Source organism: Antechinus flavipes, chromosome 2 (genome assembly GCF_016432865.1).
Source record: "Antechinus flavipes isolate AdamAnt ecotype Samford, QLD, Australia chromosome 2, AdamAnt_v2, whole genome shotgun sequence".
NCBI lineage: Eukaryota > Metazoa > Chordata > Mammalia > Dasyuromorphia > Dasyuridae > Antechinus > Antechinus flavipes.
In genome coordinates this window covers 399,820,786-399,892,874 of record NC_067399.1, presented here as the reverse complement: position 1 = coordinate 399,892,874, position 72,089 = coordinate 399,820,786, and the positions used below count along the sequence as shown (strand labels likewise).

The following is a 72,089-nucleotide window of genomic DNA, read 5'->3' as shown; positions in this document are numbered from 1 at the left end:
ATCAGGCATTTTTCATCCATTTTGTTATGCTTTATGGGTTATTAGGCCAATATTTTGAGTAATCATGGATTTCATTGCGGAAGAGGTATCATGCTGTGAAGCTTGAAACAATCAGTTTAATATCCTCTACAACCAGGAACATCTGGTAGACTTTACCATCTTTAGAAATGGTATAAAAATCTTTCCCATTGAACTCTTCATCGGACACATTTCATGACAGATACATATCTTTGGAGGAGTATCCATTTCCCTGTCTTTTACATTTTTTGATGGTAGGCAATAATCAGAAAGAGTTGCTGAACAAGGCAATCTGTGATTTTCCTTATCAAAGGATCTTCTTGGACACTTTATAAAGGATATCCTTCAAAGGTTATTATTCTTTACTGAGTCAAAAAAAACCATTTTTGATCAACAAATAATAAAAGCAAGGGTTCATATTCTATATATCTTTTAGTCAATTGTCTAACTACAAAAGTGTGGTCTGCTGAAAAAAATTTTCATGAAAACTGGAACATGAAACTTTGAGTAATCATGAATTTCATTGTGGAGGAGGTCTGATATGGGACTTGAAAAAATTAATACAATACCCTCTACAATGAAGAACATTTGATAGACTTCACCATCTCTAGGAATGATAAAAAAGAATTCTTCTATTGAACTCTATACGGGACATTGCCATATACATAAAATATAACATATATACATTGATCATTTTCATGATGATTTACAAAGAAGAGAAAGAAAGTATGCATTCACATGAGTTTTTTAATATCCTCTTGATCACCTTTTCAGAGTAGTAACATTGTCTGATCCCTCCCCATTCTTTTGGGATCTTTCTCTATGAGATACCTAGTTAGATCCTTTATAATGCTTTCCATATTGTCACCATTAACCTGGGATTCTTCAGTGTGTCCTTGGTCTGATTCTGACTTTATCTTCTTCAATGTCCACATTTAGGACTATGAAGTAGAGCATGGGATTCTTCTACTGTCACCAATGATGAACACAGATCATTCAAGAAGTATTGACAAATATGTTCTTCCATTTTCTGTTCACTTTTATCTTCTTTTCAGTTTGGTATATAAATGCTTTTGAAAAGATCTGGGTTGCATGTTGAGGCAGTCTGGATTGATTGTTTTTATACCAAATTTGCAGCTGCCTCACTTTCCCTCCTACTGCTTTGGGGTGTTTTGTGAAGTAATATTCTCCATAATCTTCCAGCATTCTCCTCCATAACATTTTGCAAATAAGCTCATACCATAAACCAGTGTTGTCCTTGGCTGCTATGTCTTTCTCCTTGGCAAGGAGATAAGTGTTTGCTGCTGGAGGTGGTTTCTGTGCTTGTTTGGCTTCCTCATTGTGGCAACTGCTTTAGATCAGTTAAATGTCTGCAGGAAATTGTGATCAACAATGTCAATATCTTTGCTTTTTTCCATTTCCCATTTTTTGGCATCAACATCTTGCTTGAAAAGGTCAGGCTGAAGTTGTACTTTTATGCAACATCTTCTTATAATTGTACTGTCTTCTCAAACGCTATTGATTTGAGGTATTATTCTAAATAGTTGATGGACTGGTTACTCACTAATAGTTAAGTCTGATATGATTCTAGCATCAATACTGAACTATATTGATATGTGGCAGTCACATAGATCCAAAAGCTATATCCTTTCCATTAAGGTGTAGTCAGCTTCACTTTCATAGTCCCTTTTGCTTTTCTCTTCATAGCCAATGACTTCTACCTTTCTTCTCAAAAACAATGTTCATGATATTATTATAGGTCTGGTCTTTCAGGTGGTCTACACCTAGGACACCAGCTGGTCTACCCTGTACCTTCAACCCCTTCCTTTTATAAACTTAAATGATATTTTCCTATAGCCTTTTCATATTCTTCATATTTTTCTTTGAAGTCTCCAAAATACATTAACTCGCTTTGGAGAATTTTTGTCAAGCTCTTCCTAGGTTTCTCTGATTTTTTCCTTTGCCACAGATCCGAGTGCATAACTACAATTGTTTTCATGCTGGTCTCTTTGCTTGGGCTCATTATGAGCACTATAAGACACGATTATCAGAGAACAAATAAAAGTGAACCTTCTTTTGGCACATGAACTAATGCTGATGCTCACCCTCTTCTGTTCTTCCTAAGAGAATATGACAGTCATTGCCTTAACCTTAACCTGATGCTTCCTTGATAAATGACTCCACTCGTGATTTTAGCATCACCAGTTTCCTTTTCCATTCTGCTATCATCCTGAAGAACCAGAGGGGCACAACACAGGACTGGAGGCTATTTGTGTGGGTTTTTTTTTCATTTTGGAGATTGCCACAACCAAATAACATCATCTTGAGCCCAACCTACTGGTGATGAGCCTCTCTATACTTCACTGGCTTGGTTCATTTAATCCAATAAGCACTTATTAAGCACTTACTGTGTGCCCTGGGCACTGCACTACAAGATTGGGATGCAAAGATTTTTTTTAAATGAAACAACCCCTGACCTCAATAAACTTAAGTTCTATAGTTAAAGAGTAGCCATAGTCTGTTACTAGGGGCATATTCAATGCATTCCCATCAGGGTATGCATTTTTTGATCAACAAATAATAAAAGCAAGGGCTCATATTCTATACATCTTTTAGGCAATTGTGTGACTACAAAAGCATGGTCTGTTAAAAAAAAAAAAAACTTTCTCTATGCCAGCATGGACTTTCCGTGTTCCGTGCCATGATGCAAAATCAAAGTAAGACTTTGTAGAATAGATCTCCAATATACAAGTACACAAGGACCTCCTAACTTCATTTGAAAGGAATGTCCTTTGTAATTATTAAAGCATTATGTAAATATGAGCTACTACAATTATTATTAAGCAAATATTTATCAAGTGCCTACTGTATACAAAGCACTGTCAATTGGTAGTGTTTTTCATTTGCCATCCCCTCTGCCTCCCAGGAATGAAACCAGATGGAAACTACAAAAAGGTTCAGGAAGGGTTTAGATGAAACCATAGCCCGCAGTGGGATTTCTCCCCGACAGATGCTTTGTGTCTCATTTGCCCCAACCCATCTTCCAGGACTAGCTCATTTACAAAGAAGCTGGCTGTATTTCATCCACCAACCCCAGGCAGTAAAATCATTAACAAACTCAAACAGTTCAGAGCTCACAAGGTGGTAATTAAACTTTCCGCATATGGGCTGTTAGAGAAAAATCATTGCATCCTCATTTTAACTTAAAAATAGTGTAATTTGGAGGAACTCATCCTTAAACAGCATCTGATTCTATTGCCTAACTATACCCAGGAATCACCGAGGGCTATAGCATACAAAATTATCTGGGTGTTATGCTCCAAGCCAGGGGAGGGGAGAGGGCGTGCAGAAATGATGCTATAGTCTTTGCTTTCTCTCTTCTCCCTCCCCCACCAGATCTTTGATGGAGGTCCCAGGGATTCAGAAGTGCCTTTAAGATTTCTAGCAATATTTGTTTTTAGATAAAAAGATATTAAAAACAGGACACAAAGAAGTCTAATGTAAATTTTTCTAATCTAGCAAAAGCTTTTTTAATCATTGCACAATGGGCTAATTTTTTGAAAGAAAAGCTTGTTATCATGTAGTATCACTCAGTTAACAACATGGCATAATCCATTTGGAAGTTCTTATTCCATAGTTTATAGAAATTTCAGATTTAGAGCTTTATTATTGTTCTGTCATATCAGACTCTTTGTGACCCTCATTTGGGGTTTTCTTGACCCAAAAAATAGAGTGCTTTGCCATTTTCTTCTCCAGCTCATTTTATAGATAAGGAAACTGAGGTAAGTAGGGTTAAGTGACTTCCCCAGGAACACAGTAAATAGCTGAGACTGGATTTGAATTCAGGTCTTCCTGACTCCAGGTCCAGCACCCTATCCACTGGACCACCTAGCTGATATAGAACAAGGAGAAGCTTTACAGATCACTGAGTCCAACCACTCTCTTTTTACAGATAAGTAAACTGGGACCTAGAGAAATAAAGTGACTTGCTCAAAGTGACAGGCAGCCAACCAGAGAGGGGAGATGTGGACCAGCACACCTTTCCTATAGAACAGTGGAAGTTTTTATCTGCTTACTTGGGCTCTCCTTGACAATAATGGGCATTCTCCCCAGCCCCACCCCCTGCTCCTCAGCATGGTTTCCATAGTAATTCATGTTCACTGAACAACCTTGTTCAGAGTCAGAAAGAACTGAAGTATCTGTCCCAGGTAGTCTCCAGCCTTAGCTCTATGTCCAATTCATCTCGACACCCTGTAGCAGAGGTGTTAAATACATGGCCCTCTACAGCGTATACTAGCAATCCCTTAGTTGAGCAGAAACCAGATTAAAATGGATTAGGAAATAGTAAAATAAATAAAAATACAATCCATCATAGATAATATTAATATGCTGTTTTCTAAGTTTTTGTGGTCTACAGATATTGTTATATGGTTTAATGGCCCATTTCTATTTGAGTCTGATACCATGGCCCAATAGTATTCTTAAAAGGGGAGGAGACCTGTGCACCAGAGCCTCCAAATTAGATGTGTACATGCTTCTGATGAGCTTATATTGCTTCTGACTCTACTCTCCTCCATTCAGGACCAGCCCTTCCTGGTCAAATGATTTTATTTTCTTTAACTCCTGGGGGAAAGGGAAGAAAAAACTAAAGCCAAAACTTTGGCCAAAACTAAGGCCAAAGAGGAGACTATCCATATCCTGATTCCAGTAATTCTCCTTCAATAAATATTTTAGATCTACATTTCATAAGAAGATTAAGGTTCAGCCAAAGGTATAGAAGAAATATGTTAGGTATGAAAATTAAGCCCTTTCCAATTTCCATTAGGACACGAAGCCCCGCCAAGCATACTTTCATTAGGAACACTAAGCCCAGCCAAACATATTTTCAAAGACCTCAGTTTGACACCTAAAATGATATCCTCCCAAGCTTCCAAGGTCAGCATCCTAACCCCTTCTTTGGCCCCAATCTGGTTTGCTGTAGTCAGTCACCTTTTCTAAGGGAATTTATTATTTTAATAAGAGTTGACTGAAGAGACATAAGAATCATATGTTCTTGCCATTTAACACTATCTGACCCAATTTTCATCACTTTACTCCCATTGTATCATTTGGAAAACTGGTCCATTCTACAAGATTCTCATGGTCAACATTTCAACTCAATTCAACATATACATATTAAGTGCCTACTATTTGTAGACATAGCAAGATGATGTTGGAGAGATGAGTTCAGGCAGGAGCATATCTGCATCATCTCAAGAAGTTAGGAAGATGCTTTAGACCAAAAGACACAAGTTTACATTCCCATAAGAATTCAAAACACTAGAAAAGAATTGTCTTTTCTTGGCCTGAGTTTAGAACTCATTTAGAGATTTTCTGTCTCAAATTAGCCATTCCGTAACTAATCATGTTCACAACATCATTGAAACAAGGAAAGTATCATAAAATCTAAGAGTATTCAAGTTGAAAAGGCTCTAGAATGTAGGCTATCATCAAAAAGAGAATAGAGACACTAGAATCATAACAGTCCTTAGGACATAGAATATCAGAATTGTAGGGGATTTAGAAGACCAACTAAGGAAGATAAAGTGGAGGCAGTAAATAGAGTTTTTTCCAAGAAATTTAGGGTGAAAGTGGAGTAAAGAAATGGGTCATGGGACCTGAGTAAATCAAAGAACTGATACACAGGGGTCCTCAAACTACAGCCCGAGGGCCGGATGCAGCAGCTGAGGATGTTTATTCCCCTCACCCAGGGTTATGAAGTTTCTTTATTTAAAGGCCCACAAAACTAAGTTTTTGTTTTTACCATAGTCTGGCCCTCCAACAGTCTGAGGGACAGTGAACTGGCTCCCTATTTAAAAAGTTTGAGGATCCCTGAATTTGAGGGAACATGAAAATATACATTGAATCCCGATGAATCAATGGTGATGTTGGGGTAGAGGATAAGACTAGGAACCAGACATATCTCCTTTAGAAGGGAAGGAAATTGCCCTAAACATCAGTATATAACAGCCATCAGAACCTGGCCTAGATGACAAATTTGGACGGTGTGATGCTCATAGGAGAAAAGCCAGTTAAATAATAGTGGTAGAGAGATTGTCAATGACAGTGGGGAGCAAGGAGAACTCTGACTCTAACAACAGTACCACTGAATTGGGGGTATTATAGAATGGGCAACCAAAACTGGACAAGCTAGACAGATAGATGTTCACTGTCATCAGAGGAAATCAAATGTGTGTCTGAAGATAAAGGAGCATGAGAGGAAGAGGTCTAAAATAAAAATCAGTCAGAATATCAGCATGCATTTATTAAATAGTTACTATATTCCAGACACTGTTACTGCCTTCAAGGAGCTCATGTTGTAAGGGGAAAAACAATATGCCAAAAAATGCATGTCAATGTAAGGTCATTTCCAAGGGAAGAAGCTAAGTAGGGGAAAGGATGGGGGAGTAGAACGTGAGGAATTAGGAAAGATCTGCCCGCAGAAGGGGGATTTAATCTTTTCTTTTTTTTCCTGAGGCATTTGGGGTTAAGTGACTTGCCCAGGGCCACAAAGCTAGGAAGTGTTAAGTGTCTGAGATCACATTTGAACTCAGGTCCTCCTGACTTCAGGACTGATACTCTGTCCACTGCACCACTCAGCTGCCCCCGGGATTTAAACTATCTTAAAGGAGGTTAGAAGATTGAGAAAAGAAAGCATTTTAGTCATGGAGGAAAGGCAACAAAAAGGCAGAAGGTTAAGAGATGGAATTCCATCTCTTATGCCTTAACGTCCAGATCAGTGCCAATAGACTAGAAAGAACATGGGGAGAGAAATGAAGAATAAAATTGAAAAGGTATGAAGGGGCCAGGTTATAAGGAAATTTAAAAACTAAATAGAAAAATTTTTATTTGATACTGAAGATAATAAAGAGCTACCAGAATATATTAATTAGCGAGGTGACCTGATCAGGGCTGCAATTTAGAAAAGAACATATATTAATTACAGAAGGGAAAATTCAGAGATTATAGTGAAAGGGGTGGGCAGACCTAAAATGCAACTTTGTTGGAGTAGGGTTGAATTAGATTAGAATGAGAGAATAAACAGAAAATGTTGAGGAGAGTGAGGTGGTAGGGGTGGGGGCAGTCAGGATCACTGGGATGGGGAGAGTTAAAAGTAACTGGCAATTTGCAAGCAACTGAAAAATGAGTCCAGAGCAAGTATGAATGATTGGGAGGTATTCCACTGTTGAAGGCAAGTGAGTATACCTTCAAGGTTATTATTATTATATAATATTAACATATAATAGTACATATTATAATATATTATTAATAATAATATATAGTATTAATGATTTTGCCAGAGACTTCACAATGGCCATAATCTGCAGATCATCAGGCTAGTATTGTTAGGACTAGAATGCCCAGAAGCCCCCCCGATCCCAGAAATCCAGCTATGAAACATTGTAGACTGGAAGCACATCAGTACTTGGAGATGTACATAAACCTACCCTCATGCCAACCACAAGTAGCCTTGGTGGGGTTGAGACTCAGAGAAATCAGTGACTTGTCCATGTCATATGACAAACATATCAGATCCAAGAGTCAAACCTGGGTCTCCCGAACTTCAAGTTCTGTACTTTCCCTTAAAGAGATGATTACTTTTTTATCTTTAGAACTGACTCTGTGAAGGGAAAACAGTAGCTTGATGAAGCCAGTACTTTAAATTGAAATGTTCTAGCCAAAGCCTGAACACTATATCCCCGGTGAAATTAAAGCGGTACAGAAATGCCACTGAAAAATCACTGATACTGGTTTTGATTTTGAAAACTGTCAGTTAAATTAAAGTCAGGCCTGTGAAGAGTCATTGTTTGACTTTCTTTCATGAAGAGAAATGATGTGATCAAGCTCTTCCCTTTATATAAATGTTCTCTTCTTACAGAATGGTCTTGCCGAGGTTTTATAAACTTTACATTGAAGATCCCTTGTTTCAGCTTCAAAACCTGTTAGATAGAAACCTCTCTGTCTTGTGTCTGAATGCAATTGTCCCCCACTCATTTTCTAAATAGGAAATTGGACCCTTTGGAACCTGTTAGTGACAAGACCAGATTTTTTTCTGAAAAGAATGATGGGTAGGTCAGGAGTTCAAGGGAATCCAATTTAAAACTGAAACCTGTATCCTTTTGCTTTTAAATTCCCAACAATGCAGGCTCAGAGACTGTCTACACAAGGCAAAGAAATTTTTAGATATTTATTTTTTTTCCAAAATGACATGGTTTGGTTATTTATACTACATAATCTAACTGCACAGCCATCAATCTTCCCTTCAGTTTGTGCTATATAGACACAGACTAAACTCATAGCATCCACTCAGGAAAACTTGCCTAATTTATACTTTACTCCCATTGTATCATTTGGAAAACTGGTCCAGTCTACAAGATTCTCATGGTCAACATTTCAATTCAATCGAACATGTACCTATTAAATGCCTATTATATGTAGACATAGCAAGATGATGGGTGAGACTCAAGGGTTGGATCCCAGAAAGATGATTGCTCTCTCAGGTTATAGGACACCCTATTGATAACTACCCCTACTACAATAGCTCACAGCTAATATAGCCCCCACTACTGTATTTTCCATTAACAATTCAGCCAGTGCACACAATTAAATCATCACAAAGGAATTTACTAAGATGGCATAGTAGTTGCTATAAAACATTCCTTCCCCAAATCTAGGATAAAATATACAGAATACATGGGAAGAATAGGCTCCAAATTAGAGCAGAATGGTAATGAGGCACATAGGATATACACATGGCAAAGGCAATTCACATTTCCTTATACTGCAGGGCCTGGAAATTTTTTCTCTTCGATGCATTGTCTTTGCTACATAGACTGCTCAACAGGGTTCTCAGAATCTGCCTCCCTCCACAGATCAACACTCCACTTCCAAGGATAGCTCTCTTCTCTGCTGCCAGGAATAACATAATTTGAAACTGATTCCTCCTTCATGTGATTGTCTCATAAAATATACTTATATATCTATTTATGTATATAATATACATTTATAAATAAGACAAATATACTATATACACATACTACTATAATAATTAGAATTTTATGTTGGCAAAGAATTGGAAACTGGGGAGGTGCCCAAGAATTGGAAAATAGCTAAACAAATTATGGTTTATGAATGTAATAGAAAACTATTGTTCTATAAGAAATAATAAAAGGGACAGTTTTAGTGGGAATATCTCTTCGGGTGTGCCTTTGTTCTCCAATAATATGAGGCTACTTACTGATCCAGTTACTCTCTTTTAAAACTGCATGGTCTAAGGGAAAGCACACTCACCTGCCTGTCTATCTTCATCTGCCTCCCCTAAAGTAGGGGCCTCTATCATAGACCATTCTTTCCATTCTCAAACTGCCTAAATTCAACTAGGGCTTAGCTATTCAAAGCCCCCAGAGGTACAGCTAGTATGTTTGTCCATCCGTGCCTTCCTTGATCAGATAGATGTCCCCCTTTTGTGAAGGGACCTTAGGACATTAAACCTTGTTAATAAATTGAAATCTTGTTTTATATACCATTACTATCATGGTTACATGAACTGATCTACGTAGTGATAGAAGGTGTGGACTACTTGTAGCTAGCTCAAAACAGAGAAGAAAGCCAGTGGAGGAACATATACAATTTGATTTGGAAAACACATCCAGAAGAGATAATTTAAGGATCACTAGAATACCTCAGAGCAATGACCACCACCACCCCCAAAAAAATAATGTCTAAACTTCATATTTAAAGAACACATAAAAGAAAATTGAACAACTCTCTCAGAAGCAAAAGACAAAGTAAAAATAGAAAGAATTCATTGATTATTGGAAAGAAACCCCAAAATGAAAACTCCCAAATATACTATAGATAAAATCCAAAGCTTCCAGATCAAAGAAAAATCCTACAAGCAGTCAGAAAGAAAAAATTTAAGTACAGAAAATGCACAGTGAAAATATCACATGATTTATCTTCCATCGCTAAAAAAGAGGGAAGGGTTGAATTAGCATATTGCAAAAGACAAAGGATATAGGTTTGTAAACAGGAGTGACATAGCAACAAAACTGAACATAATTTTATCAGAGGAAGTAAACCTTTAATATAATTGAGGACTTTCAAACATTCCTCATGAAGAGACAAGAGTTATATGGAAATCTTGATGTGCAAACACAGGAATCAAGAAACATAAAACGGTCTACATGAGCAAAAATCACAAAGGACTAAACAAGGATAAACTGTTTATATTTCAATATTAGCAAATGAAACCAGTACTCCCTCAGAATCCTATGACATCAGGGTTTTCTGAGAAAGTATAATTAGACAGAGGACCTGGGTGATTCTGTTATGTTTTAATGACCTTAAAAAGAATGGAAAGGGAGGGGAAGAGGAAAGCACTAGGTGAAGAAAAAGGAAAGGATGAGAGAAATTATCTCACATAATAAGGAAGCCAAGTAGAATTATACAAAGGAGAAGGAAGAGGTCTGAATTGTCATAAAGAATTCCCACATATACACAGAGTTGGAAACAGAATTACATTTCACTCAATAGAGAAATAAAAGAAAATGAGAGAAGGGAAAGTAGGAAATAAAAGAGAGAATGGATCAAGAGAAGAATTTATTTTAAAAACAAACTGGACACAAAGCCTATAAAAATCTAGTATTTGATAAACCCCTAAACTCCAGCTTCTTGAATAAGAACTCATTATTTGACAAAAATTGCTGGGAAAACAGGAAAATAATATAGAAATTCAGCATAGACATACACCTCACACCCCATACTAAAATAAGTCAAAATGGATACATAATGGTTTGGCATAAAGAATGATGCCATAAACAAATTAGGAGAACAGGAGATAATTTACCTATCAAATTTTTGGAGAAGAGAGGAATTTATGACCAAAGAAGAACTAGAAAATATTATGAAAGGTAAAATGGACAGCTTTGATTACATTAAATTCAAAAGTTTTTGCACAAACAAAATCAACAGAAACAAGATTCAAAGAGAAGTACAAAACTCGGGAAAAAATCATTACAGCCAATATTTCTGATAAAGGTCTCATTTCTAAAATATATAAAGAAAAGTATCAAATTTATCATTCTTTTTCCTGAGGCATTTGGGGTTAAGTGACTTGCCCAGATTCACACAGCTAGGAAGTGTTAAGTGTCTGAGAACAAATTTGAACTCAGATCCTCCTGACTTCAGGGCTGGTGCTCTATCCACTGTGCCACCTAGCTGCCCCTTGTGTCAAATTTATAAGAATACAAGTCATTCCCCAACTGATAAATGGTCAAAGGAGTTATATGAAAAAAAATGCTCTAAATCACTATTGATTAGAAAAATGCAAATTAAAACAACTCTGAGGTACCACCTCATGCCTCTCAGATTGGCTAAAATGACAGGAAAAGGTAATGATAAATATTGGAGGGGATGTGGGAAAACTGGGACACTAATACATTGTTGGTAGAATTGTTTAATGATTGAAGGCAATAAAATGTTATTATTCTATAAAAAATGATGAACAAGTTGACTTTAGAAAGACCTGGAAAAGTTTACATGAACTGATGCTGAACGAAACAAGCATAACCAGAATACACTGTACACAATAACAATAAGAAGGTGCGAGGATCAGTTATGATAGACTTTGTTCTTCCCAGTGGCCCAGTGATCTAAAACAGTACCAATAGACTTTGGACAGAAAATGCCATCTACATTTAGAAAAAGAACTAAGAAGACTGAATGTAAATCAATACATACTATGTTCACTTCTTTTTTCTGTTTTTTTAATCTCTTTTATAGTTTTTCCCTTTTGCTCTGATTTTTCTTTTCCAACATAATTCATAAAGCAATGTGTATTAAAAGTAAATAAATAAATTTTTTAAAACTGGATGTATAAAAATGCTTGTAGAAGCTCTTTTTGTGGTAGCAAAAAATTGGAAACTGAAGGAGTATCTGACAGTTGGGGAATAGCCAGAAAAGTATGGTTTGTGAATGTTATTAAATATTATTGTGCTATAATAAATAATAAAAGGAATAGTTTCAGAAAAACCTTGGAAGACTTGTTTGATCTGTTGCAAAATAAAGTGGGTACATCTAGGAGAACTATTTATACGATGACAACAATACTGTAAAGACAAACATCTTTGAAGACTTTGAAACTCTGTCCAACAGAATGACCAACCATGATTCCATGAGATTTATGATGAAACAGGCAATACACCTCTTTATAGAGAGATGATAGACTCAGAGTACAGACTGAAGTGTAATTTTTTTTTGGAATAGCTAATGCAGGAATTTATTTTGCTTGCTAATTGAAGTTTATAATAGAGTTTGAGAAAAAGAGTTATTTTGCTGATGTAAAAAAAAAAGAAAAAGAAAAAAACTGGTCTGCAATTTATAGCCTTGGAGCTGTCAGGGGTACTAAAAGATTAAATTGCTGTTCCATAGTCACAAGGCCAGTATGTGTCAAAGACAAGCCCTTAATCATAAAAAATTGTGATTAGATTTTAATTTGGCTGAATTTTTGACTCAAAAATTATCAATTCAAAATCAACATCAACCTGGAAAAAGTTCTATAGTGACATATATCCCCTAGATACAACCTAGGGCCCCATTCCATCTGTATTTCACTTGATATCTTGCTCCTAGAGCTCCCACTGGAAACCTGGATCCCAATATCCCTAGGGATTGCCAAAGCCCTTTATTACTTTTGTTGTTTTTTATTTCTTTATCTTTGGAAATGAAAGATAGTATGATACAGTGGACAAAGAGCTCACTTTGGGGCCAACAAAACCTGGGTTCAAATTCTGGCTCAGATGTATTTTTTAAATTCTGAACAAGTCAACTGACTTCTAGGTATTCTAATTTAGGCAGCTCTCTAAAGACTAAGTTACAGAGAAAACATTGCATTGTTGATAGAAGAAATTTCCTCATAAGGAATTCCTCATACTAATTAATCATAGGTTAAGTTGTTATCCTTGGCCATTGACCATATACAATTATTTGAAAAAATAATCATCTTTTTTAATCATCTTTTCTTAAATCTGCAATCAATATTTATCCAAATATAATGGATAAATTTAAAAATCATCTAATCCAAGGGTTCTTGACTTTTTTTGTATACATGGATTCCTTCTCAGAATCATGTTTTTAAATAACTGAAATGATAAATTTCAGGTACATACAGGTACATACAGATCCCTTGAAATTTTATCCAATGACCCCTATATTAAAAACTTCTGATCTAATTCAACCACTTCATTTTACAGACAAGCAAATAAAGACCCAGAGAAGTGAAATCATTTTTTCAAGGTCACAAGAATATTAAGTGGCAGAGCTGGATTGGAACCCAACTCCCCTCCCATGTTCTTTCAGTTCCATCATGTCTTTTTACCAAAAAGGTGGGGGGAGGCTGCACAACTGGTCATTTTTATCTTCTTTGCAAATCAGTCTTCTCTGACCTTTGTTTTTTATCTGAACTTCTTTCAATTGATGGACTAAACTCAACCCCACTTAGCTCTGACTTTGCAGCCAGAATAAACTATTCCTCATTTTCCCTAGACAGAAAAGACCTCTTATTGTATTTCTGATCCAGGCTCCTCACTCTGCAGAAGTGCCTTCATTATTCTTCCATTGTTAACGGAACTCCCAAATCAGCTCATTTGTGCACTTAATGAACGTGTTATTGCCTGCAAACTTCCAGATCATTAATGCAAATGTTAATTAATACAGAGTGAGAAGCAATGTGAACCCCCAACAGGCAGCTCCCCTGAACTCCAGACACTAAAGAAAGTCCATCAACAGTACCTGAATTACAAAAGGGTTCAGTCCTTCTTTCCTAATAGATCTTCAAACCTTCTATCTCTTTCATTGGTTTTCTCACCCTTAATTGCTGGGCTTTGCCTTTATCCCAGCCCCAGCCTGCTGTGCTGCTGGCATCTCTATTTCTTACAACCAGGATGGGACCACCCCCTAAAGCAGGCACCAACAGCTTCCCATCATGTTAGGCCACAAATGATAATGATGAATAATTATAATGAGAATTACTTTTAGTCTTGGTTCACATTTAAATAATATGAGTATAAATGTGAGCTAAGATATCTTAGAGATCAGCTAGTCCAAACCCTTTATTTTAAGGTTTGCAAATCTTTCTTCATACATTGAGACAGTACGTGGATAGGGCCCTGGACTTGGGGTCAGGAAGATCTGTGTTCAAATTCTGACACTAACACCTACTGACTTTGCGACCTTTGACAAGTCATATGATTTCTCTATGCCTCCATTTCCTGACCTGAAAAATGAGAGGACTGGACTTGAAGACCACCAAAGTCCCTTCAGGCTCTAGAAGAAGGGAAGGGAGTAAAAATTTAAATAGATATGCAAACATAAATATATGAATATATATAAATATATTCTTAATATATGTACATAGATTGATTTATTTACAAATAATTTTATATTTAGATATTCTTACTATGGGCCAGGCTAAGCACTTTATAGATATAGATATCATCTCATTTGATTTTCACAACCCTGGGAGGTAGGTGTTATTATTGTTCCCATTTTACAATTGAGGAAACTAAGGCAAATAGCAGTTTATTGGTTTGCCCAAGATCACAGGCTAGTAAGCATTTTGATACTAGATTTGATCATGAATGATCCAGTCTCCTGTCTTCTCACCATTCTGGGTGTTCTCCTTTGTATATGTTCCAACTTGTTCATGCTTTTCCTAATCTGATCAGCCCCCAGGATGGTGGAACTATCACTTCCCTTGCTCTGGATTCCAGTTTTTTAAGGCGGACTAAATAGTGCATGCTGCTGCACTCGAACTCGGAAGGCCTGATAGCGAATCCCTGATCTGATACTTCCCAGCAGTGTGACCATGGTGGTACGACTTAGTGTCTCAGAGCTTCCCATCTGTAAAATGGGCATCAGGATGCCTGCAGCATGATTCTCAGAGGGTTTGTGTTTGTTTAAAAGCACAATGCCGTCTTTAAAGTGCTAGATTAAATGACCAGCTTTATGACTTCTGGTTCTTCTGTGATAACCCGAGTGAGCTGTCACTAAAGCCTCTGAACTCAGTTCAGTAGACCAGAAGGCTCATTCCCCTTGATAAAAATAAAGGCAACAACGCTTCCATCGGCTGCATCCACCTGCCGCTTTGCTGCCGCCTCCTTCCTCTCCTCAGTCTCCCAGCAACAGCATGTACAGTGCCGTCTGCGCCTCTGCTCAGCCTGGATGCTGGTCCCAGCACGGCCCGGCCGATGGCTCTCCGCCAGAGCCTTAGGCACACGGGACAGATTTTCAATGAGCAGGATCCTGCCCTAGTCTGATTTAATTACCGAAGGAAATCTCTTGTCATGAGTCCTCAGCTTCCCAAAGGAATCACTCCCCGAACTGCAGCTACTCCAGCTGGGTATCAAGAAGGGAAGCTGCTGCAGCTGCCCAGATGTGACCAGCAAGAAAGGAACCAGTTCTCAGCCCAGCTCCAAGCTGTTCTCTACATCTGTAGGGCGAGAAGAAGAGGGGAGGGAGGAGGAGGGAGTGGAGAGAGGATGAAGAAAGATAGAAGAGGTCGGTTTCAATCGAGAGTTGACCTCCTCTCTTCTTCCCCTGACTTCTGGAGAAGCTCTGCCAAGGTCTGGATCTCACCAGGGCATGGCGTGGCCACATTCATCAGATGAGGATCCAAGGTTTATAAAAGACCAGGTCCTTACCCTCCCGTAGCTTCCAGCCTAGTCGGGGAACAAGATACAGAGACAACTTTAACTTACGGTATTCCAAAAGCTCATTAGAGATGTGAAGTCCAGGGAGAAAGGTTATTACTCACAATGGGGCAACAAGAGAGTTTGATAGAGGAGGAGCATATTTGAATTGAGCTTTAGAGATGGGTCAGAATCTATCAGGGAGAAAAAGGAACATAAGGAAGAATAGCAGCCTATTAAAGGGCAAAGATCAATGGCTTAGAATCTGTGCACTAGAATTTGAATGCAACTTCTGTTATTTACAACCTGGGTGAACGTAGGTAAATCATTTAACTTCTCACCCATAAAATAAGGAGATAGAATTGACTTCCAAGGTCTTTTTTTAACTTCACATTTGTGGTTCTCTAAACAAAATAAATAAAAACATAAAAAGAGGGAGGACTATGCCATACTCAGAACAGAGAAAGAAATCCAGACAGTTCAGCTGGAGCACAGAGTATAGTAAAGGAAGGAAGATGAAATAATTAGGTAACACCAGATAGTGAAAGACCTTGAATGACTGACAAAGAACTTTGAGCTTTTCTCAGAAGGTGATGAAGAACCAGTGGAGATTTTTGATCCAAGGAGATGTGATCTTATCAATATAAAAGGGAGATTTTGAGGCAGCTAGGTGGTGCAGTGGATAAAGGACCAGCCCTGAGTTCAAATCTGGCCTCAGACACTTAATACTCCCTAGCTGTGTGACCCTGGGCAAGTCATTTAACACTAATTGCCTCAGGGGAAAAAAGGGAGATTTTTCTAGAAGTGGACTAAAGAATGGAGCATTCAGATGGCTCCAATGGTTGATGCACTAGGCCTGGAAATAGGAAGACCTGAATTCAAATCCAGCCTCAAACTCTAATTGTAGAATCCTTAATCCATGGAGAAATCCATGGAGAAAGAAATGGCAAACCACTCTAATATCTTTGCCAAGAAAACCCATGGACAAAATGGTCTATATGGTCCATGAAAAACTGGACATGATTTAAAACAGCCTAATTGGTTTAAGGGGAAGAGACTGGAAGCTAGAAGACCTGTTTGATAGCATATAGAGAGAGAGCTATAAGGATTGCAAAATATTATCTCATTTGAGCCTCACAACAATCTTTAGAGGAAGATGCTGTTTTTACCCCCATTTTACAGATGAGGAAAATAGACAGAGATGAAATGATTTGGCCCAGGATCACACATGTAGTGTATGAGACTGGATTTGAACTCAGGTTTCCAGTATGCATTTAGATACCCAGATTGGTATTAAGGAGGGTTTTAACTGGGATGGCAGCAATGGGAACAAAAAGGAAGGTGAGAGATACACAAAATGCTGAGGAGGTTCACGGATGACTTCACACTGCCAGCAGAGAACTTGAATTAAATAATCTACATGGGTCCTTCCAACTCTGAAATTCTAGAATTACTAAGAATATAATTAGCCTTTGTTAATGACTGTCAAATGACAGCTAAGAGTACTAAACACAGCTAATAAGGACTATACTAAGGGCTACCTTAGAGATAATGACCTCTTCCTCACTAGAAGACTTCCAAGGAAATCTGGATGGCCACCTAACAAAGATGTTGTAAGAGATTCTTGTCCAAGTCCAGAGTGGGCACTAGGGCTGTGGAAATTTCCCCTAACAACAGTTTGGGGATTTGTCTTCATCCATTCTTTCATTAAGTATTTATTAACTCTTACATTATACCAAGTACAGAGCTAAGCAACAAAACAAAACAGTTCCTTCCCTCAAGGAGCTTACATTCTACAATCTCCATTTTAATAGCATACTTATATCCTTTAATATCCAGGCAATTTCTATCCCTCTGCTATGTCCTTTGAGGACAGAGGTTTTAAGATTCTTGTTCTATTCTGCCCCCAAGCAGGATGCACATCAAAGCTTTGATTGGAAAAGGAAATTCCATCCAGCAGACCATCTCTGTTGGGCTACCTAAACAAAGGCTTAACAAGGAAATGGTTAGGAGATACTGACAGTTTTTCCTCCAATTACAAAATGAAGACTGTTTACTGGTCTCCTAGAGGATGAAAGAATCTGACAGCTTTCACACTGGGATCCCTCTCCAAACATGTCTGTTTTCACAGAAAAAACTCTTGACAGACAGGAAAAGTAGCTCAGACAGCACAGAACAAGTCAAAGCCAAGAGCAGCAAAGAACTACCTGGATAAAGTTTTAAAATGCTGCTAAGGATTCGTAATGCAGCAGATGGGGAAACCCTATAAAACTGTGACAAGGACTTTGATGAAAGAACTTTCCTGGGACTTTGTGCAGCTTTGGCTAAAGCACCTCAAGGTGCAGTCATCAGGTCGTGTCTCTACAGGAACTGCTTCTCAGGAAGATGGTTGAAGACCTTGGGCTGGAACCAATGCTATTGCCCAAGCTCCCAGACTCAGGGTCCTGAATTGTCTCTATCTGAGGGAAGATAATGGTCAGGGTGATGTTATGATCTGGCCTGGCACATGCTGCCTTTCCCTCGAGGTTCCCTGCTATTTCAATGCATGGAGCAGAGTAATGTGCCTAGAAAAGTAACCTGGCATCAGATAGGAAAGGGATTAAAATGTCAAACAGAGACGTTCCTTTTCTTTTCTAGGTTTCAATTTCTCTCTGTAAAATCAGGGGACTACTATTAGTAGTAGTAGTATCACCATCACTACTATTGCTATTAATAATAATGATGATGATGATAAGTTGTAAAAGCATTTTCAGTCATGTCCAACTCTTCTTGACCTCATTTGGGATTTTCTTGGTAAAGAATTAATGTGGTTTTGCCATTTCTTTCTCTAGCTCATTTTATAGATGAGGAACTAAAGCAACAGGGTTGTTTTCTCAGGATCACGCAGCTAGTTTCTGAATTTCTGAGGCCAAATTTGAACTCAGGTCCTCCTGACTTCAGGCCTGAGACTATCCACTGCACCACCTAGCTTCCCTATACTACTATTAATAATAACATATATAATATTTAACAATGATAATATATCACTAATATATATATATATATATATATGTAGCACTTTATGGTTCATAAAGGACTTTGCATGTTATCTCCTTTAATCCTCACAACATCTTTGAGACACAGGTGCTATTATTATCCTAAATATACTACTAAAGACTCTCTAAGGTCCCTTTCAAATTGAATACTATGACTTGCTCTAGGACTTTATTCCTTAAAAGGATTTATCTTCTACAATCCCTAGGTACACCTACAACATTACTGATATCTGGTTCAAGTTCAAGAATAATGATACATTTATGGAAGGATGAGCAGGATAACAGCTTATTCTCAGACCCATGCCAAACCCAAATCTCTGTTCTTAAGGCCTAATTTTGCACATCTATAAAATGACAAATTGGGGGAGGCCTAATCTAATGCAGTAAGCGCAAGAGCATCTGGATTTGGGGGGATTTTATTGATTTTTTTAAAATAATAGCTTTCTATTCTCAAAAATAATTCAAAGATAGTTTTCAACATTCACCTCTGCAATACCTTGTGTTCCAAATCCTTCTCCCTTCTCTCTCCCCATTCTTCTCTCTTAGACAGCAAGCAATTCAATATATGTTAAACATATGCAATTCTTCTACAGATATTTCTGCATTTATCATCTTGCACAAGAAAAATAAGATCAAAAAGGAAAAAAATGAGAAAAAAGAGCAAGCAAATAACAACAAAAAAGGTGAAAATACTATACTATGACTAACATTCAATCCCCATAGCCCTCCCTCTGGACATAAATGGCTCTTTCCATCACAAGACCTTTAGATTTGGCCTGAATCACCTCATGGTTGAAAAGACTCACATCCATCAAAGTTGATCATCATATAATCCTATTGCCATGTACAATGATCTCCTGGTCCTGCTCATTTCAGTTAGCATCAGTTCATATAAGTCTCTCCAGGCCTCTCTGAAATCATCCTGCTAATCTCTTACAGAACAATAATATTCCATAGCATTATTCAGCCATTCCCCAACTAATACTCATCCACTCAGTTTCCAGTTCCTTGCCACTACAAAAAGAGTTGAAGAGCAGCAGTTTAAGGTGAATCATTTGTTGTGTCCCTACTTACTTCCGATTTTCATGGCTCTAGGGGTCCTCAAACTACAGCTCGCGGCCAGATGCGGCAGCTGAGGATGTTTATCCCCCTCACTCAGGGCTATGAAGTTTCTTTATTTAAAGGCCCACAAAACAAAGTTTTTATTTTTACTATAGTCCGGCCCTCCAACAGTCTGAGGGACAGTGAACTGGCCCCCTAATTAAAAAATTTGAGGACCCCTGTAAGTCTATGATATGATTGCTGGAGGAGCTCTTTTTACTCAGGGTAAAACAGCCCCTCTATGCCTTGTAGATAGTCTTTGTGAGTTATTGGGGCTGAAAGAAAAAGCATCCCCAAGTGGCCACCTTTATGATAATGAGCCTCTCTGGACTTGGGTAGTCTTTGAATGACAAATCGTACAAGAAGCTCATGCAACTTGAGTAGATCTGTCAGGGATCCTGTCCTGCTAGCCCATCTTCTGATAACCCAGGATGACCTCTGCATCATAATGAGACATCAGAGGAGAATGTTGTGGCAGTTTCCATATTAATAATTCAAGTGTTAATAGTAATAAAGTCATTTCTGACATTCTATTTATTAACACATCTTCCTCACTCTGGTTTGGGGATTTGTCTGGGAGCCATGGAGACAGCTCATAATAAGTATATTACAGCCTTCGATAACAAGCAATGGAGTTCCTTTTTAGAGCTGAAAATAATGAAACCAAAGGAAAACACTCAGGTGAGAGAAGGAGAGAGAGAGAGAAAGAGTTCTGAACATCCAGAAGCCAAACCAGAATATTAGCCTGAGTAAGAGATTCAGACTCAAAGAATCCTGTCACTGGAAAGGAATCTTAGGGAGGATGGGGGTGACTCTCGCATTCACAGAACAGCAGGAATTCCTCACAATCCCAGAGCCAGAGTCAAAATGACTAGTGCAGCCGAAACAGAAAAGAGAATCCTCTCTAGGGCAGCCAGTGAGTGCTCTTCCAGCCCACCCTTGAATACTTCTAGAGACAGAGAACTCACTACTTCTCCAGGAAATTTGGGGAACTGGCTTCCCTAAGCCACTTTGAGAGAGCTCTTCTTTTTAGGAAGATTTTCCTTGTATCCAGTCAAAATCTATCTCTCTACAGCTCAGTTCTGCCTTCTGGGGCCAAGCAAAACAAGTCTAACCCCCCTTCCATGTGACTAACATCAAATACTTGAAAGCAGCAAACTTGGTCTCCATATCTTTTTTTAAACATCCACAGTTATTTCGGTCAGTCTATGGTCTTTTCACCATATAAGTCAGACTCCTCTAGGCATGCTCCAATTTACTAGTTAATGTCCTTACTAAAACAAGGCAACCATAACTCTATGCAGTATTCCAGGTGATATCTGGCCAGGGCAGAGTACAGTAGAATGGTCACCTGTCTTATCCCAGCCATTATTTCCCCTATCACATTAACTTATCGGTTACCATATTACCTCCCACTTACCAGGGCCTAAGCTAGGTGCTAGAGATTTAGGCCAAAGAGAAACAGTTCTTGCCTTCAGAGAACTTATAGAATACTAGGAGAAAACCATGTAAAAAATTAGCAAGTACAAAATATTTACGAATGAAGTACAAAATAATTTTGTTAATTAGTAAGGAGCACCATGAATGAGTAATTTGGTAATTACTAGTGGCTAGTAATTTGGTCATTGGTAAGGAGCTTAAGAAATTATTAATTTGGTAATTACTAGTGATTAGTACTTTGGTCATTATAAAGTACACTTAGTATAAGTGAGGAGCACTGATACCTGAGGATCAGAAAAGCCTCTTAAAGGAGGTAACAATGGAATTAAGCTTTAAAGAAATTTAGGCATTCTTAAGGATAGAAGTTAGAAGGGAAATTATTCTAGAGGGCATCAGACATATGTGCCAAAGCCCAAAGGCAGAGTATGGAATGTCATGTATGGGTAACAGCATCATGAAGGCAAGTTTGGCTAGAAAACAGTGTATATAGGGAGAATATATTTGAGGAATAATATGAAATCAGGATGATTTTAGAAAATCTTGAAAAACTTATATTAACTGATGCTGTACACAGTAACAACAAGATTATGTGAGAATCAATTGTGATGGACTTGGCTTTTTTCAACAGTGAAGTGAAGTGACTCAAGGCAATTCCAATAGACTTGGGATAAAAAAGGCCATCTGCTCCTAGAAAGAGAACTATGAAGATTGAATATGGATCAAAATATAGTATTTTCACCTTTTGTGGTGGTTGGTTTTTTTCTTTCTTGTGGTTTTTTTTTTCACTTTTGATCTGATTTTTCTTGGGTAGCATGATGAATATGGAAATATCTTTTGAAGAATTACACATGTTTAACCTATATTAGATTGCTTGTTGTCTTGGGGGTAAAGGACAGGGAGAGAAAGAGAAAAAAAATTGGAAAACAAGATTTTTGCAAAGATGAATGTTGAAAACTATCTTTGTATGTATTTGGAAAATAAAATATTATAAAAGGAAAAAAGGAGTTAACATTCTATTCTATTTCAGATGTCTACAACTAAAATAGAGAAGTTGATCAGTGTATCAAGTCAACCTGAAAAGATAAATTCTATCTCATACAGGATGAGTTTGAGATTACTTATAGGACATATCATACTCCTATTCATGTTAAGCCTGCAGCCCACTGAAAATCCAATCAGAAGAAGTGCTGCCCAACCATTTCCCTCTATCTTGTATTTGTGAAATTTATTTTTTAAACGTAAGATTTTACATTGATCCTTTTTAAATTTCATATTATTAAAGTTAGATCAATGTTTTTGGATTGTTGAGATCTTTTTTAAATTTGACATTGTAATCCAAATATGTTATCAGTCCTCAGTTTTGTTTTATCTGCACATTTGCTAAGTATATAGTTTCTTCATTTATCCATCATTAATAAAAACGTACTCTAATATTTTTCTCTAGTTGGAGATATTTTTACAAAAACAGCCCTTGAGGGACTGATAATGTTACCCATTTCCCTCCCTGCCAAATAGAAAACAAACAGAAGTTCATCACTAGCCCTCCAAACACAAAGAAATATACAAAGACCTGGAGGAAAGACAAGCTCTTATGTGGCTCCAAAGAGTGTAATAGTATTTGTTTAGACCAACTTGGGTCTCAGGAGAAGAGAATGAGAAAGCTCATAGGTTGGAAAAAAGCCTTATAGTTTTTATAGGAAAAAAAAGATTGTGGGTTGGTTTTTATTATTCATTTTATAAAAGCTTGCATGCAGCCAAAAAAGCTGATACAGGAAAGAGAACATGTGTTGTTTGTCACATGAGAGATGCTTCAGATTCTCCCGAGGGAGAAACTGAAGACTGATCCCTGAAAAGATAGCATGAGGGCATGTTTGCTGCTACCAGGGAGACAGGCAGCAGCTAAACAATGGCAAGGACAAAAGGCGAGATAGGCAGAAAGCACCACTGTCTGGAAGTGAGGGGGACTGGGTAGAGACAGATTCTGTAAATGCAATCTGCAGTGAAGCTGAAGAAGCCCTAATCTGGAAAGCTGGAGTTCCAACTCTATTTCTAACTACTTCTATGAGCTTGAAAAAGTCCTTTACATTCTTTGGATCTCTGTTTCTCAGTCCAAATTGAGGAAGTTGTACTGCACAATCTCCTGTGGTTCCTTCTACCTTTAACATCCCATTAAGTCTATGGAATGTTGAGTCTTCCTCTCTCCCATTCCTTTCATAAAAAAACCATGTCTGATTCAAGGCTGGAGATGCCTTCATTTCCTTCAATATTTGGTTAGCTTCCTTTATGATTTAGAGGACAAAGGGTCCTGGGAGCAATTCAGATGGGGCTAGAACAGGGATTCTAATCATTGTGGAAAGCAGGGAGGAGGATTCTGGCTCAGACTGGGACACAATTGTGGAACAATTCTAAATTTTCTCATAACCAAAAACTATATGATTCTGGACTGATGGACTTGCCACTCTAAACAAATGGGACATTTGTACCAGAGGCATTGTCCTTCCAGTTCCCTAATATTTTGATCACAGCTCCCCAAGGGAAAAACAAGAAAGGATAAAGATTCTGAGCCCAGTCACACACCAGACAAATATCGTGGATCCAATTTCCCATAAGACTTGGATACATAGTAGCTAAGGAAGTTCTTATCTTTTTTTTGTATCCTGGACCCCTTTAGCAATATGGTAAGGTTAATGGACTCATTCTCAGAATAATAATTTTACATGCACAAAATAAAACACATAGAATTTCTTTTCTACCTCTATTTGATTCTCCAGATTTCAACACCATTCCCCAGCTGTCTTTTCTTCTTAGAATATCCTGCTGAGCCTCTGACACCTTTCTCCCATTGGAAAGTTCCTTTTGGGGTCTCAATATTGTGGATGAGGGCAGTTGGGCTTACCTTCATTCCCTGCCTGACTCTACTTCTAACTCTCTGGATTTTGCCCCATTTGAATATTTTATCCCCTTTGCTTTTTTAGCTCCCTATTATATGCTGTAGTCCCGCACTGGACAACCAAGTGGTACAATGGATAGAGCACCAGCAGATAGAAAACCAGGTAGTGCAGTGAATGGAGCACCAGCAACCAGGAAGATCTAACTTCAAATCCAACCTCAGATACTTGCTAGCTGGTGATCCTGGGCAAGTCATTTAACCCTATTTATCTCTGTTTCTTTATTTGCACAAATTAGCTGAAGAAGGAAATGGCAACAATACCTTTGTCAAGAAAACCCTAAATGGGGTCACACAGTCGGACTTGACTGAACAACAAAAAATTCCCCCATTAGTAAGTAAACTTTTTGAAAGCAGGGTCCATCTTTCTTTTTATTTTTTTTATATCTAGATATAGAAATAGATATAGAGTCTATATCTATCAATGTATATATCTAGATATCTATATAGATATAAATATAGACATAGACATAGATATATAGATATAGATATAGATAGCCTTAGCACTTCATTTAGTGTCTGGCATATAATAATTGCCTAATAAATCCTTGCCTGCCTACAGGAAATATATTGAAATACAGTTATCAAAAATTTTTTAAACAAAATTATAGGCCCTAGGTTAAGAACCCCTTAAGCTGCTAAGGTGCATAGCAGCTTATATTTAAGGGTATTCATTCTGCATATCTATTCCAGCACCCCCTTCTTACTTCTGCTTCCAGAAATCCTAGCTACTTTTAAAGCTCAGCTTAAATGCAATCTCTATTACTGTCCTTGTCAAAAAAAAATTATTGTATATACCTTATACTGAGTTTTCTATATATATACTGGTTCTTCCAAATGTAATATGAGCTACTTGAGGGAGGAATTTTTTTTTTTTTTGGTCTTTGTATCCCTAGCAACTAGTGTAGTGTCTGGCAAATTGTGATTGCTTAATAAATGTGGCCCGTCTTAGAAATATTTACATTATAAAAGAGGATTCCTAGAGCACATATAACCTTAAACTAAAAGAATGAATCTTTCATTTCAGTCGCCTATCACCACTGGGTATAGAAAAATCTCGACAGAGAATCCTTTATGATGGTTTTAACTCATAGTACTTTTCCCATCCAAAATGTAAGCCCATACTGCCATTCCCCATTTCCTGCTATGCTTATCCACCATTACTCTTGAGGAATTTTCCCCATCATCTTCCCCTGCCATCAGGGTCCTGAAGCTTCTGACTACATGAAAAATATGCCTAAGAAAATAAGAAAGAACTCTGAGGCAATTAGATGGCACAGTGGATAGAGCACCATTCTTGAACCTGAGTTCAAATTCAACCTCACACAATTAACTTAGTAGCTGTGTGACCCTGAGCAAGTCACTTAACCTACCAAAATTTTTTTAAAATAACTTCAAAAATTATCAAAAATGCAATTGTCTTTGATCACATAATAGAGACATCAGCAGACAAACCTTTGGCGTTGCTCTCTTTATATAATACCTCAGGCAACTCATAGTATGGACAAGCACACCAACTTCTTCAAAGATACATAGATGAACAAGCTATTTTACTGTAACCACACTGCCACACTGTGTCTCTCAAATTTCTTTTTTTTTTTGTTTCTGCTGTGTTGTTGTTGAGAGGTGTTGAGGTGGAGTGGAAGCAGTCAGGGGTTAAGTGACTTGATCAGGGTCACACAGATATTAATTGTCTGAAGCTGGATTTGAACTCAGGCCTTCTTGCCTCCACTGTGTCATCTAGCTGCCCCGTCTTCATTTATTTATTTATTTATTTTTGCTGAGGCGATTGGGGTTAAGTGATTCGCCCAGGGTCACACAGCCAGGAAGTGTTAAGTGTGTGAGGCCAGATTTGAACTTAGATCCTCCTGACTTCAGGGCCGGTGCTCTATCCACTGCGTTATCTAGCTGTCCCCCATCTTTCAATTTTCAACGATTATCAACTGTGTACAATAGAAGTTCTGCTCCTAAAACCTTTTAATAGCTGACTGCCCCAGCATGAAAAGGATCTAATGTCCTCCTCAGTTCTATTCACATCAATAGCTACCTATAGAGCTTAACTGTCTTATATGTTAATAAGACTCACAAGAAGGGAAGTTAAAATTAATCTCAAGATAGCCATCCTAAGACTAAAATGGTCAGATTTCTATAATATGCTTTGTAGGATCATGGGGTTTAAAAAGAAAGGGGATATGGGGCAGCTAGGAGGTGCAATGGATAGAGCACCAGTCCTGAAATCAGGAGGACCTCAGTTCAAATCTGCCCTCAGACACTTAACACTTCCAAGTGACCCTGAGCAAGTCACTTAACTCCAGTTGCCTCAAGGGGGAAAAAAGGAAAGGAAAGGGTATTAGAGATTGGAATGCACTTGTCCAGGTGAATCAGTCAGGATCTCAGGAGGAGTAGGAGCCTATGACCTGGCAAAGCTTGACAGAAAATGGGGACCTTGAAGCAGTTGTTCAGATAGAGTGGAGCCAAGGTGAGTGTGAAATGTCTGTTCAGCATTCCTACAAAATGCCTCAAGCATTCATGTTTTAAGTATCCTCCTCCTGGGAAAGTTATCAAAGGAGTTATGAGTGACTTCATCATGTTTTAAAGTCTTTGTCAATGCACACTTATGAGTCTTTTGTGTTTTGAGCATTTCTTTTATGCTGAAGAAATAATAGCTGACCTATATCTCCTATTAAGTACCTTTCTCCTTCTTTTGGGGAGACTTTAGAAGCTCCAGAATAGGTGCTTGAAGAACAAGAAAGTACAAAGAGTCTGACCGATTTCTTGCAAGGAGAAGCTTCCCTAGGACTGACCCCAATCTGAGTGTGAGTCCAGACAGGGATCCTGAGTGGCAGAGGCCATCCCCATTCCCCAGGACTGCAGCACTCTAAGCCTTCTTACTCATCACCACCAGTTCTATGATTTGAAGAGAGCAATCTTGCCCATCCTCCACCTCAAAGTCATCTGCCCACTTCCTTCAACCAATAATAATAGTTGTTTTCTACTCTCCTCGCTATTCTGATTACCTACCTGTGATCAAGCTTGTCCTTTACAAAATATGGTGTTCATATACAATAGGTGTGCACCTATTGTATGATGATGAAAGAAAAAAAATTGCTACAGGATCAGAAGACTTGAGTTCAAATCCCACCTCTGACACATAGCTATATCACCCCAATCAAGTCAAGTCAACAATAAATCAGTCAATGTCCATTTATTATATCCTAAGCACTGGGAACACAGAGGAAAAGATAAGTTTATATTCTCAAGGAGCTCACAGTGTAATGGACAATGCATGTAATGTTATGAACAAGACATATACAAGTCACAGATAATCAACCAAACAAGGCATGAGTATTGAGGGTGATGGGAAAAGGATTGTTGTAGACGGTGGATTTTAGCAGGGATATGAAGGAAGATAGGGAGAGAATTTCAGGCATAGGAGAAATCAATGTAAATGAGTGAGGTTGGGAGATGAGGTTCTCTGTGTAAGAAATAGCAAAGGTGATAGTGTCACTTGATTGACAAGTATATGAATGAGAGTGAGAATGGAGGGGAGAAGGGTGATAAGATATAAGACTAGAAATGCAGGAGGAGAGAGCAGATTATGAAAGGCTTTAAAAGCCAAACAGAGGATTTTATATTTGATCCTAGAGAAAATAAGGAGCACTGGAGTTAATTGAATGGGGAGGTTGGGAGGAGGGAACATGGACAAATTTGCATTTTAGCAAGATCAGTTTGACAGATGACTGGAAAATGGACTGGAATGGGGAGAGACTTGAGACAGGGAGCACTATCAGAAGGATATTGCAATAATCTAGGCACAAGGTGGGGATGAGAATTTGTAGCAGGGTAGTGGCAGTGGAGAATAGCTAAATGTGTCCAAGAGATGCTACAAAAGTAGAAACAATAGCACATCTTAATAGACTGTACAGAGTAGGAGATTGAGAGCAGGATGAAGAGAGACAAAGACAGAGCCAGAAAGACAAAGACTGAGAGAGAACGAGAGAATGAGAGAGAGAGAGAGAGAGAGAGAGAGAGAGAGAGAGAGAGAGAGAGAGAAGAGAGGGAGAGAGAGAAACAGAAACAGAGACAGACACAGACACAGAAACACAGAGAGAAAAAGAGAGACAGAGAGGAGAGAAGGAAAGGGAGGGAGAGGAGGGATGGAAAAAGAAGAAAGGAAAGAAGAAGAAGAAAAAGAAGCAGAAGATGATGATGATGACAACAATGACGATGATGACACTTAGTTTACAAGAGTGAAAGACTGGGAAAATGGTGTTACTCTCAACAGTAATAGGAAAGTTAGTAAGAGGAGAGACTCTCGAGTGGGAGGGGCAGATAATGAATGGACATCTTAATCAAGTCACTTAACCTTTCTGAGATTCAATTTCTTCATTTATAAAATTAAGATGTTGGACTAGGCAGCCTCTAAGGTCCTTTCCAACTCCAAGTCTATGGTCCTACGGGGGCTGGCCAATGTTGTGCACAATAAAACCATCATTTTTCTCCTTCCATAACTATGTCTCAGGTCATGTTAGCTTCCTTTCACCACCATTGTCACCCTGTTCATAATATATTTATAATCCACTAAATTTCCCAATTTTTTATATGAACTAATGTGTAACCATGTCTTTTCTTCTGATCCATGACTTATCAATGTCATTCTATTGCCCACTTTTGTCATGTAATCTCCTTAGTCATATGATTACTATGAAGTATAAATAATTTCCTTTGTGAGCTGAGTTCATATAGTTTATAATGTGAGCTGGAAGACACGTCAGAAGCGATTTTTTCCCAGCTCTCTCAATTTACAGATGAGGAAACTGAGCCCCAGTGACAGTTAAGTAATGTATCTCAAAGCCGCTTAAATTCAGTCCCAAAATTTTCAAAAACATCTCTGTGATATACACCAAGACAATACCTGCCCTAAATTTTATAATGAAAGAAAATTAACCAGGGGGGAATATCAGCTTTTCCCTGGTGTCTAGGAACAGTTATCATAATTTTCAAGAAAGATGTTGGCAAGGTGAAGGGAGGCGTTGGGGGAAATTGGGTTGGTTTTGATGAAAAGATGAAGGGAATGAGCACAGCAGAATACTAAGTCCCACTTTCATAAGATAGCAGATCTATAGCTGGAAAGGGTTTTTTATACTCGGTCTCCCTATCATACCCGGGCTGAAAATGCAATGACCACTCTCAAATCCAGTCCCATTGATGATCAATGTGTGAGTTTTGACCTGTTCTATCTCTAACTTGGTCAAGGCAGCCCAGTGGCCACCACCAAGGCCAGGGCTTCACCAGACTGGTGCTGGGCCCAGTCCAGTCAGCCAACAGCTCAGAACTCTCAAACTCCCGCCAGCCTTTGCCTCCCAATGCCAGGAACAATGTCCTACCACATCTAGTCACTTCTGGTGAGAGACTCTCGATGAGCCATTTCATATCAGGAAACAGAGAAAGAGGTATCTGGTTCTGGACACTTTAAACCAAGAACTCCCAGAAGGACTATACTGGCAAAAGCTACCACTTATTGCTGCTTCCATCCTCTATCCCAGGACCCACAATGGGGCAGCTGAGATGGGCCTGGGAGCTAGAGCTACCAAATGGAGACTGCCACGTGAATTCAACTTCTCTATTGCTCTCTGCTCTCAATTCAGGACTGGTGAGAAGGCCAGGGGATGGAGTCCAAACACCTTTCACAGTTTTTCTCCAGCTTGCAGAACCCATCTCAGGTGTAACCCAGATAGTTAATCCTTTCTTTCCATCTTCCCCATGACCTGGAAGAAAAGCAAGCACTTCAAATGTGTCCTTCTAGAACCTAAGAAGGAAAACTAGAAGATAGTTGTGGGATGAGATTGCAAGAAATTATGGGGCAAAAATGATGCTATTAAATTGGCTATTAAATTATGTAGCCACAGAAAATTAATTGTGTAATATAAATATGGAGGGTTGGAATTGAGCTAGGAAAGTCTCCAGCTGTGGAGATATGGGTTCTATATCTATAGATATTTCTATTTTTATAGCCCTGAAAAATATTAATATTAATACTTAGAAGATAATTTTGAGAACCCAATCAGCAAATGTTCTTCATCTTTCTGTTGAAATCATATAGCTTTCTGGGATATAGCATAGGCATAGAAAAAATCTTCTATACATGTGTCAGAGAGACCTCAAGGGTCCCTGGATTTGTGACTTGTATATACCATAACTTCTTGGGCAAATTGGGTCTTATACTGTCTTGCTTGTTAATCAATTATAAAGTGACACTGACTTCCTAGAGGTTTAAAGAAGGCAGAACATGACCAAGGTTGGCAATTACTGCACCCATGACACCCACCAAGTAGAAATGCAAGCTATACGCTATTGTCACAAGCATAATACAAAAAACAAAGGGAAACTATTATTCTAGGAAAATTTAAGGAAGGACAAAATACTTTCAAGAGAAAAAGGGAAACAGGAGCTAGGGAAAGCTTCTTGGAAAAGGAAGATGCTGAGCTAGAATTGCAGGGATTTTGACAGGAACCATGTTCTGGGCATGTGGGAAATATAGAGAGGCAGTGGAGGGTAGTGAGATGAATAGCTAAGAGTTCATGATGTCTGCAACATAAAAGCAAGAAAGGAAACACAGAACAAAATTAAACTTGAAAGCAGGCTTTTAAACATTGCTCATCAGCCAGGGTGGGTGGTTTGGTCTCCAGCATCTAACTGAAAATGGCAGACCCATCCATCAGCTGCTGGAGATCTCCCTTCCCTGCTGCTTCACGCCAAAGCTTCTCACATAGGTAGAGCCCTTTGAGGGGGGTGGAGACAGTGGTATTGAAGCTTCCATTTTGGGTGAGGAGGATCTCTTAGGAGCTTTTTTGGAAAGAATCACCATGATATTGTGAAAAATAATGTTGATTATTGATAAAATCACAGATTTAGACCTTAGGCCTCAGAAACTATTTAGTCTAAAACCCTTTTTTTACAGAGACCAAGTAGGTGAAAGGACTCACTCAACATCACACAACAGCACCATCAGAAGTGGCAATTGGACTCAGTCTTCTGACTCCATAGCTAGTGCCCTTTACATGCTTCTAGTCAGAAGCCTTGGATCCATATTCTAGCACTGACACTTACTAGGCCAAAGGGAAATTTCATCTTTGAGCCAGTTTCTTCCCCTATAAAATGAGAATAATATTAGTACTACTTAATAACTCACAGTGGGCACTTCAGTGGGCTATAGAAATAGAGACTGTTGTTATTGCTGTCCTTCCCTGTGGCTAAAAGTCCAGAATATTGCCTGAGAAAACAGGTTGTCTGTCAGGAATGTCAGATTTCCTGGGCTCTTCAAATGAAATACAAATCTAGCAACACTGTGTGGAGCAAGCTAAAAATGAAGTCAATAGCCCAGCTTTGGGGAGCAAAGCAGCTTAACAGTTTCCATGTTCAGAAGTCTTCAGCTTGTCCTAGAAGATCAAACTACAGAGCCTGCTTAGGCAGGGAGAGGAAGAGTTTTTCAAATCTCTCTTTATATTTTTTAAATTTTTAAAAATCTTTAAAATTTGTTTAGCCTCAAACAGTGTTTGGTGAAACCCCACCCCCACGATATTCTTTCTCTTCAGCAAACATATGGGGAGGTGTCATCTTGGGCTGGCTTTGCTTCTTGGACTTGTGGCTGCAAATTCCTAAAATGCTCTCTTTGCACATGTCTGCTTTGTTATTCTTTCTTTAGAGTAACATGTCATTAGGAGCTTCCAGAATAATTTTGTATTCTTTCAGATGTCATGGTTAAATAAGTCCACAGCAACCTTCAGCTTGAGGGCCCTTACACCTCTCAGTGTAAGAGCCTTAGAAGGCACCTAAACTGATCCATATTTGAATGAATGCTTAAGACAGCAGATAGAATGTCAGTTCTGAAGTCAGGAGGATTCTTCTTGAGTTCAAATTCAGTCTCAGACACTTGTTAGTTACTTTTTGACCCTGATTTGCCTCAGTTACCCCATCCGTAAAATGAGCTGGAGAAGGAAATGGCAAATTACTCCAGTATCTTTGCCAAGGTACTATAGCCCCAAATGAGGTCATAAAGAGTTGTACATGACTGATAACAAAAATGTATTAAGTACTGACCATGCAAAACCAAAAATCAAATAATCCCTGCTCTCCAGGAGCTTACATTCTGTCTTTTTAATAGAGACTTCAAGTTTGCAAAGAGCTTTACAGCTATTTTCTCATTCAATCTTCACAACTTTGTGCTATTATTATCCACATTTTATGGATGAAGAAACAGAAGTTGAAAGAGATAAAAGGCATAAATAAATAAAAATAAAAATAAAAACTTGCCCAGGATCCTACAGCTAGTGTTTGAAGCAGAATTTGAATTCAGTTTCAGTTCTTACTGACTCCATGTCCAGTCCTCTATTCACCATGGCACCCAGCTGCCACATACAAGGAAATGATGGCCAAGGAATGGTGTTTGGGTCTGATAAGTGACTGAGTTACAGAGATGGCAAGTGGAACAATAGGATGATCATTTGATGGACCCATTTTTTCCAAAGACAGTGATAGTGTTAGTTTGGCCAGCTCTCTCTGGATGGTATAATGTTGGAGTTCAAATGTTGGCGTTCTTGTTCTTCTCAAAACACAGCCAGTTTAGCTTAGAGCCCTCCGGATGTCTCCAAATCCAAAGGTTCTATCCTTCAGCCTCTGCCTTTGCTTTCTTCAGCCTCCGACCAACACAGAGATGGAATGAATCTCTTGTCTCCTTCACTTGGGGCTCGGCTAGCTTTCTGGTGAGTTTTTCAGACCAGCTTGGTCTCAGTGGGGGGCGTGCAGGAGCCCAGCCACCAGCTACAGTGGTGTGAGATGAAGATGAATCTGGTTGTCCACTGAACTCTCCACTCGTAGCTTTATCCTCTGAAAACTCTTCGTCTGCCACCAGCCAGCCAAGTGGAATATATTCTGCCTTGCCTCGGAAAGAGGGCTTCTGGCGTAATTCCACTGAAATCCGTCAAAGTGCTCTCTGCACCAGAGTCGCTCCTCTCGAGTCCAGCTGAACTCTCCTCTGCGACCAGCCAGCCAAGAGGAAAATGTATTCTGGAATAGCTCTCTGGCCTTATATGTGAATCTTCTGAGAGAATGGGATTATGGGTTTTTTCCCATAGTGCTCTCTAGCCCAAAGAGCTTTAAGGGAGGTGTGAACTCCCTTGAAGTTAGAAAGTTTACTTTGTGAAGCTGGCATACTTGTGAACTCCAATGAGTAAAGGTGTGAACACAAGCCTTGTATTAATTAGTTCTACTTAGTACCTTGTTTCAGGTTCTGGCCAAAATCTTCTTGTAAGATTAGATCAACTCTAATTAGTTAGCAGTTAGTAAGGATTCCAACAGCATAAGACCTTATACTTGTCTCAATCAAGTTTCAAAAGTCTCCACATCCTCCTATTTACAATCTGATGAAACCATGTTCCCTCATTCCCATTCATACAAGTGCACGGATTGCTTTTGCCTCTGGAGGCTGAAGAGACCCCATGTTTACAATCTTTTCTCATGTGGTCACTCCCTGCCTCTTCCTCTGATCATCTTTCTTTTTCTGTCACCTTTCTCAAGGACTAGCTAGCCTGGTTACAGATAACTGAATCTGATTTCAATTCGATTGACCATAGCAAATATTGATTAAGCGCCTACTCTGTGCCAAACCAAGTGGCCAGCAATCTAGAGGACAGAGGACTGGATTTGGACTCAGCAGTTACATATTCAAATTCTACGTCTACTCACTTAATCCAAGATCAGCAAATCAGTTCTTTTCTCTGACCTTAGCTTCCTTATCTATGACATGATCTGATTATTATCCATTTTTCTGGAAGGAGACCCAAATGACATCACTATGTTAGAGTGGAGTTCCAGTGTGTCCCACTGTAGCTGATCAGACCAAAACAAGTTCAGGAAGCTCCGGCACAGGTTGGACACAAATAGTCCATATGAACATTTAGGGGGGTTTCTCTAACACTGTGCATCTTGTGTTTCTTCTGAGCTAATTCAATTCTGCTGTCATACACCATGTGGATGGTCCTGTGCCATTGTCTCTCATGTCTTACAATCAATTCTAAAGTTTTTAAAAGAGACTTGAAAGTGTCCGTGTATTGCCTTTTTCTGACCACCTTGTGAGCATTTGCCCTGTGTGAATTCTCCATAAAAAATTTTTTTGCCCAAAAAAAAAAAAAGTCACATGAACTAAGTAAATTCTGGTAAACTTAAGACCTTTCTAACTCTAAATCTATAATCCTATGAATTAGGGGAAGATATCCTTTAAGGAGAAATAAAGTGGATAATTAGATCTAATTAGGTAATTGGATTTCTACTTCTGGAGTGGTATCTATTTGCCTTAGGGTATGCACCAATGTGTTAATTGCTACTGAAAGTCCCCTGAATAGATAATAGCTAGCAATCTCAAAAGAAAGTGAAACATACCATAAATAAACAGAGTCCCAGGGCCAGTAAACTGGCCTAGACCCTTGACAGTTTAGCACAGATTATTAACTAGTTTAAGGAAGATAAAGGGCCTTCGGTCAATCAATAACATTTATTAAACACATACTACTTGCCAGACACTATGCTAAGTATTAGGAATACAAAGAGATAAGGGCAGTCCTTGCCCTCAAGGAGCTTAAAATCAAATGAGGGGGACAATAATAAAATAAATATGTGGGGAAAAGCTATTTGCTGGATAAATAGGAAATAGTTAAGCCAGGAAAGACACTGAAATTAAGAGGGATTGAGGGAGGCTTTGGGGAAAAGATAGAATTTTAGGTGGGATTGAAAGGAATCAGAGAAGTCAGTAGTCTGAGTAGACAACAAAGACCACTCCAGAGAGGAGGGGCCGTCAGAGAAAATTGCCCGCCTCACTCCCCCATCGAGAAATGAAATAATGAAACAAACAAAAGCTAAATATGGAAAGAAAAGAAACACCCATGAGGTATTCCCATAGGAAATAGTAGAGGTTCATTTTATTTATTTATTTATTTTACAGGTCTCCTGCTCCTGTGGCCCGAGGCAAGATCCTAGTCACTGATTCTGAACAGTCAGTCAATAAGCATTTATTAAGAGTCTACTATGTGCTAGGTACTGTGCTAAATGCCGGAGATGTAAAGGAATCCACTAGACGACAGTCCCAGCTCTGAAGGAATTCAGGTTCTACTGAGGGAGACAACGCGCAAATAAGTATCTGTGTACAAACGAGATGGATACTAAATAAACGGGAGCTGACCGACAGACGGAAAGCACTCACATTACGGGAGATCAGGAAAGGTGATCTCCATTGCAGAAAGTGAGATTTTTAACCATGACTTTAAGGAAGCCATAAGGCAAAGGAGGAAGGAGGGAGAGAGTGCTAGGTAGGAGGATGGTCACGAAAAATGCGAGAGATGGAGCGTCCTGGAAAAGGAACATCAAGCAAGGAGTCCAGAGTCATTGGATAGAAATGGAGGTTGTAAAGTGTAAAAGGAGCGGCTAGGTGGCGCCATAGCGCACAGTGTGGGACCTGAAGCCTGAAACGCCATCCTCCTGGGTTCAAATGTGACCTCAGATGCTTATCGTCTGTGTGACTTATCAAGTCACTTTGCCTCAGTTCCTCGTCTGTAAAATGAGCTGGAAAAGGAAATGGGGGAAAAACCAAAAACCTCCAGTATCTTTGCCAAGAAAATCCTAAATGGGGCCACAAAGAATCAGACAACAGAAAGGACTCAGTAAAAACCCCAGCAAGGTGTAAAAAAGATGGGAGTTAGACGGAGCCACTGGAGTTTATTGAATAAGGGATTGACATGGTTAAACTGTCAGGAAAATCAGTTTGATATCTGAGTATAGGATGACCTGGAGAAGGAAGAAATTTGAGGAAAGGAAGTCATTTGTGTATATATGTGTGTATATGTATGTATGGCTTCATATTAACAACAAAAGAAACAAAAGTTGGAATATGATATATCAAAAGTAAAAGTGCTTATAACCAAGCGTTGTTTATCCTATATCTCTATAGGATAGTTGTTTATCTCTATAAAGGAAGAAAAAAAAGTACTTTCAAAAGAACTAATTACTTTCAGGCCCTTTTAAAATTGGTTACTTTCAAACTTAAAAAAAAAAAATTAGACCTCTGGCAAATTCCAGAAACAAATTTTAGAAAGGTAATAAAATTTGGGGACTTTAATAGTATTAATGTTAAGCAAATATTTAGAAAACCAAAAGAGGAATGAAAGACCATCTCTAAGGTTCAATAAGAGGAAAAAAAGCCAAATTATGAAACTGAAGTTTAAAAAAAGAAAGGAAGAAGAAAAGAAGGAGGAAGGAGAAAAAAAGAAACTTACTATTTGTTATAATTGGAATCTCACAAGAAAATATTATTCAGACACAGAAATGAGATGAAGAGAGTGAGAATCTTAGGAATCATATCTTATATGGGCTAGGCAAGAGAGGATCGTAGTAGAAATAGTGTGAACTAAACAGGGGGCTAAATTAAGACAGGTAAGAACATTTAAAGGGGGAATAAAGATTAGCCCTCCCAAAGAATAAAATACAAAAGGAAAAAAGGGAGGAGAATAAAGAGTAAGATATATGGATTTCAAGTCTGGGCTGGAAGAGGAGGTTTGAGGGAGAAGACTAAGATTGGATTGTTCCAAGCAATATAAAATACATGTACCTGATGTTGAGTTTATTCTTTTTTTCTCTCTCTCCTTTAAAGAAAAGTGGGAAGAACAGAAGAAATAGTATAACAAGATTGAATAACTTGGGCAAAAATATAATCATAACTGTGAAGAAGAATGGGATGAACCCACTCCTAAAATGGAGGTGGGTGACAAAATGGATTAGGAAACAAAATCCAACAATGTGTTGTTTACAAGAAACACATTTAAAACATGCAGATTCATATGGTGTTAAAATGAGGAATTGGAGTTGTATCTATTGTGCCAAAGCCCAATAAAAAAATTATCAAATGGCAATCCTGATCTCAGATAAGAGAATGTTAAACAATAGAGATGTTTAAGAGAGAAAAAAAGAAAAAGTACACTATTCTTAAAGGTATGTTAATAGGTAAAATAAGTAAACTAAAGCACAAAGTTCCAAGCATCATCAGTTTATTACAAAGCTTGACTTTACTAATAAATAAAATCTCAGCTTCTCCAACTAAGCTATGAGCTCAAATGAGGGTGATACTCTTTTATGATTTTTAGAGAATACAGAAAACAAGAAGGCTAGCATCATAGATGGAAGAAAATATGATTGGATGGAAATTGAGAACAAGTCTAGCAGCAACCCACTCATTTTCTCCTGTGACTAAGAAATGGTCATTGTTCGAGTCTTGTTTCATCTATAAGAACAAAGATAGCAACCAGACTTCTTCAGACAACAAACTAGACTAGAAGAATAGCCTGATGGTATAAAGATATTAGACCTGACTCTTTGGTGCCCATCTGCCTCCTTCGAGGATAACAGATTTGTTTGACAAAAGAATAGAAGAGTGATTAACAAAATATCTGGATTTTTAAACTTAACTCAGTTACAGCTGCATTTCTGAATTAAGTTCAAATATAAAGAATCATAATTTATGCAAAATCAATTAATTGTAAATAGCATCAGTTTTAAAAAGATGGACTCAATATAATTATTTCAGGTACCATAGATAATGAAACAATGTAAATATTATAGATATATGCAAGAAATTGCATATACCTACATACTTAAAGAAAAAGCTAACTAAACTGTAGAAAGACCCAGGTAGCAATATAATCATTTCAGGGGACTTCAATATACTTCCTTCACATTTTAATAAGTCTAGAAGAAAAATTTCTAAAAAATAATTTAAGAATATGAACCACATTAGAAAAATTAAATATGGTAGAACTTTGGTAATTACCAAATGAGATTCTTAAGAAGTATACTCACTTGGTAGCACTGTATAAGACCATTATAAAAAATAACCATGTACAAAGACATAAATAACATAACTTTTTTCAGAATGGCAAAAATATTAAACACAGTCTTTGTGTATCAAAATACATCAAAATTGACAAATAAAATAAGAAAAAAGGATTTTGAGTTAAATGAAGACAAAATAGAGTAATCTTAACGAGTAGATCAAAAAATCAATAAAAACTACTTAAAGCAAATAAGACAATATGCCAAAATATATGGAATACAGCTGAAAAGATTCATAAAGGGAAATTAACACTAATAAAAACTAATATAGTAAATCAAACTAAGGAAACTAGAAAATTCACAAATTTGTAGCCCCCAAACAAGCACAAAACTAGAAATGAAAAATTAAAGAAGGGGTAAACAAAATTATAAACAAAAATAACAATCAAGATAAGAAAAAAATTATGAGCTTTAAAAGCCAATAAAATAAACAAACCATTAACTGACTTAATTTTTAAAAAGGGAGAGGAAAACCAAAATCAAAAATTAGGAGGAGAAAATCACAAGAAATAGAGAGCACTTAAAGAAAATTATCCAAAATTAATATACTTAGTTGTATGCAAAAAAGAAAAAGCCTTAAGTAAATGGATTGATATTTATTTAGTGCTAAGGCAGTTGGGGTTAAGTGAATTGCCCTGGGTCACACATTTAAGAAGTGTTAAGTGTCTGAGGTCACATTTGAACTCAGGTCCTGCTGACTTCAGGGGTGGTGCTCTATCCACTGAGCCACCTACCTAACCCTTGATATTTGTTTTTTTTTAATATATTAACTACCCAAATTAACATCAAAAGAAATAGAAAATCAAACAGCTCCGTCTCAGAAAAAGAAATTCAGCAAGCCATAAATTAACTTTCAAATTAAAAAAAAAAAAAAAGGTAGAAACTTTTCAGTTGTGTCTAATTATCTGTGACCTCATTTGGGATTCTCTTGGCAGAGACATTGAAGTGATTTGCCATTTCCTTCTCCAGTTCATTTTACAGATGAGGAAACTGAGGCAAACAGGATTAAATGATTTGTCCAGGTCAGTGTTTGGGCTAGATATGAACTCAGAAAAATGAGTTTTTCCACTATATCACTGCCCAATGGATATCAATAAAATACACTACAAAATATTAAAAGAAATATTAACAGAAAGCTAAAACAACCTGTCAAAAAAAGATTTCATTGTGGCCACATTAGATTCATAAGAGAAATAGGAGAGCAACATTTTAAAATAATATATATAATCATTATTAATAATAATAATTAAAAATTACAATTATCAATAGAGTAGAAAAGACTTTTGACAAATTACAGTAATGATTTATAAATGAAAACCATCAAAATAAAACAGCTTAGCAAAGCATTATATCATAGTGGATAGAAAATTGGTCTTTGAATTAAGAAAACATGTATTCAAATCTTTCTCAACTGTCTCCTGACCATGTCACTTGGGCAAGACATGTAAGCTCTTTTAAGAATTCTCTAAGATGTTAAATTGCAAACAGATAATTTTGATTACATTAAATTAAAATGGTTTTGCACAAGCAAAGCCAATGTAGCTAAGATTAGAAGGGAAGCAGAAAACATGAAAACAATTTTTACTGTGAGGATTTCTGATAAGAAACTCACTTCTAAAATGAGGACCATTAAAATGAGAACCATTCCTCAACTGATAAAGGGCCAAAAGATATGAATAAGCACTTTCCTGAAAAAAGAAATTAAAGCATCTTTAGTCATATGAAAAAAGCTCTAAATTACTATTGATAAGAAAAAATTAAAACAACTCTAAGGTATTATCCCCACATCTATCAGATTAGCAAATATGGCATTAAAGTAAAATGACAAATGTTATAGGTGATATAGGATAATTGAGACATTAATGTATTATTGATGGAGTTGTGAACTGATTCAATTATTCTGGACAGCATTCCTACTGCTAGGTCTGTATCTCAAAGAGATCATAAAAAGGGGGAAAGACCTACATGTATAAAAATATTTGAAGCAGCCTTTTGTTGTGGTAGAAAAAAAATTAGAAATTGAGAGAATGCCTATCAATTAGGGAGGGACTGAACAAACTGTGGTATACAATTGTGCTATAAGAAATGAAGAGCAGGCAGATTTCAAAAAATCCTGGAAAGATTATTTATGAACTGATGCTGAGTAAAGTGAGCAGAACCAGGAAAATATTAATAGCAACATTAATATCAACTTTGATAGATTTAGCTGGAGACTTCCGGGGGCGGAGCCAAGATGGCGGAGCAGGCCCATACGACTCTCTAAGCTCCTCTCATTCCCCTCATAATCAACTATTTAATTCAGCCTCAAAAACAGCTCTTCGCTGCTTAAATTCATGAAGATTAGAAGCATTACAATTTACCAGCCGAAGTCAGTCTGGAAGATCACCAGGAAAGGTTTGTCCTGAGGGGCCGGGAACAGACTAGCACAGGCAGCGAGAGACTAGCATCCTGAGCAGACCAGGGGCAGGGGTGATCTCTGTGGCTAGAGAAGTTATAGAGACGACTCTGCTATAGGCTAACTGCTCTGCCTTGATTACAAAGCAGTAAACTGGCAGAGAGATTAAAGCCTAAAACAGAGGGAACTCTAAAAAATGCCAGAACCTAACGAGATCTGGCTGTAACCCCTCAAACCCGGAGGTGACTCAGGCAGACTGTAACAACCCTGCAGCCACATCCTGCAATTTGGGGCTTTTGCAGGGGCAGTTACAAATCTGCACGGCAGGGGGGCACAACCTGGGCAGCCTCTGGTCGGCATAGTGGGGGGCTCGGCCTGGGGCAATAGAACTTCCCCAGCAGACTGTGCTTCCCAGGCAGACACTTCCAAATCCATTCAGTGCTCAACTACTAATACCCACAGCCCCAGGGCAGGCTTTGGCTTGGGGTAGTGAAACTTGGGTAGTGCTCAACATCTAGCCCCAGGGTAGTTGTTATCTCACACAGGGGGGTTCTTTGCAGGGCACTTTCCCAGCTCAGCCCTGCAGGCCTGAGTTACTCCTGGGTGGGGAACTCTTTCCCAGAGCACTCCAGTACTCCCTGCTTTTTGTAGCCAGCTGGCAGGACAGCTACCCATCCATACACCTTTCACTGCTCTGCAGAGGAAGCTGGTAACCTCCTGGTTCTGAAGGCAGACCCTACAGGCTCTAACAAAATGAGTAAAAAAATCAAAAGAACGATTGATAGTTTCTATACAGAAAGAGAACAGCTTTTCAACCCTGAAGAAACTAATAGTAGACAGTCTCCAGACAATTGTTGGCCCCCAGTACAAAAGGCTGTCCTAGAAGAGACTATTAAAAACCTTAAAAGAGAACTAGAAGAAAAATGGGAAAAGGAAAGAACACCTTCTGGAAAAGACCCTAAAATAAAGACTCTGAGCAATATTGTGGCCAAACTTCAGAATTTTCAGACTAAAGAAAAAATTTTACAAGCAGCCAGGAAAAAACAGTTCAAATACCAAGGTGCCACAATAAGGGTCACGCAAGATCTGGCTGCCTAAACATTAAAGGATCGAAGGGCCTGGAATCAGATATTCTGAAAGGCAAAAGAGCTTGTAATGCAGCCAAGAATAAACTACCCAGCTAAGCTGAGTATTTTTTCCATGGAAAAAGATGGACATTTAATGAAATAGAGGAATTCCATTTATTTCAAAGGAAAAAACCAGACTTAAACAAAAAATTTGATCAACAACAAAACTCAAGAGAAGTAGAAAAAGGTAAAAGGAACTCTTGAGAACTGTATTTCTGTTGTGGATATACATAAAAACCACATGTATGATCTGATTTTACTGATATAACATAAAAAAGGGAAGTAGAAATGGAAAGGGGATAGTGTCAGAAAAAGGGAAAAGGGGAAATAAAAAGAAGGAAACTATATGCGACGATGAGGCAAAGGAAATCTATCAAATCTGAGGGAACTTAGAGAGGGGGAGGAACATTGTGTGAATCCTACTCTCATCAAAGTTGGCTCAAAGAGGAAATAATTGACATTTGTTTTACAGAGAATCTTCTCTCACTTCATTAAAAAGTGGGAAAGGAAAAGGGAAAAAGAAAAAGCATAATAAGGGAAGGGTACAAGAAAGGGGAAGGGATTCAAAGGCAGGAGGGAGGGACACTAAAGAGGGAGAGCTGTGTGATTCAAGTGGGACCAATAAGTTTAATACTAGGGAAGGAGGGGAGAAGGGCAAGAAAAAGAAAAGCATAATCTGGGGATATTAGGATGGCAGGAAATACAGAATTAGTCATTTTAACTGTAAATGTGAATGGGATGAACTCTCCCATAAAGAGGAGGCAGATAGCAGACTGGATCAAAAGTCAGAACCCTACAATATGTTGTTTACAGGAAACACATTTAAAACAGGGAGATACATACAGAGTAAAGGTAAAAGGCTGGAGCAGAATCTATTATGCTTCGGGTGAAGTAAAAAAAGCAGGGGTAGCCAGTCTTATCTCAAATCAATCAAAAGCAAAAATTGATCTAATTAAAAGAGATAAGGAAGGAAACTATATCTTGCTAAAGGGTACTATAGACAATGAAACAATATCAGTATTAAACATATATACACACCAAGTGGTATAGCATCTAACTTCCTAAAGGAAAAATTAAGAGAGTTGCAAGAAGAAATAGATAGCAAAACTATAATAGTGGGAGATCTCAATCTTGCACTCTCAGACTTAGATAAATCAAATCACGAAACAAATAAGAAAGAAATTAAAAAGGTAAATAGAATATTAGAAAAATTAGATATGATAGATCTCTGGAGAAAACTGAATGGTGACAGAAAGGAGTATACTTTCTTCTTAGCAGTTCATGGAACCTACACAAAAATTGACCATATATTAGGACATAAAGACCTCAAAATTAAATGCAGGAAGGCAGAAATAGTAAATGCTTTCTTTTCAGAGCACAATGCAATAAAAACTACATTCAACAAAAAGTTGGGTATAAATAGACCAAAAAGTAATTGGAAACTAAATAATCTCATCTTAAAGAATGATTGGGTGAAACAGCAAATCATAGACACAATTAATAATTTCACTCAAGATAATGACAACGGTGAGACATCATACCAAAATTTATGGGATGCAGCCAAGGCGGTAATAAGAGGAAATTTTATATCCTTAGAGGCTTACTTGAATAAAATAGAGAGAAAGAAGATCAATGAATTGGGCCTGCAATTTAAAAAGCTAGAAAAAGACCAAATTAAAAACCCCCAATTAATTACTAAACTTGAAATTCTAAAATTAAAAGGAGGAATTAATAATATAGAAAGTAAAAAAACTATTGAACTCATAAATAAAACTAAGAGTTGGTTTTATAAAAAAACAATAAAATTGATAAACCTTTGGTAAATCTGATTAGAAAAAGGAGAGAGGAAAATCAAATTAGTAGTCTTAAAATGAAAGGGGAGAACTTTCCACTAATGAAGAGGAAATTAAATAAATAATAAGGGGTTACTTTGCCCAACTTTATGCCAATAAATTTGATAACCTAAGCGAAATGGATGACTACCTCCAAAAATATAGGCTTCCCAGATTATCAAAGGAGGAAGTAAATTGCTTAAATAGTCCCATTTCAGAAAAAGAAATAGAACAAATAGAACAAGATAGATTTAGCTCTTCTCAGCAATACAATGTCTAAGAAAATTCCAAAAGACTAGGGACAGAAAATGGTATCCACATCCAGAGAAACACTATGGAATCTGAATGAAGATTGACACATGCTATTCTTATTTTTTGGTTGTTCTTTCTTTCTCATGGTTTTTCCCTTTTGTTCTTATTCTTCTTTCACAATATTAATAATATGAAAATATATTTATTATGATTGTACATGTATAACATATTATATTGCTTGCTGTCTTGGGGAGCAGGAAGGGGAAGGAGGGAAGGAGAAAAAAATTTGAACTCAAAATCTTATAAAAGTGAATATTGAAAACCATTTTACATTTAATTGGAAAAAATAAAATACTATTAAGTGGAGGAAAAAGATTTAAAATTTCAGAACAGGTACAGATCTACGTTCATAGAAATCTCTTAGAGCTTCATAAAGCAAAGAAATTAGGAGGAAGATGGGAAGTTCAAAAATAAAAACATGACCCAAAATATTTATGCAAAACACAGAGTGAGTATTAATTACATTGAGCAAATTTTTTAAGCTTTCTTAATAAAATAAGAACTAAAGAAAAGATGATCATCTTCTTTACTTGGAAATAGAAGAAACTACACTATTACTTAATATAGTGCTAGAATGGTGAACTACAGCATTGAGGCACCAAAAGAAATAATATTCATAAGAATAGGGCAAAAGGAAATAAAATTATTTCTATTTGCAAATGATGTAATGATTTATCTATAGAACTCCAGATAATAATTGTCTGTACCAAGATAATTAATAATTTGAGGATACAAAATAAAACCACAAAAATCAATCTTTCTGTATATCATAAAGCCCAAGAGAAAGAGATAGAAAGAGAAATTCCATTCAGAATTGATGCAGACTGCATGATATTCCTGGGAGTTAGTTAGTTAGACATGTTCAGGATTTATACAACCTGCAAAGCAATTTTTATAGAAGTAAAGAAAGGCAAACAATTGGAAAAATATTAGTTGCTAATGGCTAAATCATGCCAGAATATTAGAAAGGATGATACTAATTAATTTACAAATGGTTACATTGATCAAAGTACTAAGGACTACTTTATAAAACCTGACAAACAAAATATATTTTTTTAAAAAGGCAAGAACCTCAAGGGACATCATATTAAAGTGCAGGAATAAAGAGAAGATTTCATAATATTATGAAACTAGTTATTAAGACTCTTTGGTTAATAAATTAAAAAGCAGTCATTGGAACAGATTCAAGAAGCAAAATGTAAAAGCAAACACACTCAGTCGCCTAGTATTTGCAAATCTAAGAATTCAAATTACTAGTGAAAGTACTGAGGTCTAGATTTGGGGTACCTAAATGAAATTAAGGTTTAGTTAAGGTCTGGTGGCAGGTTTGGGTTACAGGGAGTCAAGCAAAGCTCCCCTGCAACCCCCTTGGATTTGGCGCAAGGATGCGGCGATAAATGAGGTCTAGTAGCGGTGCGAGTCCCCAATAAAAGCATTTATTGACCCGAGAGCTAAATTGATAAAAGAGGTTTCTTATTAGATTTGGAAGTAAGGAGATAGGTGAAGATAGAGATAAGGAGGCACAGGACAGAGGGTCCAGTGGACAGAGGGTCCTCACATGGTTGGCATGTTTGGAATCTCTGCAAAGAGGGGTTCCCAGCATGGCCTTTTTATAATAGGAGACTTAGCTCGAGGGGCTTTTGGGTATAGCCCCAAAGTTGGCTCAGATCCGGGTGGGGCTGGGACAGGTCGGGATCTTCTATTGGAATTCAAAGGCACCAGGATTTGTGAGTCAAAGGGTAATTACATTCACTAGGAGGGGATGGGAATCTAGAAACTACTCTTTCCCACATGAAAGGGACTTCCTTTTTGGCTATAATAAGAAAAACTAAGATACTTAGCAGAAAATAAATTTATAACAACATCTTACACCACATAAGTACTGCGAAATCTGAGCTAAAGAACTCAGATCATGTCTTACTTCTACATCCCATCCAAAAAGCTATACAAGCCATCTTGCCTTCTTCCTGTCCTAGATATAATTCACTGCCCACACGCTATACTCCTACTTCCCCCTCTCTTTCTCCAGACACCAATAGTTACTACTACTCCTAAAAAAGGATGTCAGTTTTCTACTTTATACATCAAATCACCATTCCTTTGACTATTGTGAATCAAACTTGCTTCCTTGACCACCACTCACTAGTATGTCATTTTCTCCTATAAAAGACTTTGAAAACCTAGATTGTAAGCCTGAAAACAGGTTTAATTAACATAGTGCTTAGCACATAGCAATCACTTAATATATGTTTTTTTATTCATCCATTCACAATAAGTTCCAATGGAAACTCAACTTAATCTAAAAGGAAACATCATAACAAATTGGAGAAGACTAGAAGGATTATTTAAACAACAAACAATACAAGAAATCATAGATGATAAAAGATATTTTTCAATTATATAAGATGTGAATACTTTAGCAAAATGAAATATTAAATAAGAAGAGTACAGAAAAATCTATGTCAAACTTCTTTGATAAAAATATGCTTTCTCAAGAAATATAGGAAATTGACAGAAATATATAAATAAGATGCAGAACCATTCCTCAAAAAAATAGGCAAAGGATATGAACAAATTTTTTTTTAATGATCAAAAGCCATATGGAAAAATGCTCCAAATTACTAATAAAAAAAGAAATGAAAATTAAAACAGCTCTTCAGATATCACTTCACACCCAGAAAATTGACAAAGATCATAAAATATTGAAGCAAGATAATGTTGGAGAAGTTTTTAGAACTCAAGCACACTAATGCAGTTAAGTTAGCAAAAATTTTGAATTGATTCAATTATTCTGAAAAGCAATTTGGAATGATGTAAATGTAATAGGAATATCAGATTATAAGGGTCCAGTTTTTTGGAACAAACATGGTCATTCCCTGCCTAGCTACAATCCAGCATGTGATTTTGGGGCGGTGAATTTCTGCCATGAAGACAAAGGATTAGTACTATGTATTGATGAGAAGCCTTCTAATTGACTTCAGAAATAGAAGAACTAATGACTCAAGAATTGCTAAGCCACAATTGAGTTTATGTACAAAAGGTTCAAGTTAATGATTTCTCATTCTTTTTCCTGACAACTTCCAAAAAAACAAAATAGCTTTGAATTACTTGGTGATGAGGAACTAGTCCCTTCCATTCGCCTAGCCAATGGTGCTTTCATTGGTGCTTCCATTTTATTGTATAATTGTTCTTTTATGATCTTAGGTAACTGAGATGAGAGTACAACAGGTAGTTGAAGAGACTGGGAGATTAATCAAAGCAGTACTGAGTCAAGAGTCTAATGGAGCCAGTAGCATTAACAGTCAAGTCTGGCAAGAAATCAGCTCAATCAACAGCTGAGCAACCTGTTTGACCCAGACTAAAATGAGTCAACCTATCAGTCACATTTCTTTTATCTCTCTCATTTTCTCATAGGATCAAAGCTCTAGAACAGGATGGAACCCCAGAGACCAGTTGATCCAATCCTCTCATTTTACAGCTAGAGAAACTGAGGTTCAAAATAGTAAAAATAACTTACTTAAATGGAATGTCTAAGATGGGATTTGAAAATGACTCTCTTATGTCTATTGTCACTCCCACTGTCCTATGATAAGGCACATTTCCCTAAAAAGATTAATACAGTTTCTATACCATCTCAAGATCTAGTCGAGGACCTTGAACTATCCCTAGAGCTTTGTAACTCATTTTAAAACACTCTATGACATACCAAAATCATTTTGGTGGATTGCTATATGGAAAAGAAACTTATGCATTCATTATCATAAATATAATAACTCTATGGGAAAGGGACCAGATCTGTGATTTAATGATACAAGGAAATTCTGGATGAAGAAATTCTCTCCACCAATGTAGGTCAGCAGTTCATTGCAATTTATGGAGAATTACATACAGCTCTGAGAGATGCCACACTACCTCTTGCATCTGAATAATGTCTTAAAAATAATGAAGTATCTTTTAAAATTCTCAATAGGAGATTTAAAATTCATCCATCATCTGTCCTACTGAGTCTCCTGGTCCCTGAATTTAAGTAGCTTTTTCAGAGGCCTGGCTTATTCCCTTAAGAATGAATCCCAATAGCTGGGATTATAAAGACATCCCAACAATAATTTATCTTCCCAACTTGCTTTTACAAAGCATTTTCTTCACAATGGCCCAAGATAGGAAATACAAATATTATTTCCCAACTATTTTCATTTTTATTATAAATTCTAGGGCCTTCTTTCCTTTGTTTCTTATTTATTTTCTCTGTGTACATATATATACATATATATTTACTTTGCATTTATTTGTTAGTATATAATTTCCTTCATTAGACTATAAATTTCATGAGGAGAAGGACTGTTTTTGCCTCTTTTTTTCTTAATAATATTTTATCTTTCCAATTACATGTAAAGCCAGTTTTAACATTCATTTTTGTAAGATTTTGAGTTCCAAATTTTTTTTCTCTTTCTCCCTTACCTTCCCCCTCCACAAGATAACAAGCAATCTGATATAGATTATACATGTACAATCACTTTAAGAATAGTTCTATATTTGTCATATTGTGAAAGAAAAATCAGAACAAAAAGGAAAAAAACACAAAAAATAAAAAGCACACATACTTCCCCCCAAAAAAAGTGAAAATAGTATGCTTTAATCCACATTTAGTCTCCATAATTCATGTAGATAGCATTTTCCATCCCAATTCCATTGGAATTGTCTTGGACACCACATTGCTGAGAAGAGCTAAATATATCCTAGTTGATCATCTCATAATCTTGCTTTTACTGTGTTCAATGTTCTCCTAGTTCTGCTCACTTCATACAACATCTGTTCATGTAAGTCTTTGCAGGCTTTTCTGAAATCAGCCTGCTCATCATTTCTTATAAAATAATATTCCATTACATTCATATACCATATCTTATTCAATCTTCCCCAATTGATGGGCATCCACTCAATTTCCAATTCCTTGCCATTATAAACATATTTTTGCCTCTTTTTCTGTCTTCAGTACTTAGCATAGTGTCTAGCATATAGTAGACACTTCATAAATGTTTATTGGTTGATTTTAATAAGGAGGAGATGCTATGGAAATTAAATGACTTATCCAAAGTTGGGACTAATAAGTGTCCAGACTAGGTCATCTGACTCCAAATTCAACTCTCATTCCAGTCTGCCATGCTAGGGGCCTCCCACAAAAAGGAACTGATGTTTTTGAAGATCTTTGGAAGATCTGTAGAACAGACCAACCAATATTATCTTCCCACCAGCAGCTATGGCTCCACTCCAAACTAACCTAATATACTCAACAATTTCCTCTTAGTTCCTACTCTTGTCAGCACCAAATCTACCTAACTTTAATCCTTCCCACAAGATAGTGCCTATGATGCAGGATCCCAAGACCAAGATACACAGATCACAGCTCTTACCATCAATTCTGAGGCCCCAAAACCCTGCAGCCAAGGATTCCTCTTGAACAGGCCATATAACTGTGAATTATAAAAACTACTCATGCAAACACAGCTGAGCCCAATTTTATTTACATCTAGCTTGGAGTTATACTCCAAGTACAAGATAAAATGGATCAACTTTTCATCCAAAGTTTCTAAAATGAGTTGTAAAATGATACACTCTTTGGTAGAGAAGGTTTGCTATGGAAATGGCCCTATATCTTCACTATGTATTGTTTTTTTTTCATCTGCTGATCTCTTCCCCCATCATGTCTTCCATGTGTCCACATGCCCACTACATGTTGTATTTTCATCCCTAACAAAATTCCTCTCTATTATCTTTTTGAGTAATGAAAAACCTAGACAACATGAATCTGCAAATCTTCCCACCCACATATTTTTATTTGTTTATTCTCTTAAATAGTATTTTATTTTTCCAATTACATGTAAAGATAGTTTTCAACATTCATTTTTGTAAGATTTTGAGTTCCAATTTTTTTGTGCCTTCTTTATTTACCTCTCATTAAGGCAGCAAGCAATCTAATATAGGTTATACATGTATAATAATTTTATTTTTTATATATTATAATTTTAAGTGTATTTCTATATTAGTCATTCACATCAGGTCTTATAAATCTTCCCATTTTCTTCAATTTCTTTAATATTCATCATTTCCTATATCCCATAACATTATACTCTAGTCATAAAGAATTATGTATTCAATCAACCTCCACTAATGAATCTTGCTTACACTGTTCTGTATGCCTGGAATGTCCTCCCTTTATCCCTATTTCATCATCTCCCTCTCGAAATCTCATTCTTTAAGAGCAACTTCTTCCATAAAAACTTTCCTGATTCACCTAACTTCCCAATCCCTAGGTTAGATAACACTATCCTCAGTATCTTTAATACCATTTATTTTGTATTTCCCTTACACTCCCCCCTTTTTTTCATTTTATTATCTTTTACTTTTTTCAACATCTGCATTTCTTGACACACTCCCCTCACAAATTCACTCCTTATAACAAAGAATATAAACAAAAGAGGGGAAAAAAGTAGTTCACCCAAATTAATTAAGTTCCCTTGCATCTACAAAGAAGAGAGAATTATATTCCTATATTTCTTCTTTGGAGCCTGACTTTGGTCATAATAATTACAGAGAATTCAGCTTTTATTTGTTGCTATTATTCTTTCCATTTACCTTGTTAAAATCATTGTGTATATTGTATTTCTGGTTCTTCTTACTTTATTTTTGCATCAATTCATATGTTTTCCTGTAATGGGCTGAGGCTTGAGTTGATGCATTGAGATCCCAAGCACGTGAGGCTAAATAGTAATTGGACCATATTCTATTAATATATATGCTTGGAGGAAGAATGGCCCCCACCCACTCTTTGTGCAAGTCCTGATGTGTTGTATAAGAAATGGAGATTTTGGTGGGTAGAGGCAGGGGGGCGGAGAAGGAAGAGGAAAGCTGACTGGCTTCTTGTTGCAGCTGCTCACATTGCTATTGCGATCCCCCTTCACCTCTGATCCTTCTTCACTTCCACAAAGAATAAAGATCAAAGATTTTCCCCTAACCTGAATTCCTGACTCTGGATGATTTTAAATACACAGTCATCACATTTTCCTATGCTCCTCTGTAATCTTCATCTTCATCTTTCCTTTTAGTAAAATAATATTCCATTATATTCATGTATTATGATCTGTTTAGCCATTCCCCACTCGATGGACATTCTTGTTCCCAGTTCTTTACTACTACAAAAAGTGTCGTTATAAATATTTTGGAGTATGTAAGACATTATTTTATCTTTGATCTCCTTGGGATATATTCCTAACAGAGATATCTCTGGGTCAATGAGGGATGTATTAGCTATGTTCTTAGCATAATCACAAATGGCTTTCCAGAATTGGGAATTCAATTCACATATACACCAACAATGTGTTAATGTGCCTATCTTTCAGTAGCCTATGCAGTATTGATTATTCTATCATCATTACCAATTTTCTGGTTATAAGAAATAATTCAGAGTTGCTTTGATTTGTAATTTCCTTATCATTAGAGATTTATAGCAATTTATAGCAATGTTTCATGTAGTCATTAAAGATTTGTAATTCCTTTTTTGAAAAATGGCCTGTTTTAGCCTTTGGCTATTTACCCATTGGAGTCTTATGCCCTTTTCATGTTCTAGTTTATACCATAGTTACTTACGTCTTATGTTCCCTTTTATCTGAGAGTTCCTTGAGGGCAAGAAACACTTAATTCAAGAATAAACATTTATTAAGCATCTACTCTGTGCAAGACACTGGGGACACATAGATTTTTCTTTAATACAATCTCAAGGAGCTTATAATCAAATATAAATGAAAATTATAATATATGCTAGGTTGTATATCTATATCTCCTATATCTCAATGGAGGAGAAGGCTTGTGATTCAAGGGATTCTCATGTTTTTTGTCTCTTCCCACCCAGCAGGGTCTTGATTTTTGTCTCTAACTCTTGAGATTCCTTTCATGTGGTTTCTGTATAAAATAAATATGTAATAATATATAATGTGATATATAATATATTATTACATAGAACATAAGTATCAAACATAAATATGTTTAATAATAGAATGCAATAAAATGCAAAGACTTAAGAGTGCTCTAGGAAAATGTGAAGAGAATAAGAAACAGAGGTGTGCCAGAATCAAATAAAACCAGTTCCTGAGACTTGATTGTTAAATTTTCAGTGTAAGTATTTATACCTCAGAATTTGGCAAGCTACAAATAGGGGCTTGATTTGCTATTTTGTTAATTGTTTAGCCTTAAGAAAAAATGAAGAAAAGGTTAATTATGCAAATTAAACTTAAGAATGTGCTAGAGGTATATTTGCTTTTGGAAAGCCAGCTTAATAACTGGTTTCCTGGAGGAAACATTTTCATCTATGGCAACAAGGAATGTTTTGAAAAGGAGATGTCACCGAGGTTGAATCTTGTAGGAAAAGAATGATTTCCAGCAGATGGAGACATAGGAAATTCAATATAAGCATAATCGATAAATCGTTTAAATGTAGAATGCAGTAGGAGAGTAGTGAACAATTGGCCAAAACATAGTACACAAATAGGAGTGCCATTAAATAATGCTGGAAGGACATTGGACATATCTGTGATGTTATTAACATCAGTACTAATGATACCTACCTAATGCTCCTACCCTATTTGGTTCTAACCCTAAACCATCCTTAAAGGATGTCCATACCAAAGATAGCAGAGGCCCTTTTCTCATTATTTTAATATTTCACAAATGGAAATCAAGCTCTTGGGATCTTTATAGCAGATTCATTGAGGAATGGGATCCCATACTGCTCTGGCACTTAGAAGCAGTTAGTAACTGTCTCAAACACTTAACAGCATAACCTCATACAAATCACTTCATCTTTCTCAGATGCAGGTTCCTCATTTATAAAATGGGGATATAAATAGTCCCTGCTTTATAGGGTTGTTGTGAAAACCAAATGAATCATATTTTTTAAAAGAGTTTAGTATGCAAGTAATAGGCACTATATAAATACTTATTCCCTTCCTCCTCTGTTTCCCCATTATTATTTAATACAAATAAATCAATGTTATTAATGAATAGGAACATCAGAAAGTCTTCAATCTCCAAAGCAATTCATAAGGCTCTCTCTTCCTTTAGAACAGTTTCTATGACAGAGATCAGCAACCATAGTGAGTTTATACTTCTTCTGAGGTATAAGAGACTCTTAGTTATTATAAAGGCTTTATCTATTATGGAATCTTTTACAATCTTAACGTATTCATAGAAGATAACTTTTGGAAGCAAAAATCTGAGGGCATATTTTGCTCTAATGGGCCAAATGACATTTTGTAATCAAGAAGTGGAATCAGATTTGATAAACCTCTCCATCAATTACACAACTGTAAAAATGTGGTTTGCTGTAAAATATTATCTATAAAAACCTGTCAGTTGGAGGAACACTGGAGAAAACAAGATGGTTGGAGAAGGCAGAGCAAATGCCTTGTAGAAATGTCTTTTGTACTGTTTGCCTGCAAGTGTCTGAAACAAAAAAAAAAAAAAAACCTGTCTGAGGAGTCTATATTTGTCTCCAGGAATTAGAGCTATGGACTTAGAAAAGCAAATTGAAGCAACTGGGGCAAATTTTAGTTGTTGTAATGAAAATCTAGTCCTAGCAAAAATGTATAACTATGTGACTTCCTGTTCCAAGTATCAAAGCTACTAATGGAGAGTGTTAAGTGTTAAGTCTATCTGTCACTAAAGATACAGCACATCAGCCAAGAAATCACCCAAATCAATTCACCTTTCCTTGTTTTTACTATCATGAGAAAATTTTGATCAGGAAGATCTAGATAAATACTACAAAATATGCCACAGCACAGATACTAAATTTGTCCAAATTGTCTCTCAGTGCCCTAGAGAGTTCCCAATTACCAGAGTACTAACTTCATGGATCACAATCAGCTGCAAACATCAGTTTTCCTATGATACTTCTAGACTGTGACATGGGGACATGATGAATCAGGCTTTGCTTGCTACAATCCTTGATGGATAAATGAATTCAAAACTTATGTTTCAGAGGGTTGTGGAGGATTCTTTTCCCCATCCTAAGGCTTGCATAGAAGAACTAAAAGCAGCAGCATCTTTTTCATGATCATGATTATATATTATATATTCTGATCACAATCAGACCTCACATTTTTGTGGCCCCTGAAACTCTTAGATGCCATTTTTACTTCCTCCTTTTTGACAGATTTGGTGTATTGCACTTCTAATTTCTGCACTCTTTTTCTACAGTGACACTGATACATTTTTTTTCCTTCACCCCTCCTGCTTTTGTTTTCTTCCCTTCCATTATTTACTGGCTACTTCCTATAAACTTGAGTGATCATAGCCCATGGAGCTATGATAAAGCACTTTGTGTTTCATGAAACTTTGAGCTAGGATGGTCTCTAGTTGCCCTATTTGGCTAAGGCCAGTATTAATTTTTTAGTAAAAGTTCTTGAAAGCCCTTTTAAGGGTATTTAATAGGATTTAAAATGTCATGGGAAGAACTTTTTTTTTTCATAACAACAGTTTATTTCCAGGTGTCTGACCTGATATTTATTCTTCTTTTGGTAGAGTATCTTATTACATTACCCAAATACAGCAAAGTGTTCAACTAAAAATTTCAGAACACAAGGGCTTTCTAAAGAAAATTGAGATGGAAAGAGATTTTTATGATCTGATTTATGACAGTAGAATATTTGGGGTTTTCCCTAAAAGCAGAAACTGAGAAATTTGGGGAAGGGGGGTTGGGTGGTTTCTTTGTGGAATCAATTTCAACAGAAAAATACACATATAAAATGTCATCCTGAATTCAGTGGAAAATGTAAGAGATCAGAATGACCTCAGACAGACCCTATTATCTAGAGGTGACAAAAGGCAAGGCGTTAACTTCAGAAATAAAAAAAATCCCCTTATATAAAGAACATTGTAAATAGAAGTTCTTTGCACAGAATAGATATGTTGTTTTATTAATATTAGAATTTCAAGATTGGTATTTCTCTTCTTTATTCCAAAAAACCTGCTTTGGAAACTGTTCAGGAAACTTGAAACTGAGCATAGTTTGCTAATGCTAATAAGCACAAGGCCAAAGCACTTTGAGCTTCTTCTGCGAGACCAGAAGTCTGTTTGCCTCTTATGACAGAGAGGCCTCCTAATGAGCAAGAGGAGAATGCAATCAGTTTAGGGTTTGATCTTGTTCTTTAGATTCCATGTCTGACTGCTAGATTTAATCTAGTCAGCGACTGATGTCAGGTAACCAGACATGGTTTGGGCCTGTATGCTGCTATCCTACCTTTTCTGATGGGCTTAAGTAGCATCTAAATGCTGGCTGATAAAAATCTTTGTTGTTATTTTTACAATCAAAGGTTCTGATAAAGGCCTCATTTCCAAAATATATAGAGAATTGACTCTAATCTATAAGAAATCAAACCATTCTCCAATTGATAAATGGTCAAAGGATATGAACAGACAATTCTCAGACGAAGAAATTGAAACTATTTATAGACATATGAAAATATGCTCTAAATCATTATTAATCAGAGAAATGCAAATTAAGACAACTCTGAGATACCACTACACACCTGTCAGATTGGCTAGAATGACAGGGAAAGATAATGGGGAATGTTGGAGGGGATGTGGGAAAACAGGGACACTGATACATTGTTGGTGGAATTGTGCAAAGGCTTTTTAATTTGATATAATCAAAATTTTCTATTTTGTGATCGATAATGGTCTCTAGTTCATCTTTGGTCACAAATTTCTTTCTCCTCCACAAGTCTTAGAGATAAACTATCCTATGTTCCTCTAATTTATTTATAATCTCGTTCTTTAAGCCTAGGTCATGGACCCATTTTGATCTTATCTTGGTATGTGGTGTTAAGTGTGGGTCCTTGCCTAATTTCTGCCATACTAATTTCCAGTTATCCAAGCAGTTTTTATCAAATAATGAATTCTTATCCCAGAAGTTAGGATCTTTGGGTTTGTCAAACACTAGATTGCTATAGTTGACTATTCTGTCTTGTGAACCTAACCTTTTCCACTGATCAACTAATCTATTTCTTAGCCAATACCAAATGGTTTTGGTGACTGCTGCTTTATAATATAATTTTAGATCAGGTACAGCTAGACCACCTTCATTTGATTTTTTTTTCATTAATTCCCTTGAGATTCTCGACTTTTTATTGTTCCATATGAATTTTGTTGTTATTTTTTCTAGATCATTAAAATATTTTCTTGGAAGTCTGATTGGTATAGCACTAAATAAATAGATTAGTTTAGGGAGTATTGTCATCTTTATTATATTCGCTCGGCCTATCCAAGAGCACTTAATATTTTTCCAATTATTTAAGTCTGACTTTATTTGTATGAAAACTTTTTTGTAATTTTGCTCAAATAATTCCTGACTTTCCTTTGGTAGGTAGATTCCCAAATATTTTATGCTATCAACAGTTATTTTGAATGGAATTTCTCTTTGTATCTCTTGCTCTTGGATTTTGTTGGTGGTGTATAAGAATGCTGAGGATTTATGGGGATTTATTTTGTATCCTGCTACTTTGCTAAAATTATGAATTATTTCTAATAGCTTTTTAGTAGAATCTCTGGGGTTTTCTAGGTATACCATCATATCATCTGCAAAGAGTGATAGTTTGGTTTCCTCATTGCCTACTCTAATTCCTTTAATCTCTTTCTCGACTCTTATTGCAGAGGCTAGTGTTTCTAATACAATATTGAATAATAATGGTGATAGTGGGCAACCTTGCTTCACTCCAGATCTTACTGGGAAAGGTTCCAATTTTTCCCCATTGCATATGATGCTTACTGAAGGTTTTAAATATATGCTCCTAACTATTTTAAGGAAAAGTCCTTTTATTCCTATGCTCTCAAGTGTTTTTATTAGGAATGGCTGTTGGATTTTATCAAATGCTTTTTCTGCATCTATTGAGATGATCATATGGTTTTTGTTTGGTTGGTTGTTGATATAGTCAATTATATTAATAGTTTTCCTAATATTGAACCAGCCCTGCATTCCTGGTATAAATCCTACTTGGTCATAGTGTATTATCCTGGGGATGATTTTCTGTAATCTTTTTGCTAATATTTTATTTAAGATTTTAGCATCAATATTCATTAGGGAGATTGGTCTATAATTTTCTTTCTCTGTTTTCAGCCTACCTGGTTTAGGTATCAGTACCATATCTGTGTCATAAAAGGAGTTTGGTAGGACTCCTTCAATCTCTACTTCTTCAAATAGTTTATTTAGCATTGGAGTTAATTGATCTTTAAATGTTTGATAGAATTCAGATGTGAATCCATCTGGTCCTGGGGTTTTTTTTCTTAGGGAGTTGATTGATAGTTTGTTCTATTTCTTTTTCTGAGATAGGAGTGTTTAGGATATTTAAGTTTAGGCAAGCTATATTTTTGGAGGTATTCTTCTATTTCATTTAAGTTGTCGAATTTATTGGCGTAAAGTTGGGCAAAGTAACTCCTAATTATTGCTCTAATTTCCTCTTCGTTAGTGGTGAGTTCTCTCTTTTCATTTTTAAGACTAACAATTTGATTTTCCTCTTTCCTTTTTTTAATCAGATTTACTAAGGGTTTGTCTATTTTGTTGGTTTTTTCATAGAACCAACTCTTAGTTTTATTAATTAATTCAATAGTTTTTTTACTTTCAATTTTATTGATCTCTCCTTTTATTTTTTGAATTTCAAGTTTAGTGTTTGATTGGGGGGTTTTAATTTGTTCCTTTTCTAGCATTTTTAGTTGCAAGCCCAATTCATTGACCTTCTCTTTCTCTATTTTATATAAATAGGCCTCTAGAGATATGAGATTTCCCCTTATTACCGCTTTGGCTGCATCCCATACATTTTGGTATGATGTCTCATTATTATCGTTTTCTTGGATGAAGTTATTATGTCTATAATTTGCTGTTTCACCCAATCATTCTTTAGTATGAGATTATTTAGTTTCCAATTATTTTTTGGTCTACTTTCCTGTGGCTTTTTATTGAATGTAATTTTCAATTTATCATGGTCTGAAAAGGATGCATTCACTATTTCTGCCTTACTGCATTTGAGTTTGTGGTTTTTATGTCCTAATATATGGTCAATTTTTGTATAAGTTCCATGAACTGCTGAAAAGAAGGTGTACTCCTTTCTGTCCCCATTACATTTTCTCCAGAGATCAATCATATCTAATTTTTCTAGTATTCTATTTATCTCTTTGACTTCTTTCTTATTTATTTTGTGGTTTGATTTATCTAATTCTGAGAGTGCAAGGTGTTGGTGGAATTGTGAACACATCCAGCCATTCTGGAGAGCAATTTGGAACTATGCTCAAAAAGTTATCAAACTGTGCATACCCTTTGATCCAGCAGTGTTTCTACTAGGCTTATACCCCAAAGAGATACTAAAGAAGGGAAAGGGACCTGTATGTGCCAAAATGTTTGTGGCAGCCCTGTTTGTAGTGGCTAGGAGCTGGAAAATGAAAGGATGTCCATCAATTGGAGAATGGTTGAGTAAATTGTGGTATATGAATGTTATGGAATATTATTGTTCTGTAAGGAATGACCAGCAGGATGAATACAGAGAGGACTGGCGAGACTTACATGAACTGATGCTGAGTGAAATGAGCAAAACCAGGAGATCATTATATACCTCAACAACGATACTGTTTGAGGATGTATTCTGATGGAAGGGGAACTCTTCGATAAAGAGAGCCTTAATTGATCAAAGATGGACAGAAGCAGCTACACCCAGAGAAAGAACACTGGGAAATGAATATAAACTGCTTGCAATTTTGTTTTTCTTCCCGGGTTATTTATACCTTCTGAATTCAATTCTCCCTGTGCAACAAGAAAACTGTTCGGTTCTGCACACATATATTGTATCTAGGATATACTGCAACCCATTCAACATGTAAAGGACTGCTTGCCATCTGGGGGAAGGGGTGGAGGGAGGGGAAAAATCGGAACAGAAATGAATGCAAGGGATAATGTTGTAAAAAATTACCCTGGCATGCGTTCTATCAATAAAAAGATATTAAAATTTTAAAAAAATCTTTGTTGTTATTCATCATTTCAGTTGTGTTCTACTCTTCATGACTTCATTTGGGGTTTTCTTGGCAAAAGTTTGCCATTTTCTTCTCCAGTTCATTTTATAAGATGAGGAAACTAAGGCAAATGAGTTGAGTGATATGCCCAAGATCACACAGCTAGCAACTATCTGAAGATAGTTTTGAACTTAGGAAGTTGAGTCTTCCTGATTCCAAGTCCTGCATTCTATTCATGACACCACCCTGCTGTCTGTATAACTCAGTGCTAATGGTTTAATTTTATCTGTTTAGACTTTCTGTGTTAAGGTTGGACCCTAGAGTTAAAGATATTGCTGTAGTGTAAGTTCTAGAGAAATTGTCTATACTTTGGGTTTTAAAGGAAAGGTATCAACGTGATTAGAATCACGTTCCTTGTATTAATTTTAAGGGCATTTTATGAAGTTCTTGTAAGAACTTTCAGAAAATGAGAACTTTATTTTGTTCTGACTTTTAAAAGTCAGACATATAAATAAAATATAAATAAAAGTAATAATTTATTAAGCTTTTCCCCAAAAGTCTGCCAGCTGCCTTCTCATATCTTCATCAAGGATGTCTGATACATGCATATTTATAAAACAATTCCAATTTACAACCACTCTGAGTCAATCAGGACCCAAACAATAACCAATCGGGGATTGACCTATTGGCCAATCAATGAGAATCAGAATGGCCAATCAATGAGCAAAGATCTGATTCTTAAGAAAGAAAGCTAGCCAGTAAATCACAAGATATTTTAGGAAGGTTCAGTGGTTTAAAAAAAAAAAGGTTTTAAGAGCATATGTAGATAAGAGTATGAGATACCCTATGTGGACAGAGGGAGGAGAGGAGGAAAGGAGACAACAGGAAGGAAAGAAAGAGGGAAGAGAAGGAGAAATCATCTGGTCAAAAGCTAACAAGAGTCTGAACTACAGTGGTAACTATGTGAATGGAGAGAAGATAGAGGCAAGGGAAAAAAAACAACAACAAGATTTGGCAAAAGATTGGATATGTAGGGTAAGTGAGAGTAAAGATTTGAGGATGGCACCAAGCTTATAAAACCTGAATAACTGCAAGGATGATAGTCTTCATGATAGTGAAAGAATTGAAAAGCAGTATGGTTTTTTAGGATTGGGAAGTATACATGAGGAGAGAGATTTGTCTTTGGTGTGAAGAAAGTCCATCTCTACTAAAGAATGGAATAAAGAAGGAAATAATGGAGAATGATATTAAGGAAATAAGAGAGGAAGAGAGGAAGAGAAAAGGGAACTTGAAATTGAGCATACATAGCTAATGTTAATAAGCACAAGTGATAATGCCTTCAAGTTTTTGGTAAAGTATAAGTCAAATCATCAACTAAGAGAAAAGAGTGGATGCCATGAAAAACTTGATGAAAGAGGAAAAGATTTTGAACAACTTGAGTAGAAAGAGAATTAATTAGGAAGGAATAGAAGTATTGCTTTGTATTAGTTGAGGACCCAGTTGAAATTAGATAGCTGCTGATGTCCTCTTGATGACTTTATTTATAATCACTCTTTAGAGAAATTATAGATTTCATTTGGAAATCAGCTTTCACTTTAAACATAAGAAGCTTCCTTCTATTTTCTTTCCTTTTCACTTAGCAGGAATGTTAAGTTTCTGACACAATTTTCTGAATTTTTTTGGTTTCCTTGTTGTGTTGACTTTAACATCTATTAAATTTTTTAACATTTTTCTAAAATTTTTATTATTTATTTATTTTTAACATCTTTTTATTTTTAAATTTTGAGTTGCAAATTCTCTCCCCCCCCACCTCTCTCATGCATTGATAAAATAAATCAGTTATACATGTGAAATCATGCAAAATATATTTTCATATTAGCCATATTTAAATGTAAGCAAAATAAAGAAAGTGAGAAAATTATACTGCAATTTGCATTCAAAATCCACCAATTCTCTCTCTTAGAAGGTGGATAGCATTTTTCATCATGAGTCCTTTGGAATTTTTTTGGTTCAATGGATTGATCAGAATAGCCAAATTGATCATCATTACAACATTGCTTTACTGTGCACAATAATCTCTCAGTCCTTTTCACTTCACTTTCTATCAATTCATATAGCTCTTCCTATATTTTTCTGAAACCACTCCCTTTGTCATTTCTGATAGCACAATAGTATTCCATCACAATCATCCATCAGAACTAATTCAGCCAATCCCCAATTGATAAGCATCCCTTTGATTCCAATTCTTTGCCCCCACATAAAGAGCTGCTATAAACATTTCTGTACATATAGGTCCTTTTCCTTTTTCCTCAATCTCTTTGAGGTACAGACTTAATAGTAGTATTGATGCACCAAAAGCCACAGTTTAATAGCTCTTTGAGCATAGTTCCAAGTTGCTCTCTAAAATGATTAGACCATTTTACTACTCCACCAACAGTTCACTAATGTGCCTATTTTTCACTCATTCCTTCTAGCATTTGTCCTTTCTGATAAGTATGAGGTGGTACCTCAAAGTTTTCTAATCAGTAATAATTTAAAGCATTTTCTCATCTGAGTATAGAGAACTTAGATTTCTTCTTTTGAACATTGCCTGTTCATATCTTTGACCATTTATCTATTGAAAAATAGCTTTTATTTTTATAAATTTGATTCAGTTCTATACTATATATATATCTGAGAAATGAAAGCTTTATCAGAGAATATTCCTGTAAAAATTATTGATATTATTTTATCATCAATGCTATCTTTTAGCAAAGGAGCCCCTGTAATCTCTTTCTGATCAGCTAGCTGTCTGACCCCTTTACTATCTCTAGGCTAAGAGCTCCTGAAGCAGCAGATAATCTTTAATTCTTTGCATCAGATGTTAAAATATATAGGGAACTGAGTAAAATTCACAAGAAGAGGCATTCTTCAATTGATAAATAATCAAAGGATATGACTAATCGGTCTTCAGAGGAAGAAATGTAAATTAACAGTCATCTAAAAAATATTGTAAATCACTAATAAATAGAGAAATTCAAATTAAAACAACTCTGAAGCATCACCTCAAACACATTAGACTGGCAAAGATGATAAAAAATAAAATAACAAATGCTGGAGAGGATGTGGGAAAATAGTTACCCTAATGCACTATAGATTGAGTTGTAAATGAGTCCCATCATTCTGAAAAGCAATTTGGAACTAAGACCAAAAAGCTATTATATAATATCCTTTGACCTAGTAATACAACTATTAGGTGTAAACACCAAAGAAATCAAAGAAAGAGGGAAAGATCCATGTCTATAAAAAATATTTACAGTAGCTCTTTTTGTGGTAGCAAAGAATTAGAAACTGAAGATATGTTCATGAAGTGGGACATTTGAATATGATGGAATATAAATTCTGCTATATGAAATGATGAAGGGAATGCTTTCAGAAAAGCCTGGAAAGATTTGTTTGAATTGATACAAAGTGAAGTGAGCCGAGTCAAAATAATTCATACAGTAACAGTAGTATTAATGAGATAATCACCTTTGAAAGATTTTGTAGTTCTAATCAACACAAGAACCAATCACAATTTCAAAAGATTCAAGGTGAAACCTGCTATCCTCCTCCACAAAGAGAGTTATTGGGCTCAGCAGATTGAAGCACATTTTCTTCTCTTTTTTTATTTCTTTGTTTCTTTCTTCTGGACAAAGGCTAATATGGAAATTTGTTTTGCAAGACTATACATATTTGTAATAGTTATTGTGTTTCTTGCCTTCTCAATGTGGAGGGAGAGTCTGTGGGGAAAATTCAGAATTGAAAATGAAATAAACATTGAAATTTTTTAAAGATAATTTGGAACTGAAAATAAAATAAAATTGAATTTGTAAATGCCTACAACACACATTTCTTAATTTCACTTCCTTAATAAATTCCAGTAATTCCCTATTACCTCCAGGACCAAATATAAAATTCTCAGCCTTTTAAAGCTCTTTAAAATCTAGAACATTCCTATCTTTCTATTCTTCTTATACTCTCCCCTCAATGTGCTCTAAAACCCCATGACAGTGGACTTCTTGCTATTCCTTAAATATAATATCCCATCTCCTATTGGCTGTCACCTATGCCTAAAATAGGCATATTTTTCCTTTTCTCTACTTTCTAATTTCCTTGCTTCAATTCTCAGAGCAGATCTTATCTTCTGAAATGGCTTTTATTGGTCCTCCTTAATGCTAGAACTTCCCTCTGAGATCATCTCCCATTTAATGTAAAATTGATCCTGAAATTTCACGTGTTTAAGGTTCTTAGAAAACAGCTCAAAAATTTAAAAAAAATTTCAATGAATGTCAATACATTAAACAATATGGGAAATAGAGAGATTCCCATGATCACAAAAAATCATAGTCTTTCACTAGAAATTGCTGAAAACACACTTTTCCTCATGCAGTTCTTTATAACAAAACATTGATTCTAATAATACGAATTTTTCCTAAAACAAGAATCATGAAATAACTAATAAAATGAAGGAGAGAGGAAAGGCAATGCTGAATGAAACACGGAGGGACAGGGACTGTGATTCCAGAAAAACTCCAAAATATTAAAGGGAAAGCAGCAATTTGCTCCCTTTAATATCCCTTTCCTTTATGTGGTTCTGCTGTCTCCAGATCAAAAACACTTGTTTCAGGGTGACTCCCTGGAGGGGGTAGGAAGGAGATCACAGCTCTCACAGGTCAGCTCAGCCCTGCTTGGCTTGTCTGGGTTGCCACATTGAAAGGGTGTTTATCACCATCTCATTTGTCTACAAACTTAGCTACTTTCCCATTTTTCCAATTCCTTCATCATGCACTTGAAAGATTACTTTAGCACTTTCTGGAGCTGATTCACAAAGATTTTGACAATTACTTGCCTCCTTTTTGCAGTTATAAATTTGTTCTTTTCTCTATTACACAAAGCCTTGAATGTGAATTTCAACTCAAAGCTGCCAACTCAAAAGTGAAAATGATGTTACTAATAAAATCATGGGAATGCCCGTAGTCAGAAAGTTGGTGAATGTTGAGGATTAATTTTATATAATATACATATATACAATACATGCACATATATAACTATAAACATAAATGTGTCTATATGCACTAGCTGGTTCTTTGTGGCCATTCATCCAAAGCACTCACAAGCCATTTATTTAATGACACATTCTAAATTTTTTTCAGGACTCAAAGTCTAAATCACAATCAGCTTGAAGACTGACATCTTTTCTATTTTGAAATTTATCCATCTCTTATCCTGCCCATCCACTTCTCCTGTTCTCCACAGATTTTTCAAAGATTACTGACAATGGCTGGACAATCACATCTGCCAGTTCTTTTAATCCCTTAAAACATGGTTTCTTCAAATAAGTTCAACTTACTTATAGACTTACTAGATATGTGATCCCTGGCAAGTCACTTATCTACTCTATGCCTCACTTTCAGCACTTATTAAAGACAGATAAGATTTCACAGGGCCTTTGTTAGGATCAAATAAGATAACATCTGTAAAGCACTTCTCAAACTTTAAAGCACTCTATAAATATTGGTTATTATTATTACTTCCTAACTCTTCTCTTGCCTTGGGCTCCAACTCCATTTTTATTCTATCTTTTCCCATTCAAAATTTATTCTCATTGGTAGATGAAACCAATAAAAAATAATTATCACAAAATTCTGCCTTTTCTCTATTACTATTGTTTCATGCTATACAAGTAATGGCATTTATCCTTTCTGTTATCTTCTTCTGGCTCCCAAGATGATTTTTTAAAAGACCTTTTTATTGTCATTCTCATGTTAGTCTTAGCATTTATTGCCAGTCTGCATTTGTTCTGTATTTTTGTGTTTCTAATACTTTCTCTTATAGGACTGTTCTGGTTTTTCATATTCATCTTCAGTAACCTGTCTTTTATTCTTCTGCCTTATACATACACACACACACACACACACACACACACACACACACATCCTTTTTAAGCTAATTTGACACATTCATCTGTATTGGTCCCGAGAGAGTTCTCTCTTTTCTTCTTAGGAAATAAGTGGCCCACAATTTCAAAGGACCAAAAAATAAGCATGCTTCTCTCTTCTTACTAGAAAAGTGAAAGATTTAAAACACAGAATGAGACTCAACCATGCCAAATATGTGAATTTGTTTTGCTGGATAATAAGTATCTGTTTTAGGGGGTTTTAAAATTTTTTAGGGGGAAAAGGAGAAATAAATCTTGCAAAAAAATTTAAAAAGAAAAAATTATTTGACTACTTTAACAAAAAGAAATATTTGTATTTCATAGAATTTCAAAATTTAAAGGGTTGCCCAAGTCATCCTTGAACAAGAAAATACTATAAAAGGTAAAATCATCTACTCTTAATTGAAGACCTTTAGTGAGGGAGATCCTTCTGCCTTCTAAGGCAACCCATTCTTTGTTTCTTTGTACTATTAAAATTTAATTCTTGAGAGAGTTTCATATCTTTCAAATTAACTTCTCTTGTAGGATTTTAGGCCATTGAATCCTACTATTCCTTCTTGGAACTCCTTGAAATCTGTTCCTCTTTAACCTTAGGTACATATTAGGTCTTCCTTGGAGTTTATCTAATCCCAGATATTACTTCCATTGCTTCCTTTTCCATGTCCAATTGTTCCTTATTAATCAACATCAAGTCTAGAATAAGTTTTCTTCCCTCACTTTCTCAATCTTTTGAAGAATGGATTATCATAAAAACAATTCAAGAATTTAAATCTGCTTTTAGAAGAGAGGGAACTATAGCAAATGGTAGAATATTTGAAGGCCTATCATCACAACTATGATATGTCTCTATGCCAAGTTGGTGATCTATTTCCTGAACTCATCACCTATATCCTGCTTATGGTTTGGTGGTCACTAGTATTTTCCCATGATACTACTTTTGTTTTTCCTCCCATTCTTCTTCACTTTAATGTTTTCTACCTCTGGTTGTGGCTTTCTCCACATGAATGTATGTTTTTAGTAAACAATTATTAAAAATATAAGCAATGTTACTTCACCATTTTTATCTAATCCATTCCTTTTGAATAAATCTTATGCTTCTTAGGCCACATTTAACTTTTCATTTAATTTCTTATAAGATTGATTTGAACTTTGGATTTTAACAGAATTTTTAGCCAGTATTCTGGGTCATTATGTAATGACTGCCAATTCCACCTCCATTAAGAAATTTCAAAAACAGGAGTGCCATTAATGCTGCAGCAAAATGATTGGAAGATCCAATCTTATCTTGAAGATGATATAGGAATGAAAAAATACTGGGCTTACCTGTACATTATAGGTACTAAGTCTATCAAGAGGGAAGAAAGGATGAGCAATTAGGTAATGAAGTAGATAAGAATGACAGACATGAAGTCAGGAAGATTCATCCTCAAATCTAGCCTAAGACGCGTACCAGCTATAGGACCCTAAGCAAGTCACTTCATCCTTTTTGCCTCTATTTCCTTATTTATAAAATGAGATGAAGAATGAAATGGCAAATCCATTCCAGTAACCCTGCCAAGAAAACCACAAATGGGTTCATAAAGAATTGGACACAACTGAAATGATGGAACAATACCATATTAGTAATAGCAATTAGTAATAGCAATATTAGTAAATATTTGGTCTCTAAACACCAAACCAACCCTAATTCCTAAATTTCATTCACAAAGGGCACAATAAATTTTACATTTGCTTCTAATCATTCCTTTCTGGAGGCTGCTTCAGCCCTGATCTAAGCTCAAAATCTGGGTGCATCTAGGGGAGAATTAAGTAATTTCTGCTCTATTCACTGATCCATTGGTAAGAAATAACACCAGTATACCTCTTCTTTTCACTAACAGAATTCCTCAACCCCAGAGTTATTAGAGAATTCTCTCCCCAGCTCTACTACTATGGAGAATGAATATGGATCACAACATAGTATTCTCATCTTTGTTGTTGCTGTTGTTGTTTACATGCTTGCTTTTTTCCCTCATTTTTTTTCTTTTAAACTGATTTTTCTTGTGCAGCATGATAAATATGGAAATATGTTTAAAAGAATTGCACATATTTAACTTATATTGGATTACTCACTATCTAAGGGAGAGGTGAGAAGGAAAGGAGAAAAATTTGAAACATATGACTTTGCAAGGGTTGCTGTTGAAAACTATCTTTGTATTGCATGTATTTTGAAAAATAAAAGTTATTGTTTAAAAATTAAATAAAAAACCATTTCCCAATCAATAAATAGTCAAAATATATGAACAGACATAATCTTCAAGAGAAGATATGATTGTTTAGAAGAATCCAAACTATCAATAGCCATTTGGGGAAAATGGCTCTAAATCACTAATAAGTAGAGAAATATAAATTAGAACAATTCTGAGGTTTCATTTCACATGTTTCAGTTTGGAAAAGTACACAAAAAAGGAAAATGACAAATGCTGGAAGGATCATGGGAAAATAGGCACTATTGCTAGAACTGTGAACTAATCCAGCCATTCTGAAAAACTGTTAAGAAGTTATTAAACTGTGCATACCTTTCTGATGCAATGATAACCACTACTAAATCTATACCCCCCAGAGCAAAGGAAAAGAAAAAGGACAAAAGACACAAAGCAAAGAGCTAACAGTATTCTGACCTGAATACCTAATGGGCCACAGAACTCTGAAGCATTCTGACCACAGCACTCTGATTCCAGAACATCTGAAAGAACCCCAAAGCTGTCAGCACTCTGAGACTAAATACAACAATATAGGCCTATTTTGGAAGTATCATGTGTTGGGTTCCAGACCACCACATTAAAATAAAATCACAATAAAATGAGTCACACAAATTTTTTTTATTTTTCCAGCACATATAAAAGTAATGTTTATACTATATTATAATCTAGGAAGTGTGCAATAGTATTTTATCTTTAAAAAGTACATACCTTAAATTAAGAAATGTTTTATTGCTAAAAAATGCTAACCATCATCTGAGCCTTCAGTATTTTTTGTGTTGATGGAAGGTCTTGTCTCAGTTTTGATGGCTGCTGACTGATCTACATAGTAGTTACTGAAGGTCAGAGTGACTGGAGCAATTTCTTAAAATAAGATACCAATGAAATTTGTTACATTTTACTTGAACACATGGAGGCCATTGAAGAGTTATTAAATGGCCTGATTTTAATATGGCCATGCCTCAAGAAATTGGGATACCTGAGGAGTGAGAGAGAGAGCGAGAGAGACCAGGAATGGCAGGTAGGTGGAGTAGTCAGAACACATATAACATTTATCAATTAAGTTTGACATCTTATATTGGAACAGTTCATGGAATCCCAAAATAACCACAATATAACATAAAAGATCACTGATCACAGATGACCATAGTAGATATAATAATAATGAAAAATTTTGAAATATTAAAAGAATTACAGAAATGTGACATAAAGATATGATATGAGCACATGCTGTTAAAAAAATGGAATTAACAGACAAGCTCACTGCAGGGTTGCCACAAACCTTCAATTTATTTTTTAAAAAAATCTTGAAGTGCAATAAAGCAAAGAACAATAAAATAAAGTTTGCTTGCAGAGGTAGGAGCCAGAAGCAAGAACCCAGGATTGACTAAATAGTGTCTGATCACTCCCTCTAAAAGTGTAGGAGAAAGCAAATTCATATCTATCAAACTACTAAAGTTAGAAAAAAATAATAAAATTGATTCAGAACAAGAAAAGGTCAAGAATTTCAAAGGAAATAATGAAAATAAATGAGAAGAAATGGAGATTAGCAGTACCAAATTTCAAACTATACTATAAAGTATTAATCATAAAAACAATTTGATAATAGTTACAATATAGAAATGTTGATCAAGTCAGATTAGGTACATAAGAGCTAATCGCATAGCATTAAATAAACACCCAAACTCCAGTTTCTTCAGGAAGAATTCACTATTTGATAAAACATTCTGCGGAATTGATAATCAGCCTGGCAGAAATAAGATTTAAATAAATATCTCATTTACCACATATACAGTCCAAGTCAATGTATGACCTAGTTATAAAAAGTCATGTCATAAACAAATTAGGAGCAAGGAAGGAGATATCTTTCACAACTATAGATTGGACAAGAAAGAGTTTGCGATTTTTTATTCTTTTTGTTTTCAGGTCCACATTTTCTCTTTCTCAAACCTTCCTCTTTCTAGTCCCAATTCCACTAAGAAAGCAAAAAAAAAAAAAAAAAAAAAAAAAAAAACACCTATTACAAAGTTGTAAAGTTAAGCAAAAAAAATTCTCAAATTAGCCATGTCCATAAAAGCATACATCTATATGCATATTTTTGCATCAATCTGCACTCTGAGTCAATCTCATCTTTATCTGGGAATGAGTTGTATGTTTCAACATAAGTCTTCAGGAATTGTGGATGGTCATTGTGTTCATCAAAGTTCTTAAGTGAATAAAGAGGTCTTTAAAAAAATAAATAAACAAAATGAGGAAAGGAAAGAATCATAAGAAATAGAAATAGGCAATTTTGATTATGCAAAAGTGAAGCTTTTATGCAAGCAAAGCCAATACACACACAAAAAAGAATAAAAATAGTTAATTTGGGAGAAAACTCTTTGCACCAAGTTTCTCCAATAAATATCTAGTATCCATAATATATAGGAAAGTGGTTCACATATAAAAGTCATTCTTCAATAAAAGAATAAAAAAGGTAGAGGATATGCACAGAGAGTTTTCCAGAGAAGAACAACAATCAACTTCATGAAAAATACTCCAAGTCACCAATATCAGGAGATATGAAAATTAAAATAATTCTGAAATTCCACCTCATACCCAGAAGATTAGTAACTAAGATTTTTTAAAAGATAATTATAATTGTTGAAGAGATTAGGAGAGCAGGAATACCAATGTATTATTGCATGACCTTTGAATTGATCCTACCATTCTGGAAATAATTTGGAACTATGCTCCCTAAAAGTCCTTAACTTGCCGACCCTTTAACCCAGCCATACAATTACTAACTATATACCCCAATGAGATAAAAGAGGGAAAGAACTTATATGTACAAAAATGTTCATAGAAGCCTTTGTTGTTATAGCAAAGACTTGTAAAATTAGGGATGTCTCTTGATTGGAGAATGGCTGAACAATTTATGGCATAATGATACAGTATAATAAAATTGTACCCATAGGAAATGCAAAAATGATAGATTCAAAGAAACCTGGGAAGACTTGTTTGTACTGATGAAGATTACAAATGAGCAGAATCAGGAAAGTTATTTGTAAAATAACTATAATACTATAAAGAAAAGCAACTTTGGCAGATTTTAGAATGCTGATCAATGAAATAACCAACCATGTTTCCAATGGACCAATGATAAAGCCTACTTCACACCACTTCCTAACAGAAGAGTGGTGGACTGGAAGTGCAGAATGAGATGTGTGCAATTGTTTTACTTGGCTGAATATTTGTTATAAGAGAGGAATGGAGGAAAGAAGAAAAAGTATTATTTGGAGCAGAATAACTGGAGGGAGAGGGAAAGTAGTGATGATGTTGCTTCAAAAAAAGAGAAATAAAGAAAAGCGTCAAAGAAGTATTTTTTTTAATCCAGAGAAGAGAAATATTAAGAATTCAGGAAAACTTGAGAAGACTTGCAAATGTGCACTTAATGCAGAACAAATCAATCAAAAGCAAGAGAATAAAAGGCACAATGACTAAAACAATGTCAATGAAAAGGTAACAGAAAAAAACTGAATGTGAAAAAGCAACTAAGTTTTTGATGAGAAGACAATGAGAAGAATATGTCCTCTTTTAAAACATAGAAGTGAGAAACTATTAGGCAAGAATATTTTCTAACTTGTCCTCCAGTTTCCATTTCTAATGTTTTTTATTATTATTTTTCTTTGACACAAAGGAAAATTCAAGGTAGGGGAGAGGGCAGGACTACCTTAAATGTAAAAACATTTTAAAAAATCAAAAATGCTATAGCAAAATAAATATTTTAAATGCACAGAAGATAATTGAAGAAAGTTCAGGGGGAGATACTGAAAAGTCTGATACTATTGAAACTAGTAAATTGAATTTATTACATACTTTTTAGGGAAAATTGTACATTATAGAGATTTTCAGTTTCATATACAAATACTCTTTTGCTATTCTTCATATATAGGATTGCTCATGTTTGGTGTTTGTCAGGTACAGAATGACAAAAACATGTTTAAAGCCTTACAACAAAACTAAAAACATAATATAGGGATATAGGGAAATTCGCCTTCAAAAAACTTCTTGTAAAGTCCAAATCATATAATCTTGAGAATATTAGAAGATGAAACTGGAAAAAGAAAAACAAACAATTTCTGGGGATGTGTAGGAGTAAGATATTGTAGGAGAGCTCACCTTTTCAAAATCTCCACCAACAAAAACAACAGAATTTTTTTTTTAATTTTTAAAGCAAAACCACCAGAACATCTCAGAAGAGAAAAAAAATTTCCTCTGATGGCAAGGGGTGAATAAAATGAACAAATAAGAGTTCTACTCACTTTTTTATGCAATGGGTAAAAAAACAAAATTACAGGCAAAAATGTCAGAAAGAAAAATATATTTAACAGAAGCATCAGAATTAAAACTAAAATCTCAAATCACAGTCAAATGGCTGATAAATTTTCAAATATTCAAATGGATCTGTGATCATATCAGTATGGGGAGTCCTTTCCAACAATAGCAACTGCAACCCCTCCATACTTGTCCATCTACCCTGTGTGACTCTTGTCCATACTCTCTCTCCAAGTTCCCCACAAATGGTCCACTCAAGATGTTTGTGACTTCCTCCTTTCTCCTAACAACACAAGAAGCAAATTGAATGGTATGGCTGTCCATCTATCATCCTTCACTCTTTCCATGTGACTCCACATACATCTTAATCTTTTATTCCTATTCTTCTTCAGAGTTTCTCCTTGGTTATATGCTGCAACTTGCTCACACCCGCCATGCACCTTTCCCATTGACCTCTGTGTGATATTCACTCTTAAGTCTCCAAGAACTGTTGTATTCCAAGTCTTGATGCCATAGAAATTAAAGGAGGGAATGAAATTGGCAAAAATAGCATGAAATTAAATAAAGGAAGAACTGAGTATGACTAAGAAATCTCGGAATAAGACTATTATAAAATTAAACATTTTGGAAAAATCCATGGAGAAATTTTTTAAAAACAATGTAT

General features: G+C 36.1%; 1 pseudogene; it reads left to right on the top strand.

Moving 5' to 3' along the window:
* Positions 1–17,989: 17,989 nt before the first annotated feature.
* LOC127546742 (E3 ubiquitin-protein ligase RNF114-like) lies at positions 17,990–53,822 on the top strand (annotated as a pseudogene).
* The last annotated feature ends 18,267 nt before the right edge of the window (positions 53,823–72,089 follow it).